This window comes from Xenopus laevis, chromosome 6S (assembly GCF_017654675.1).
Source record: "Xenopus laevis strain J_2021 chromosome 6S, Xenopus_laevis_v10.1, whole genome shotgun sequence".
Classification (NCBI taxonomy): domain Eukaryota; kingdom Metazoa; phylum Chordata; class Amphibia; order Anura; family Pipidae; genus Xenopus; species Xenopus laevis.
Window position 1 is genome coordinate 95,952,966 of NC_054382.1, and position 60,948 is coordinate 96,013,913.

Below are 60,948 nucleotides of genomic sequence, written 5' to 3' on the forward strand. Positions count from 1 at the left end.
TAGGATCCATTAATGTACTGCTTTTGTGGAGCAACTAATTATTCATGTATCTGAAGAGGCTGTATGCTTCAAAAACTGCTTTGCCCTGCTTTGTATATTCCCCTACTGGGCAGTGAAATCTCTGCCACATTAGAACTGGAAAATACTTCCCCTGCGGATATCCAGCATATTGTTATGAGCTCTATTTTCAATCTTCCAAAAGGTTCTTCCAGCACAGAGGTCTACTGGTGGAGGGAATACACTTGCAATTTGGAAATACTGACCTTTTCTAACTGTGTCATGGGAAATTTTAAAGCATTACATAAAAATATATCATACTTAATTATTCCCCAAGTAAATACTTTGAAAGTGCCATACACACCACATTTATACCATTTTACCAACATGAGCAAAATAAATAGAACCGAGGCGGAAAACTTATTTAGTAGGGCAGTGACACAAAAGTAGATGTATGCCAGTGTCATAGAATCTAGGTTTCTCTATAATCTATGCTTCAACATGTGAAGTATAGCAAAAAAGATGGATCAACAAGTACATAAAAATATTGTCAACTTTGGTCTGTTTTGTGGTTATCTTCCACCTTCATGAATGCTTCCTGTGAATTTCTAATAAACGCACATCAAAATCGGTACTGGCATCTGTTGGACAGTGTATTATTAATCTGAAAGGTCAAAACTGTGCTAGCAGTAATTAGACTGAGCTTGAATTGAGTTGTACAGTAGGCTTAAAAAAAACCTTGGCAAAATTACCATCAGGGTAGTATTGCTGATTCATGCCTTCTGGGGGTCCTTGAGCACCATGGCTATATTGTTCTCCATAATACTCTTCCTGACCAGAGTATTGTTGGGGTGGAGCTATAAAAAGAAACCATATAAAATAGCTTATTTTTCCAAAATCACATACTATTTCATAAAAATGAAACGCAGAGAGCTAGATATTTAGTACTAGAACGCCTCCTTAGAAAACCAGTTTTGAGGGTCACAGTGGCTGTCAGCACATTATTATATATCAAGTCACAGGCCCAGGACAGGAGTTTTCACATGCCTAAGTTCAAATATATCAATTATAACACAGTGAAACAGTGTAATGCCGTGTGAAGATGGTCTTTTACATCTTACATAGAGACCAACATCTCTTTATGATTCTTATGACGAATGGTTTTTGACTAGCAAAAATTTTTAAAGTTACCTTGCTGAGGGGGTCTGTATGGTGGAATTTGCCTTTGCCCAATCATATGATTCCCTTGGTTAACTTGGCCCATCATGCTCATTGGTGGCTGTTGTCCCTGATAATGCTGTCCTCCCTGAGGCAGATTATATTGCTGTGAAGGAGGCTGTTGGTGCATCATAGGACCTAAAAAAAAAAAAATGTAATGTTTCAGTAACAAGGACTAGACTGAAATAAAAATGATTTCTCTTGATAAGATAAATGTTTAACAGCAGTGTTAAATGAATCTGATAACTGGCAGTGTGGATTGCATTGCTTTCTTCCAGCTATAAGGTCCTCCATTACATTCCAAAAATATAAACGTATCTAAGAGAACACTTAATTAAAGTGGTTAATTCAAGTGGAACTCACAAAAATGAACAATGAATATAAGCTTCATGTCATGGAAATAGACTTTTTGAATATGATCAATTTAAGTTTCGGTACCATTTCATAAATAATCAAGACATATGTAGACTTAGGTTGGAGTGGATTATTTTGAAAGATTGTTAGCTCTAATACATGGTCTGGTAAAAGGAACACCAATGTGCTTGACATAGCTGTCAATCAAAATCTGACTGCTGAACAGGAATACTGAAAAGTAACAGATTTCAGTACAGTATTTTTATCGATTTATTGATCAGTATTTTTACTGATTAGATTTAAACGGTTCCTTATTTCTTTCAGATCATTAATTTTCAAGAGAGAACAATTGGACCTTATTATTACTGTAAGCTCCACTGGGATAGGGTCTCTCTCAATACCTCTATAAAGTGATGTAGAATATGCTGCCACTATATGATGCATAACAGTGCTAATGTTATGTGGTCTAACAAATGGCATTGGATGCTATGAGCTCCCAAGTAACCTGCTCGTGTAAATATTTGCCCAAAAGCAAGTACAGGTACAAGAAGATGAGCAAACAGGTAGGGTCATCTTTATGAAGTAAAGCAAAAAAGTGGCTAATAAATTTACACCACCATGGACACCATAATACATCATGTAAAGTCATGCACATTTATAAAGCAGTGTAATGGTTTTATACAAATATATGTATCCAAATAAAAACGTTATAAAAATTTATGGCAGAAAAAGTTTGCTGTCTAAATTTATATTTTTGGGTAATAGGTCTAGAAGGGTATAATACAATTGTGCAATTTAGGCATTAGGGTGAAGACACACAGACTAGAAGGAGTTCCAAAAAAATGTATTTTATATTTTCGGCGAAGCAAAACAGGGCAGATTACTAAAACACGTAGAGACTAGTGATGGACTAGAGGCAATTCTCAGCACTGTCTATGGCAAGGAAGTTTCTGGCGTTTAGTAGCCATGAAGAGTAGCTCTTATAATAGCTCCATGTGTCTTTGCCTTTGGACTGGTGCAAAAAATAAACGTGATATACAAGTAGATTAGCTGATTGTGGCAAATTACTGTCAATGCTATGCAGAGAACCAACCCGATAATGACAATCTCTAGGATTATAACAATTGAGGGGGCCAAGCTTCACAACCAGGACCAGATCCTGAAGGAATTTTTTTCCTACTACTCTAATCTATAGAGCTCAAAATTTAGCCTCTCTGAGGATGCCCTAAAACCAGTACCTGGATAGCATTCCTTTTCCTAAAGTTTCATGGGAGGGCACAGACTTATTAAATCAGGCCATAACTATAGAGGAAGTACTGGAGTCTATTTCTGCCTTTTCAAATGGGAAGACACCTGGCTCGCATGGCCTACCTATTGAGTGGTATAAGGCCCATGGGGATATTATAGCACCTCAACTAACCACTCTATTTAACGACATTATGCTGGGTGCCCCAGCCACTTCTAAACTGGCCACTATCATGCAGATTTTAAAAGAAGGCAAGCCCCCTGAAAACAGTGGGTCATATAGGCCGATATCTCTCCTTAATTCTGATGTTAAGATCCTGGTCAAAATCCTTGCAAACCGCTTGAAGCTGGTTATAGAACACCTGGTCCATCCGGACCAAACAGGCTTCATGCCAAATAAAGGTTGGCCTGTATACAAATATCTCGGCCAATCAGAATGTGGGTGAGAAAATTGTGGCATCCCTGGATACCAAAAAGGCCTTCCATACCATAGGCCCTACCTGTGGCAAATCATATCTCGTTGCCCATTGGCGGCAACTACATAGAATGGGTTAGGGCTCACCCAGGGCCAAAATACGGGTAAACTTAGGTCTGACGCAGGAAGTCCCACTAGCAAGAGGGACCCGACAGTGGTGCCCATTGTGGCCTCTCATCTTCGATCTTGCATTTGAACCCCTTGCCATTAAAATCAGAGCAGACCCTCAAATTAAGGGACTGCAGATGCAGAGATGGGAAGAAAAACTTTCATGCTTGTGTATCTGGCAGACCCAAGGGACTTCCTATCTGAACTCCTGCATGTGATAGCTAACTTTGTAGGCTTTTCTGGCCTCCGGATGAATTGAGGGAAATCGTTAGTTTTCCCCATTGATACCGGAACCCAGCGGGACAGAAGACATGGCCCCTCTCCTGTAGTTGGTGCATAGCTTTAGGTATCTTGGGATAGAAATACACAAAGATCCAAAAAAATATCTTGACCTCAACCTGGCCCCCATTATCAGATCCCTAAAACTTAAAATGCAGAATTGGGCAACTCTGCCTATATCTCTGCCCGGGCAAATATTGTCTTTTTGCCCAAATTCCTCTATGCCTTCCACAATTCTCCAGGAACTGGTTTAAGAATTTGGATGCGATAATACAGAGATATGGGCAGGGGAACACCCAAGGATTAAGTGGCAGACCTTGCAAGCTCCAGTTAATAGAGGGGGTCTGGCCCTTCCCAACTGTCTACTGTATTTCTATGCAAGTCAGCTGGTATATGCCTGGTGGTGGTTTAAGCCTAATCCTAACAATCAAGCAGTAGTTCTTGAGTTGGGGTTAATCTCCTCATTCGAGTCTCTGAAGACTGTATGTACAGTTTTCCAAAAGATGGTGGTTTCCCCTTACCGAATGAAAAATCGATGGTCCAAAAGGACCCCTTTGTGGGGCAATGACAAACTGACACAGCTGAGGATGTTGCCACCTGGGCAACAGCAGGGATTAAGTTGTTAGGAAATGTAGTCTGACCAGCTGAAGGAAGACTTTGGCATGCAAATTAAAAACTTTTTAGGTCTTTACAACCAAGCCACGCGCTCTCTACACAGTTTCCAGAGTGTGCCCCCAAGATAGGTTAGAGCTCACTAGAAAAATATCTTAAGACGCCTTGAACTCACAAGGTCCCTTAGTGGGTTCTATACCATTCTCCTGCAGGATGATTTTGACCCACTCCAACACTTTTGCCAGAAATGGGAGACTGGAAAGAAATACTGAGCCAAATCCCTGAGACTAATATCTTCAGTAAAGATAGGTACATACATACAAAGTCTTGATTCCTCACAGACTGGTCCAGATCTATTCTGGATGTCCTGATGTATGCCCCAAATGTAACCATAACCAAGGTTCACAGACACGTATTTTGGGATTCCCCCGAAATTCAACGATTTAGGGAAGTAAATCTTGCATTACACTGAAGCTAAACTCGGGCTTCACAACGTATGTTTCCCGATTGGGAATAACTGAAGGATTATCCTTTAGCTCCAACGAATGGGTATGCCTTCTGCAACTTCTTCATTTTGCCAAAAAAGACAAAACTGATGACTTGGAAAGCAACAGCACCTCCGACTTTAAGCTTCTGGAAAAAGCTAATCAATGTTTTTCCCAATCAAAAATTAACGTGCATGGCTAGAGGCTGTCCAGGATAATTTGGGAAAATATGGAAAGCCTGGATTGGGGATATCCAGGGCACCTAAACGTCCTTCACTTTACCCCTGCAGGGGACTTGAACCAGTGACTTATCTGAGCAGCAGATGAATTATACCCCTTACTTCACTTCGGTCTGCCCTCATAGACAAACTCACTTTTAGCCTTACTGTAGGAGGTCCATCCCCTCCGCACTTTTCTATTCTACTTCAGATCCTTCCAAAGTTCTACTCTTTTTCTATACTCTTTTGTTCCTCTTTGCTTATGTAGCTTTAAAATGTTTAAAAAAAATCTTTAAAAAAAAAATTTTTTACCATGTATTGCCATTTATTCATAAGTTAAAACAACTGGGTGTTCTAAATACACCATTAATTTATACCAACATGTCATCATTTTTGCATAAAATATTTCACACACCTTTATAAATACTGTATGCCCCTTAGAATAAATTGGATACCTTGATTTGGTTGCATGTTCATATTCGGTCGAGGAGCATAATTGCCAATGGATTGGCCTTGGTTCATGGTCATCTGATTCTGGGCTGGCATATTTTGTGAGGATGGCACAGAATGATTATAGCCTCCCATGGAACCATGGTTATTCGAAGGCATGTTCATGGAACTGTTTGGCATATTATGTTGTCCAGGTGCTGGACCTTGCATAGGCATATGGTTTGGTCCTAAGAGAAGAGTAGAAACAAATGCAGGTATTAAAAACTTTGTAGGTTTCAAACACAAAATCTAACACTATGCGATTACACAAATTTAAATTCCATTTAAGTTTCTGTTGGAGAGCAGAATGCATTACCTAAAAATAGACCGTTTCATTCAAATGATGTCTAAGAGACCATTTTGCTCAGCACCCAGCCTTATCTCATGGTAAGCTACATTAACATAGTTGTAACTGCTTTTCTGGATTATCACGATGCATGAAAAAAATTCAGCCCTTCAGTGTATGTATATATTTTGTATAATATACATACATACATACATATACCCACACTTACATGCGTGCCTGGACAGCTGTAGAATCAGGCAGAATATTCACTCTTGAGAAAACACCATACGTGCCAGGTCAGTCCTACAACTTACTGCCAGTCACAGTCGTCTATAGGGCTCATTTCTGAGTGCAAATGCAGTGCAAGTTCTATGTATCACCCTGTCCCATTTCCAATAGAATAATGTTTGTGAGATTGGATGCACCCTAAGCAGATGCCCAACAGATCCAACTGCCCTGAATATCAGTGCACAGTGTCAAAATTGCATCGGTTCCTGATTCTTTAGACACACATAGGCTGTCAATCAATGCTGACTAATGTGGCAACCCAGATGCTCCAGATTCCTATGCATCAATAGGCACACTGATCAAAATTAATCCAGAAAAAAAAAAATCGTAGGGCACCGAAACTCAAAGCAACACTACGGATTGGCGCAGTTGTTCGGGACCGGAATATTACTCCAACTGCGCATGATTTAGGGGCATTTGCCCCGGGTGTCAGGTAGGCTGGGGGGGAGGAGAGAAGGGGGTCTACGTAGGGTAGGGGTGTACTAGTTTTTTTTATGGGTTGAATTCTCCTTTAACACCTGGCTACATTACACAACATCTTAGGTTAAATATGTCTGTTCTGCATATTTAAAAAATAAAAATATTACTTTCAAATATGCCAAGAAAAAGGCCTTTAACAGCTTGAAGGACAAAAATAAACTAAAAACATATTGTAAAGGGCCCAACAGAAGCAAACAGCCATTAACCATTTAGTGAAATGTTAGTGAAATGGACAGGAGTACAGTTTCACCTGTAAAAGTCAGTTCCCATGTTATGTGCATAAAATCACAATAGTCAACATATGCTCAGTTTTAAAATGTGCAAAACAAAATCTATTCATAAATGAATGATCTGATCCCAATTAAAAATAAAAAAAATGTTCTATAGCACCAAAAGGTTAAAAAAAAAGCAACAAGAGGAAAAAGAGGCTGTGTATTCTTGCCATTTTGAAAGCATTTGTTTTTGTTGAGCCGAGGGCCAGTTTCCCTACACAAATCTTTTGGAAGCCAGCTGTACTATGTGGTTTCACGCAGACAAAATTTAGACAGTTCTGTTCATCACAGCAATGCTGTGTGTCAGCCGCATCAAAGCCCAAGGGCAGAAAGATAAAACAGTGAATACAGGTCACGTAGCACGGTAGCTAACAAACTGTAAGAGAGCTTGCACTACAGGGTATTCAAGGCATTTTTGTCATCAACAATCTAGTATCCCTTGAGCCTTCACGACGTTCAGTTGCTAAGCAACCTAGGTGTTTAATACCTTAGAGAAGAAAATATTACCAGGCATCTGGCCGTTCATCTGGTTCTGCATGTGCGGTGCAGACGGACCCCCTCCTACCATCCCTTCTGAAGGCATGTTGTGAGAGCGCGGTGGTTGTGGAGGGCCGCTCTGATTCATCCCTGCTGGACCCATAGGCATATTTTGTGTGGGTAGCTAATGAAAAGATTAAAAAAAAAAAAAAAAAAAATCAATACCAATTTGAATTACACTATGATTTCACTGCCTCCATTCTATTATATATTTATATTCAAAAAAAATAAATTAATTAAGGTCAATGCCTGATCATACCCACATTTTTGTTCTAGTAGAATTATACATGCAAATAGCTACAACTGAATACTCCACTTTAACCCTTCCAAACACTTTCAGATGAGTTGTCTTCAGGTTGTTCTCCAGAAATAAAGACTTTTTTCAATTGCTTTCCATCTTTTACTGTTTTTCCAAAATCAAAGTTTAAAAATGAATGTCCCTGTCTGGCAGCTCAGTAATTTAGGTGAAGATTCTGAACTGTTGCCATTTTCCAACATTGAGTGGATACATTTCTTTACAGCATCTCTGGAATATTAGCATCTATTGTATCAATTATAACAGCTGCCTTTTATGAAACTCGTGGATTCTGTTAAGCTGGGACAAAGATATGAAATGCATCAACTAAATGTATCAATTTTGAACAGTTTAGAGTAATTACAGAATGTAAGAGTAATTCTGCACTATTTCAAATATTCAAATGTGTATTTACCTTTTCTTTTTCACTACTGAGATTACACCAAAAGATGAAAGCTTTTTGCAAGAATTTACAGGGTAAGGTACACTGGCTAGTTTTTTTTTCACTTGCCTAAAGACAATACTTACTGCTGACAATAAAGGCTGGGTATTTTGGTTTGAGTCTGCAATTGTGGCCAAGTATACTAAATTGGTATGCAGCATCTGTTGATATCTATAAAAATAAAGATAAATTAGGAATGTGCAAAATACAATAATATTTAGCTTGAAAAAAAATAACATTTCAAATTCAACAACTTTAAAGGAGGTACATTATGCAGAATTATTGGGACCTGCAGTTGAGGTAATATGGTATATCATTCCTAAAAATTAAAAAGGATAGTTTTGCCACAATATGTAGCTTAGTTACAATCAAGTACAAAGTATTATTATGATCATTTTTTCAGATAGCTGTCACACTTTTTTGTAAAAATAAAGGATAAAAAAAGGCCAACTAAAATTTTACTTAGAATATACATGTAACATACTTAAAGGGGCTCAAAGGTCCAGATTACAAATTTTAATTCATCCTCAGCAAGAAAATTGAATTTTCCTGTAGATGATTACTTATAAATAATTTTGTTTTTTGTCTTGAGCCTTTCTCCTGGCAAATTGAGGAGTTCAAAGTTGATAGAAACCAAAGAATACATCGTTGTTTGTTTGAACAGAAATCACTCCACTTACTGGAGCAGTTTCAAGTAGCTTTACTTTTAATTCTATATGAACCTCTGAGCAAACTTGATAAATACAGAATAAAAAAAACACATTCTGTGACTTTTCCCAAAGAGGAGCTGTGGCTCCTTTTAACTTCCTTTCAGCAGAGAGAAGGACATTTTCCATCAAGCCAAATAATCTTTCAGCTACTAAAATATTAGCATTATTTTTCTAAACAGCCCATTGACTAGCTAGACATGTATGGATGACATTGGCTAAACCACCCAACCAAATGTGGACATTTTTGACCAGCTTTACTTTTACCTATCCTACTGCCCGTCATGCAGGCTTTGTGCTGTCTGACTCCTGCATGTAGACCGACAGATTGTTGGATGGGGCTTGTGAAAAGTAAACTGATTTAATAAATAGTACTGCATTTTTAAACAAACCATTTGTTAGGTTTCAGCTGTCCATGAGATACAGATTAAATTGTTGTTTTCATGATAGCTTCTTTTTAACTGTATGCAGAGCATGAGTTAGCCAGTAAGAAATAATTGCCAGTTCCCCTAAATGTACAAACATATACTAGAGAGCAAGAGAAGTATAAATGCAGTAAACCATTAATGATATTATGAACATTACAGGATATATTAGGAGAAACGCATTTTTGTCTGGGAAATTAGATGCCAATATATATACTAGAGGGGAACTCTGGCTTCCAAACCAAAATTTGATAAAGAGGCCCACATAACAGAAACCCCTAATATATCCATCACAGTTACCATTTTTTTTCAAAAAGTATGAATATATGCAATTTTTCAGGCTGAAATCCAGCTGGTTAACAGTTCTCTTTCTGCATCATTTGAAATCCTGGCAGGGAAGGAGGGACTAAAACACTGATGTTACAAATTGTACAGTGATGTCCACATCTTACAGACAACATGTAGGAACTACATAACCCACAATCCATTGCACAATGATGTTCATTTCCTTATTAAAATGCAGGCTAAGGACAACTGGCTGTTGATACAAAGTAACAGTAGTCAGACAGCTCAGCAAAGCAGTCAGACAGATCAGCAGGAGGGCAGGGGGCTAGGCTAAGAGAACCAATAAAACCAATAAAAACTAATAAAAATCATGAATGTCTGCATATTTTTTAATTGATGTATATTGCAAAGTTTCTTCAAATTAGGTTTCCTTTTCAGAAAGAAAGCTTACGTCATGTTTTTGTGGAGTTCCACTTTAAGTTATGATACTGTTATGTGTTCTGCCCATTATCTTTTTTCTCTCTCTCATTCTATCTAGGCACTCTAGATCGCTCAGAAAATCAAGAACAACAAAAGATTTTAGAGGCAATGAAGCACATTTAATTAGTTCCTAATTTTCGCTTTGGAAAGCTTTGCCATACATTGTCTTCATAACTGTCAGAGATCATTAACATAGATCAAACCACATTGATATATTACACTATGTGAATGTAGTGCACACCTTTTAAATGTGAGTGCTATCTTAAGATGTGAATATCCCAGGATATTCAGAAACAGCTAGGTTAGATATGTCACAAGGACTTAAAGGAGACATAAGTTAACTAAAAAATCCCAGCCTTGTAGGTAATTATGAATAATATATGGTACTGGTCTCACATTGGACTACAATTTTATATTTTCTTTAAAACAGCCCCTTCAGTGGCATTACTATATAAGAAAATTCTGTTCAATAGACAGTCTTGGCAAAACCTATACACTGGTCGCTACAAAAACAATGGAGTTAATATTAGAAAAAAAATTTCTGTAGAGAGGAAACATTGGTCTAAATATAATTATCTTTATATACAGTATTCCTTAAACAACCACCTAAAATAGGCATCTATGTAGACAATATAGTGCCTTACAGCAAGAGAATGTATAACATTTCAGCAATAATACATACTGCGAACATTCTGAGGTTTTTCCTTTGTTCTGATAATCCATTATGCATTGTATTAAATGGTTGTTTTCATCCAGCATCTGAAAATAAAAAATTGAAGGTTAAAATAACAGGCTGATCAATTCTACATTAAAACTACAACAGATATTAAGTTGATGTCAAAAATGAGAATTAAAATGTAACTTTGAAGAGCGACAATGTGCTTTGGCACATTTTCAGTTCATTTATGTTTTTAGCTCTGCTAGTCCTGCCCCAACACACACATGTAACTAGCTCACCTTCTGGCAGCCATTAATCTTCCATTTCTAGCAAGGAAAGGCAAAAAACACACACAGTGCAGCTCCACATGTTAGTTACCTGAGTGAGTGGAACAGGTCAAATGGCAACCAGAGGAAACAGCTAGAAAAAGACTAAGGCCTATGGCACATGGGACAGAATCTCCACCAGCAAGTATGGGCATGCGGAAAAGTAAAGCTCCTGTATGCTCAAGCTCTTACTTGTAATGAATATCATTGTTTTCACAGTAGCAGCAAATCACAATGCATTTTACAATAAATATAAAACAGGCATCATAGCATGTTAACAGGACAATCATGGGAAACACACCCCAAAATGGTATACTGTGATGCAGTGGAAGAGGATACCGTTGTATTTAAAAAGCCATCCAAAATCTTCATAGCTAATAATTTTTGATAATCTTCTGAAATACATATGTAGCTTTGAAAAATAAAATTATGCTTCATATAAAGTAAAACAAAGCAGCTAAAAATTAACATTATCAAGTTTAAAAAAAAAAAAAATGTATTACTCTGGATAGCAAATTTATAAAAGATCTACTAAATCATAAAGCTGCTGAAAAGACAGTTGAGTCCTTTAATGGCTTGGGTCTAAAGTTATAATGGCTGCTTAACCCACACGCTATCGTTCTGATGTGGGGATGAACAGATAGATTTTACACAAGGGACCAAAGACAGTATGGCAGCCTATTGTTCTGTCTGGAACAACAGAAATGGAGAGGGCCACAAAACCCCACCTTTTCAATCAGCCCTTTATCATGCACCTGCTAATATGTTGTATTTGCAAAGAGATTTTAGCAGATAACCTAACCTGGTTAGTGTGAGATGGGTTAAAATGAGCTATTTTCAAACCTTTCTGAGGCAAACTAACCAATAGTGGGTGGGTGTAGGTAAATGGGACAGAGTGGGCTTTGCTTTGAGGCTTGAGCAGGGGGGAGGCGAGAATATGGCGGCCCCAACACCCCCAAGTCTGACACTGCGGTTAATTAGCGCTTCTTCTACATTGCTTTAATAGTGAGAACCAACAGTCCAGCAAGTAGCAAGATAAACTGCATACAGTCACAATTACATTTACAAATAACATTGTACCAGGAATCTTCTAAAAGTAGCTTAGACGTAGCCTCTCTTTCATATGCCGTTTAAAGCCAAACACCCAGATTGACCTTCCTGCTAATAGAACCGGTTATTAAAGGAGCAGATACGTTGTCCATAGGAACAGAAACACCAAACAAAAACGTGTTTTAAAGTAATGGAAAATATAACGCAGTGTTGCCCTGCACTGGTAAAACCGATGGGTTTGCTTCAGAAACACTATTATAGTTCATATAAACAAGCTGCTGTGGAGCAATGGCGGAAATTGAAAAAAAAGACTACATGGCACAGGTTAAATAGTGGATAACAGATAACACCATTATATTCTACAGAGCTTATCTGCTGTGTAACCGGAGTCTTTTCTCCATTGAATGGCTGCCCTCATTGCTACACAGCAGCTTATTTATATAAACAATTGTAGTGTTCCTAAAGCAAACATAGCAATTTTACCAGTGCAGGGCAACACTGCATTATATTTGTATTACTTTAAAACAATTTAATTGTTTGAGGTTACTGGTCCCTTAACAGCCAATCACAGGGGAGTAACTACAGAGGAAGCAGACCCTGCAGCTGCTAAGGGCCCCAGAGGTGTAGGGGCCCCATGAGGACCTAATTAATAATTTTAAATTAATTTGCTGAGGGGCCCTGTAACATCTAGTTAGGCCATTGCCCAGGCACAAGAAATCCTACAGTGTATGTTAGTGACTCTAATCAATAGCCTTTTAGCACAACATCAAGTAAAGGCCTAATTTTGGACTGCCCCGTCCCACCTCAGAACAGTGGCTCATACAACCCCTTGCAAAGCCCTAGTAAAGGATATTCCATCTGAATTCCCTCACGACTAACAGTGTCATTCGAACGTGTCCCATCATCTCGTCGCCGTTACCTTTTGAATGGCTGCAGGAGTGATGTCCCCCTTCCCCCGCTGCCTGGGAGCCGCGAAAGCTACAGACATGACACGAGCTAAAGAAAACAAAGAAAGCGAACGCCAGCCACGAACCCGTCTCTAAAGAAAAAGACTGGCGAAATCTGGAACTGAGTTCCCACTGCCGCGCTCACAAAACGCGAGACTCTGGAAGGCAATTGAGCGAGATCATGACGGAGGCGGGGGGGGGTGTGGAAATAAAGAGGCAAACATTTACTAAACACAGACAGCGTAGCTAAAGATACCCTTAAGGACAGCTCAAGCTTTTGTAGCTTCTTATTAAATAACAGGACAATGAACTCCGCGTACAATAAAATGAAATCAATGATTTCCCACTCTAACCATACACCCCTATAAAGAGAAAAAGGTCTCGCCCAAAAATTCATACCATAATCCTTTGCGCAAAGAAAATCAGGAAATAGCCAGTTCCTTCTAAATCGTACATTGTTAATTAAAAAAAACAACATGAGCTAGGATATCAATACATCGTTACAGGTGAAGAATTAATTGACGTGCTTACTTCACCGCGGTAAATAGTTATCGCTAGTGTGCATACCAACAAAACCATTTTTAATGTTCCCCCCTAGTTTGTAATAATGGTACGACCCATCGTTTTTTAATATGACCTATTGGCGCGTACAAATTGGATACAAAAAAACCTAAGGGGGGCTATAGCTTTATTTAAACATTGTACTTTATTCAATCATACATGGCGTGTAAATTGAAACGAAGCGACCAACACATGGATACAGTGGATTCACCCACCTTGAAATGATTAATGAACTTCCCTGAGATAGGTATTGACACGTGACGAGATATAAACACGTGTCCTGTAATGTTTGGGATATTGGAAACCGTGATTGGCTGATTTTCTGGAGTAGCTGAAAGCGCTTTTATGAATTCGATGCGTATTTATTCGGTAGAAATGATAATTTTGCTGCAGTCGCGGCTGATTTAAAATACCCTCCTTCCCTATTCGACAGGGAATAATTCGCTTTTTCTTTAAAAATGCCTTGTATAAAGGGCATGTGGCCTGGAAGATGTTACAAATAAAACATTTGCTTTTTAATGTTAATACTTTGGATCACCATCTAATAAAACAAAACCTATGGTACTACAGTTTTATAGTGATGACTCTCACTTTTTCTGCATATAGTTCAATATACTGTAGCACACTGAAGTTATTGGCTCAAATCATGCAGACAAGTGGCAACGTTTCAGACCTCACATGTCCCTTTATCAAGTCTTGATAAAGGACCCTGTGAGGCCTGAAACGTTGCCACTTGTCTGCATGATTTGAGCCAATTACATCACCTGCTGAAAAGTACTTCACTTCAGTGTGCTGCCCCAGGTAACTTTAGGGGCAATGCCACCTGAGGCAAGGTTTTCACTTTGGCAGGTGCTCCCTTGGCCAAGGAGTTCAATCTGCACCCCCTTGATTGCACTTAAAATTGATTACCTTTCAGTTTCTATCACAATCTTTACATGGTGTAATGCCCCTAGGCCAACCCAACTGCCCTATATGTTGCTGCATGATTTGGGGAGGATAGGCTATGGCCTGATATGGTTAACCACATAGATCCCCCTGCTCTGCACCGTTCAGTGCTCCCTGCTGTTGCCCAAAATAAAATAAACTATGGTCCTCTGCTGAATTGGCTTCCCAAATTGACGGTGCACTGTGGCAAATCTAGACCAGAGACACTGACACTGCTGCTTTCAATAACAATTACATTTAAGAAGAACTTTTAAAGCACTAACAAATTTTTAATAAATTCATAATGGAAAGTTGATTATAATTGTATTTTCTTTTATTAGGCAAAATTTTTCATTTGGGTTAACATATCCTTTAAGTGCCTGTTCAGCCATCAGCCCTGCACTCACTGATACTCAGTCCTTTGTGCAGCCTCACCATGACAGTCATGCTATGTTTTGAGTCTATGTCTCAATGAGTACTTACTGGTTATCCACCCACTGGCCTTTCCTTTAAATAGTAATGCTACATCACAGGGATGACGCAGGAACAGATCAGCCAGTTGGATAGAACTATGGGTGGCTGGCACAAACACATGATGACTGAAAAACCACAGATCCCTGATATAAATAAGTCCAAGTCACTGTAGGCACTGTAGGCAATGTCATGAATGAGGAAAAAAACATTTTTTTCCAAAATGAATCAGTTCATAGTGCTGCTCCAGCAGAATTCTGCACTGAAATCCATTTCTCAAAGGAGCAAACAGATTTTTTTATATTCAATTTTGAAATCTGACATGGGGCTAGACATATTGTCAATTTCCCAGCTTCCCCAAGTCATGTGACTTGTGCTCTGATAAACTTCAATCACTCTTTACTGCTGTACTGCAAGTTAGAGTGATATCACCCCCTCCCTTTTCCCCCCAGCAGCCAAACAAAGGAACAATGGGAAGGTAACCAGATAACAGCTCCCTAACACAAGATAACAGCTGCCTGGTAGATATAAGAACAGCACTCAATAGTAAAAACCCATGTCCCACTGAGACACATTCAGTTACATTGAGAAGGAAAAACAGCAGCCTGCCAGAAAGAATTTCTCTCCTAAAGTGCAGGCACAAGTCACATGACTGGGGGCAGCTGGGAGATTGACAAAATGTCTAGCCCCATGGCAGATTTCAGAATTGAATATAAAAAAATCTGTTTGCTCTTTTGAGAAATGGATTTCAGTGCAGAATTCTGATGGAGTAGCACTATTAACTAATGTGTTTTGAAAAAAACATGTTTTCCGATGACAGTATCCCTTTAAGTTTCCTGGATGAGTTAAAAGCACTAGATAGATAGGGTTAGGGAGTTTAGCAACCATTAATAAGTCATTATATGATCAGAACTCCAGGTGCAGAACCACAAGAATAGGTATCCAAGTGCTGATGATAGGGGTATAGATATGTATCCCCTGCCAAGAGAAGCCCACGTGTGCCATAGCAGTGAAAATGAACCATGTTCATTATTAGTATATCATATTATTCCTGTGACTGTTGACTTTCCCTGAAATTTATTAGCAGAAAGACCCAAAGCCCAAAGAAAAGCTTTAGAAGAAAAACTAAGAATCCACCAAGGACATGGAAGAAGAACCTAAGGAAGTTCCACTGAACACCAATGGGTTTGTTTTTTTTATTAAACCCCTGGCCACCAATGTTTTTTTAATATTTTCTTTGGGGCTCCTGACCACCACCTGCTTTTGTTTTACTTGTTAGGGGGGCCACTGACCACCAATGTTTTTTTTTCTTACTTGTAAAGTGGGCCCTGGCCACCACTGTTTTTTTTTTAAAAATTTACTATGGGGCCCCTGACCACCAGTGCTTTAGTTTTATTTGTAAGGGGGGCCCCAGACCACCAATGTTTTTTTAATTTTCTATGGGGTCCTGAACACCAATGGTATTTTTAACTTGTAAGAGGGGGTGGCCACCAATGTTTTTTTTAACTTGTTGGGGGGGGGGGGTGGCTGGCCACCAAAGAAGTTTGTTTAATTTTTAAGGAGGACCCTGACCACAAATTGCCTTTTTTCTTAATTTGTAGGGGGGCCATGGCCACCAATGGGTTTTTTAACCTGTAGGGAGGGCCTTGGCCACCAATGGTTTTTTTTTTTTTTACTTGTGTATGGGGGGGCAGAAAATCTTGTTGTACAGGGCCCTGTGAATTCTGATGGTGGTCCTGCCTGTATGTGTATAGTGACCATCAGTGGCCAAGGTCTCATGAGTTAAAGGAGACATATAGGATAAATAAATAAACCCTAATTTTGTAGACAGTTATAGGTAATATATGGTGTTGCTTTTACATGGTGCTAAAATATTATCTTTAAAAATAGCCTTTAATGGAGCTCCATATAGATGTTCTCTGGTCCCTGTCTGTGTTTCAAATGAGGGGTGGGCGTGTCCTAACAGTCCCTGCCAGAAGCACAATAGGAGTCATACCCCAGTCATTTGACTTGTGCCCTGCACTTTAGGATGGAACTACTTTCTGGCAGGCTGTTATTTCTCCTACTTAATGTAACTGAATCGGTATCAGTGGGACTTGGCTTTTACTATTAAGTGCTGTTCTTAGATCTTCCAGGGAGCTGTTATCTTGTGTTAGGGAGCTGTTTTCTCGTTACCTTCCCATTGTTCTGTTGTTAGGCTGCTGGGGGGGGAGATATCACTCCAACTTGCAGTACAGCAGTAAAGAGTGATTGAAGTTTATCAGAGCACAAGTCACATGACTGGGGGCAGCTGGGAAACTGACAATATTTCTTGCCCCATGTCAGATTTCAAAATTGAATATTACAAAATCTGTTTGCGCTTTTGAAAAATGGATTTCAGTGCAGAATTCTGCTAGAGCAGCACAACATACCTCCCAACTGTCCCGTTTTTAGAGGGACAGTCCCTCTTTTAACAGATCAACCTGCTGCCCCTCATTTGTACTGGAAAGTCTTGTTTTTCTCTCCACTGAACAGCCAGAAAAAGAAACAACGTTTCTAACTTAATTGGCTAGAACAGCTACAGCAGGAGATAAGATAATGTTGTAACAATTTTGAGATAAGAAAATAAGTAATTGTAACAAGATAAGATAACAGGTACCTTGGGAAACGTTAGACTGACATTAGAATGCATCAAAAAAATAAACACCAAGACAAATAAAAGTTTAAAATTGCAACGCCTTTATTAAGAAAAAACTTACCAAAACTCCACTTCCGTTCCTGTTCAGAAAAGGCGACAGGGCGACCATCCATTGTGCGGCGCTGGATTTCTCCTCCCTGGCTATCTCTCCTGTTGTGCTGACAGAATGTGTAGCGGCTGCTGCATCAGGGAACGCTATATTGTACACATCACCCCTGCTCTCAGCAGGGAAAAGGGCACCGGGCTGCTGTTATTGTCTGGGCTATAATCCCACTGGAAGACACGGGCCAGCTGAAGGATCTAAGCGCTGGCCCGGGTTCTCTGTGCTCATCTGGGAGTCACCCTCTACATCGCCCAGCTATACAGGAGCAACTGGTATCCAAGGACTGAAAAGGAAGATTGGCACTAGTGTTGCCACCAGGCCGGTAAAACACCAGCCAAGGCTGGGGCCGGTATTATAAATTTACCGGCAATGTAGCTGCCGGTAAATTTGTAATACATCAAACAAATGCCCGTGGCCTGCACCCAGCCTAGTAAAAACTAACCTTTTTGCTGCTGGCTTGAGTCCAAATGCGTGCAGTGGCTCCACCCCCTTTGACAGCACGACCGGCCCAGCCAATCACGCGCCATGGATCCACCCCCTTAATTGTCGTGACATGCCCCTTTGCAGCCAGGGCCCGCCCTTTTATTCCCGCCCCCTCCACCAGCCGGTAGAGATTTTTTAAATGGTATCAACCCTAATTGGCACTAAGGGCACCGGCTGCTGGACTTCGCAAGTTCAGGAGGGGGCAGGAAAGAAAAAAGACAGCTCACACTAGCTGCTTAGCGGTTATGCGGACTGAGAACCCGTGCCAGCGCTAACCCGCGAATCCTGCACCGTGTCTCCCACCTTATTTTTTGATGTATTCTAACGATTTTTTTAAAAATTTTTTTTGATGTTACTGTTCCTTTAAAGGGCAATTCACCTTCATTGCCAAAACTGGAAGATAAAAAAAAACCACAGAAATATGTTCAAACTTTCATAATGAACATGGCAATCAGGGGGTGTGGCCACAAAAATGGGCGTGGTCAATTCCAGCACTTTTTTTTTTTTTTTTGGTCCCTCTTTTTATTTCCAACATGTTGGGAGGTATGCAATTAACTGATGCATTTTGGGGGGGGGAGATGTTTTCCCATGACAGTATCCCTTTAAGAAGTTGAGTCTTGGCGGTCAAAGCCAAAAGCGGCTCTGAGTGTCCAATCAATGGTTAGCATTCCTCCGCCTAGCCCAGGTCTGTAGTTGTGCGCCTGCGCCGCGTGCACATGGCTATATAAACATGGCCGCTCTTAGAGCATGCTGCTAATTAGGGGTTGTGCATTAGCACTGAGGGGAGTGTAGTACAAGATAGCGATCATGAGCACTTACTAATAGGCTGCCTGTCATTTTCCTCTATAAGCAAAGCGTCCCCACTCACATAGTTATACATTTGTCGCCACTGGTGGGCTAGAGAGAATCGCAAATATGCTGACAGGCGTGTAAGGGGTGATGCACACTAACCAAGGCGCCACAGCAGCTCCCGCCCTTCCCTGCCATGGGGTTCCAGCTCCAGGACGTTCATCCCTGTTCTCCCAAACATTCCCGGCTGCGCCCTCTCCTGATCTCCCCGCCAAAAGCGTTCAGACTGCGGTGAGCATCGCGCTTGCCCCCGTCTCCTCCGCGCTAAGCAAAGTGGCGCCAGTTCTTGTCACTAGCCAAGCCGCCAAAGTAAGAGGTGGCCTCAGGATGACAGCCCCGCAGCAAGTTATGGCCGCTAAGGCTCCACAAACTACAGCCATTCAGATCCCCGCAGGTAAGAAATGCCGATTGTGACTGGGCAGCTGCCTGTCCCTCATTCAATGGATTATACGTGGGTGGCACCACTCTCCAGGCACCTCATGCTCATAGTTTTGTTCATCCGCGAACATCACGTGTTTCCCTTTATTTTATCTCTTCAAGCAGAATTCTTGTACTATCACTTTATTTGTATGTGAGAAATACACAAGTCAACCATCTTTTCCTCATGTGCCTTAAATATGTCAACCCACTGACCGACCCACAAATACTGATCAATAATGGCGTCCATTTATCTGGGCGGATATGACGCAACCCACGCCTGAATGGTTTCTATGAAAACGCCACAAACATTGGCATATGGTTTAAATATCATCATTGTTAGTCAGGAATAAACAGCCACCACATTGGTGACAGAAACTGCTGATTGTTTCAGGGTCTAGTGAATGAGATGTGAAAAGAGCAGTGCCCCATGAGATGTCATTATTTTGTCTTTGATGGGCTTGTTATGCCTTTATAGTTTTAAAGGGGGATCGCCTTTAAGTTAACTTCTAGGTTCGGGTGAATTTTCGAAGTACAAAAAGTTTGAATTTCGAAGTAATTTTTTGAATACTTCGACCATCGAATAGGATACTACGACTTCACTTCGACTTCGATTTGAAGTAAAAATCGTTCGACCATCCGATAGTCTCTTTAAAAAAACTTCGACTTCATTACTTCGCCAACTTGAACCTGCCGAAGTGCTGTATTAGCCTATGGGGACCTTCCAGAGCAATTTTCTAAGTTTTTTATTATCGAAGGAAAATCTTATGATGAAATAGTTTGAATCGTACTATTCGAAGTAGGATCGGAATACGATCATACGGTGAATTAAATCCTCCGACTTCGAATGTCGGAGGATTGTATTCGATGGTCAATTTTCGAAGTATTTAACCCTTGATAAATCTGCCCCTTATTACCGTATGTTATAGCATGGCTAGTTGTAATTAGTTCTTATTTTTTTCAATTGGTTTCTTTTTTTTTATATATAGTTTTTTTGAATTATTTGCCTTTTTTAAAAAAAATCTTTACAGCTTTCAGTTGGAGTCACTGTCTGGCCCTATCTAACAAAACTAATGCCCTGTTAGGATACAAATGTATTGTTATTGCTATTTTTTTATTGCTTATGTTTCTATTTAGGCTCTCTCATATTCCAGGTAATTAGGAGCCTAGCAACTAGATTGCTGAAACTGTAAACTGCAGAGCTGCTTAATAGTATGATAAATAACTCAAAAACCACAAATAATAAAAAGCCACCTGCAAATTGTCTCAGAACATCTCTCGACATCATTGTAATGTAATCAAGTTAATTTAAAGGTAAACAAACCTTTTCCTCTGCACTCTGATGCTCAAAGTTAACAGTGGGGTGCACGCAGGGTCGGACTGTGGGGCACCAGGGGTCGCTACTTTCCTCCCACCCAACACAGTGGCAAAGAAATGGATATCTCTGGCCCCCGTCCCGGTCGCGAGGCGGCGCTAATAGAGGGTTTCGGTCGACAAGGGCCAGGGGCCCATCTGGGTTTTTCCCGGTGTCCCACCGGCCCAGTCTGACCCTGGATGTACGGCCAAAAATAGCATGTATCAAAAAGTCATAGACGCAACATCACTTCCTGAAGGTTTAGTTTATTTCTTTTTATTGACACATTGTACCAAAAGTGTACATATTTTTTTTGTTTGGATTTTTTGTAATAGATGAGTTTGATTATTGGGATGTACAGCAATTACTTGTTTAAGGACTTAACAGAGCTTAATAAAAACTTTGTTTTAACATTTTTACAATTTCTTTGCTGTAAAATGTGACACTACTTTATTAGGCCCCTTATCCCATATTACATGAAAGTTTCATCAGTTGCAGTGACTTACAGCAACTAATGAGATATTCTGCTTTAAACAAGGGACTAGTAAATGCTTCCTGACGATTGTTACTATAAGAGGCTAGAATTTTTTTTATTAGAGAACCCCCTTAGAGTGCAGATAGACAGGCGGACTGTAATCAAACCAAATCAGTCATGTGAAATAAACTTTATTTTTCAAATGTTGTAGTGTGATTGGATGTAACACAATTCAAAACACCTCTTAACTTGAATTATAAAATAAAAAAGTGTGCTGGTTATTTTAGATCCAACCAATTACAAAACCTTACACAGAAGAATACAAAAAATCTACATGTTCTTCCTGTTTATAAGTATAAAAGGCATTATGGAAAATGGATTCTTGGCTGGAGGAGCGCTGACTTCAATGTTTCAAGGGTCAGAACCAGCAGTGAGAGTCAGACAAATACTCGTTTCAGTTGTAAGCACATTTCCTGTAATCATTGAAAATGATCAGTATTTTATTTTGGAAAATGCCTTAGAATGCCAACATCTTGCATTACGGTAAATCTATCATTTTGGATTTACATCCCCTTAAATAGTTCTATTTAAATAAACATGTCACTAGGTGAAATATTACCATATAAGGAAGCTCCCCAGCTTCAGTTTTCTATCTTACATTCTCCCCTTTCCAGTCTCTTGAACCACTATGTTTAAATTGTCCAGAAAACCTTAGACCGTGGGCCCACTTTCCAAACTATCATTCCTCCTCTCCTCACTCAACCTCTTTATTCTCCTAGTCTTTTATATCTGCTTACTATATGCTTACAGTATTAAGCATTTTTTCCCATAAAGAAATAGGGCATGACCATGAAATAGGCTAAAAGGTTAGAAGCAAGAGGGCCCACTGACACCTGGAGTTTTCCTGGAATCCTGGTGGGCCATTCCGACACTGTGCGCTAAATACAACTTGGGGATAAAGTAATTCAGTCAAGAAAACTTTTGGTTCAAAGTACGTTTCTATGAACCATTGCAAGCAGGCCTTTGCTTTTACAATTGGGTCTTTTTTGAATTCTCTAATTCCAGGTTTAATGATGATGAATAAAGCAAAACTTCTGTAATGTCAGAGTTCGACTCCTCTCTCGCTGGGATCACTGCTGAATACACAAAGAAGCACTGGCATGCTATGTGTTATAGCAGTGTGAAGGTGCAACAACTGATAATGAGAGCCACAGGGAGCATTAAAACTGGGACTAACCTAGCCTTTTTGATCATGCCCACTTTTTAATGACATGCCTATCTTTTAAAGCCATGCTCAGATAAAAGCGTATGCTTTGGCAGTTATTTAAATCGAAAAGTCCATCAAACCCCTTGTAGTTTCCAGGTGACGTCTTGCTCAGATTTTTAAGAGACACTTATTTAGTGCACAATAACGAATTTTCACCTGCTTAATCAGTCTTTTGTTTATAGGAACAGTTCTTGTTAGAAGCAGCACAGGACAACTCATGCTGGTTTCTCAACAAACCTTGGCCCGGGCCCAAGCACAGGTACAAATTGCATATTCAACACCCCCTGTATGCATATATGCCACAATAATGTAGATATACTGCCCATGTTGTATCTCTATTTATTCATTTGTATTATTTGCAAAACAAATTCACAAATCCAGGCAACATTTACTATTTACAGGCAGTACTTTACCCACTGTCAGCGATGGCCAACATATCACCGGGAGGCAACAGTAATAGTATCAAAGTGGCTTTACTGTAGCATACTTACATAAATAAATACATAAATTCTGTAGTGGGTGTGCAAAAATGAACGCGTTTCGTGTCCCTGCACCCGGACACTTCCTCAGAGTTCTGGTTGCAGGGATAGGAAACGCGTTCGTTTTTAAACACCCACTACAGAATTTACCACTAAGTATACTACAATAAAGCCACTTTCACATAATTACTATTGCCTCCTGGTGATATGTTGGCCAGCGCTGACAGCGGGTAAAGTACTGCCTGTGAATTGAAGTCTTCGGTGGAAGTTGTCAAAGCCCGCAAAAGCTGCGGCAGACGAGGTGAGGCTGACAGATTGGCCTGAGCTCCACCATTTTCGCGAACTCTTTATTTTCCGGTTAACATTTACTATTTGCATATAATGAACAGTCTTTTATTTATTTTTTATGTTCATTTCCAGAATCCAGGGGCCCAGGTACTTACAAATCTCACAAATTCAACTGTGAAAACAACACCGTTGACAACAATTTCTATTGCACCAAACTTCCAGAGAAGCCCTTCTCTACAGGTTTGTGTACTTTATATTTGCAGTGTAAACTAGTATTAGTCTTGTTCAGAAAACCAAGCAATTTTGAAGCATTGATTTACTTTTTTAAAACTATAAGTCAGGAGTTATAACTATAACTGGCCAGGGGTCACCCCTAAGGCCTAACTTGTCTCTCAAAATTCTAAGTCAGTGGGTTTGGTATGCGCTTCTGTTGCCTCCTCACACACCCATCTGCCTGAGTCTTTTTCAGTAAAGTATAGTTTTTGATCTAAAAAGCTGATGCGATTTATGTATATGAAGCACAGATACTCCAATTTTTACATAAAAATGAATGTCTTGTGTACCTAATAAGCACATAACAAATTTGTGTATAGGAATATTTTACACAGAATTGTATGGGTAGATTGCAGATCAATTTGCCATTAAAAGTAATGGTCTTGATGCTTACTTTTATGTTTATTAGACTTCATTGGCAACGAACAGTGTGGTTAAAGTGACTCCATCCTTGGGTGCTAGACAGAGTGCTCCTGTTTCTTCACCTACAGTTGTTCGAATATGCACGCCTTCTGCAATCCAGACAACAACATCTGTCTCCTCCACTCAAGGAGCTTCTACAGTAGTGATTAAAGCTCCTGGCCCAGCAGTCAGGGCGCTAACAAATATTTCTTCCACTTCTGCCACATCAGTGTCATCTACAGGCTCTGTGGAAATTCCTGCTACCTCAATTATGGGTCCTGGTACATCATCTATAACTGTGCTACCCATTAGTGCATCTACCCCAGTAATTACTCCTATTACAATGAATACTTGCACTTCTGCTGTGATCCCATCAGCTAGTGTAAAACCTTCAGTGTCACAAAATCCAATTCAATTATCTTCGGCTGTCTCCGTAAGGACCACTTCCCCATCCAGTATACCATCAGTCAAAATTTATGCTCCATCTAGCACTCTAGCAACATCAACCTGTGGCTCAGCCATCAAGCTAAAAACAACTAACCTTTACATTACAACTACTGCTGCTGGAACTTGCAGCTCAGTTTCTACATCTAATACAATACAAGCATCTTCTGTAATAACACCGGTATTGTCTGGAAACTGTGTACCTCAAGTAAGGCCAGCTCAGGGTCTGGCAAAGGCTCTTTCAGGAGTTCCCAATGGGGTGCCTACTATCAAATCTGGACCTCCAAAAATGACTCAAACCACAGCAACTCAAAATTCCCCAGTAAGTATGTGTGTATATGTTTAAGCAGCCCTATACAATTAGTGCACATTATTAGTACAGACAGAGGGACAAACATCCCTATAAATGAAAATATATGAGATAAAGTGCCATGTATTAGGAAAAAGAAGTATCTGTCCTTTAAATCCAAAGATATGGCTGTATCTGTGCTGTAGTGTTCTGATATTACAGTTCTAAATTTCTGATATGTAATATATTTCATTATTGAGACTTCATTCACCAAACATGAGCATAGTGCCCTTGCTTGAACATAGGTCAAGGGCTGATTGAGAATTAGTGGAATGCATATTTGCATATTTTAACAGCTACCTGCTGGTATAAATGGCTACCTCTTAAGGTTCTGAGATAACATTATACATACTTTTATAAAGCTTTACTGTTTAGAATGAACAGGTGGACATTAGGTACCTCAGGAAAGAATTTCAGTAGTTATCAAGGTATGTAGTTTACCATAGCAAGGTATGTAGTTACCATTTTAACATATATCTTTTATGTGGCAGGAAATATTAGACAACGTGAAGAAATGCAAAAACTTCCTTGCAACATTAATTAAACTGGCATCTAGTGGGCCTCAGTCTCCAACCATGGGGCAAAATGTGAAGAATCTTGTCAAGAGTCTACTAGTAAGTGTTCTTGTTCTTCAGTAGAGTACGTTCTTTTTAATTATCTACTATAATGTCTTTCTTTGGGGAATGTATACTGTTAGTCAGTGTTTTAATGTACATGTTAATCTCTTCTATAATTTCTCTACCCTACTGTTCAGATAATTAAATTGGGAATATATTTGCTATCTAGTTTTTAGCGCATATGTGCTGGGGAGATATTTACATGCAGTATCGTTTTCTCTTTGGTGCCAGGACTCTGACATTGAGCCTGAGGAGTTTACTGCAAAACTGTACAAAGAGTTAAAGTCTTCTCCACAACCATACCTAGTGCCATTTTTAAAGGTATTTATGCTTTATATTACCTGTGGTGTTAAAATGTATGGATATGTTTTTAGCATGTTGCTGATTTTTGGGTTTAAAGATTTGATGTTACGGGGAAAGTTACACCATTTATAAATAATTCTTAAACTGGGAGTAGCCGTGATTACTCTGGAGGTAACTTTATCCCAAATTCTAATGTAACAGTTACAGTATTAAACATAACTTTTTTTTTTTTTTTTAAACTTGATTTTTATTGGATTTTCAATATTTATAGCAATGTCCGTTATATATACCAAGTATGCGCCATATTGCATAGTGTACAGTGAAGAGAGAAAGGAAACAAAAAGCAAGAAGGGGGGAGCATAAAAGGAAAATACCTGGTAACATTTTGTCATTTAGAAAGGCAGAACAACTGGACAAAGCAGGCATGTCATTCCCATTGCTCATTCCCATTGCTCATTCCCATTGCTCATTCCCATTGCTCATTCCCATTGCTCATTCCCATTGCTCATTCCCATTGCTTTTCTTAGAGGTGGCTTAGAGGCTGCCTGTTAAGCACCACTGTTCTATTACACCTTTTAATTAAATAGCTGATGCATTAAATAGCAGTGAAATCGCTATATAAATAACAGAAGGTAAAAATGATGCTAAACATAGGTTAATTATTATTCGAGGAGTATTGCTGTGATGTGATGCTTATATTTCTCTTTATTTGATGGCTCTAGAAAGAAGCCAGAGACCGCCAGCTTTCTTTAGATCGTGTTCACTGCAATTTAAAACTGACAGGAAAAAAATAGGAAATATAAATATTAATAATATTACCTGTTTTTCTCATCATTATATCTATTTATTCCATCCAATTCTTTTTTCATTGTAAACTATTAGAAAAGTTTACCTGCTCTACGACGACAAATGCCTAATTCACAAGAATTTATTATGCAATGTGGGCACCAGACTCCTCAAGCAACTAACTCCGTCTCTCTTGTGAAGATTATCCCAACATCATCTTTGCAGACTGGGAAGCAAGTTTGTAGCACAACAATTAATGCAAACAACATAAAACAGCAAACATCAACTACAGCTAAGCCAATCAGCACAGTGAAGACCGTAAACCTTAAACAAGTGGTAATTGAATTTTTCTATATATAATTTCAGGCTATTGCTGCACATATTAAATTACACAGGTTATGTTTGACACAAATTATATATACTTTTACGCATGTTTATTGTGGTTTGTGTACTGCTGTTACCAAAAACCCTGCAGCTAAATCTGCAGTCATTTGGTTTGAAATACACAAGTAGCCTTGATTCTTAAAATCTGCATGATTAAAAGAACATTCACAAAGCCACATCTGTTCTCTTGAATATAATGCTTTATGAAATAAAACTGCAGAGGAAAACCTTGCAGATTTTACTTCATGACATTTGACTAAACTGCAGTAATGATGAATCGTGAAATGTATGTCTTGCGGTAGATTAGGCCTGTGTGTCTCAAAGGATTAGAACCATCTGGACAAGTTTATGTTGTTAGATATTAATGTAAACAACTGGTGAATTTTCTTTTTGTCATATCAAGACAATAGTATGCTTGAGGTTTTATGAGCGTGATGTGTGGAAACTCTTGACTAGACATGGATGCCTGCAGCACTATTGGGTTAATGCAGGGATCCCCAACCTTTTGAACCCGTGAGCAACATTTAGAAGTAAAAGGAGTTGGGGAGCAACACAAGCATGAAAAATGTTCTTGGGGTGCCATATAAGTGCCGTGATTTGCCATTTGGTAGCCCCTATGTGGATTGTCAACCTACATTGAGGCTCTGTTTGGCAGTGCACCTGGTTTTTCTACAATTAAAACTTGCCTCCAAGCCTGGAATTCAAAAACCAGCACCTGCTTTGAGGCCACTGGGAGCAACATTCAAAGGGTTGGAGAGCAACATGTTGCTCACGAGCTACTGGTTGGGGATCACTGGGTTAATGCATCATGTTGATAGACCTAAATTTGCAAAGGAAGGCATAAGGACCTGCTTCCACATAACTTGTATTTTTGCTTTTAGGTGCTTCAGCAGCCACCCGGAGGCACAGTAAAACAAGTTTCTCTTTACCAAAACTCTGGCCTTGCAGTTCAGAAGCCTGGAGAAAAGAGAGTTTCTCTCAATGCCCTAATTCATGCTAGTCACTTGCCACCAGGTATGAATTTTACATTTGGATGTACTAATGGAACACCTTTGTTCAGAAATGTCATCATGATTTTCATAGATATGTCTTGAAAGGGGTGGATATTAAATTCATAGAGAGTTTGTACAGTATGCATGTTTATCTTTATAGATTGAGCAATTATCATATTAAGATTATTTCAACTCTGCTTTGTTATGGAAATGATTGTAAACATGGGTCCACTTGTTTGATATCCAAAAACAGACTAGTCTGCATTTATGAAGGATTATCCCTTTACAACCAAGTACACAAAACCATCACAGTCACAGTTTCAGGTTTAGTTTCTCCCTAAATGTAGCAGCAACACATGAAAATGTCATCACCAGTCATGCTGGAAAACTATCCCTATAGAACTATGGTTGTAGCATTGGCTACATTTGGCAGGGTTTGCAGATGGTCTCATTGTGAATACATTTTTATATGACGCTCATTCCAAATGGCTGTGTGACACAGAAGAAGAGAATAGTAGAAGTAGCCAATGCAATGCAAGCCAGGAAATCCCGGAATACATTTTTCCCAGCATGAAGTAAAATGAGCCATGCCCTAATGAGAAGATCCAAACCTTCCAACAATCCAAAGGTCAACCTCTTGTTGTTAAATAGAACAAATGTACTTGAAACCCTTGAACAATGTGATATTTCTTCTACAAGCTTCTGTTTTGCCTGAGCTAACCGCCTCACTAGTCCATAGCCCATGGTTTCTGCTTTGTTTTTTTGATCATATTCAGACAAAATTGTTAATGGTTTGTTTCACTGTTATTTAGATATGTCTATGTGCCTTAATATTGTTTCCCAGAAATTAAATATAGATTATATATTTTAGATGTAAAGTGTAACTTGTAATATCTTTCGTTCCCTTTCAAGCTTCTATTGTGAAACAAATTGCAATCCCAGGAAACAAAGTTATTTCTATTCAAGCAGCCCCTCTACCCATAAAAGAAAGTGGCATCACAAGTTTCAGGTAATACAAATATAAATTAATTAATGCTGTTATGCTGTAAGAGAAAGGTGAAACATTGAAGATTGGGATTATTAGCCCTTAGTTTGCTTTGGTTTGGAACCAATTTGACACATTGCCAAACCACTGTTAGTAGATTAAAGGGTTATCCTTAAAATAATTGCCATGACGTAATGGTATGTGCCTTGCAAATATCTTGCTCCAGTGGCAACTGCAGCAACAGTTATTCCTACATTTCAGGGTTAAAGTAGTAGATGTTTAGCACCGGGTCGAGTAACCCATAGCAACCGATGAAATATTTGCTTTCAAACAGAGCAGCACTAAATGCAGCTTTTTGATTTTTATGAGCTAATAATTAATTTATTAACCTGTAGAAACCTGTAACCAGTCTTTAGAATTCTTTTAAAGGAAACCTATACCCCCAAACAATGTAGGTCTCTATAAAAATATATTGCATAAAACAGCTCATATGTTAAACCCTGCTTCATGTAAATAAACCATTTTCATAACAATATACTTTTTTAGTAGTATGTGCCATTGGGTAATTCTAAATAGAAAATTGCCATTTAAAAAAACAAGGCCACCCCCTGGGATAGTAGGATTCATAGTGCACACAACAAACCAAACTAACTATACATGATAGGTCACATGAGCCAAGGCAAGAGATGTAAAAGGCCAATATTTGCTTAAATCCACACCCACACACATATATTTACATACATACATACATACATACATACATACATACATATATACATATATCATTTCTTAGAGGAGGGACATAGGCTACCTACATTTCACTATATAGCTATTGATCATATCCCCCCTCTGTGGAGAGGGGGGGGATAGATCCAAAATACTACTCCAGAGAGAGGTATTCTGGATCAAAAAATTAAACACTTTGAAGCCTAATGGATTAAATGAACATTGTTCCCTTCTTTGTTTTTTGAGTCAGCGATAATGTTACTTTTGTATTAACAGGCTTTTCAATTTGACACATTAGTTATAATAGCTTGATTTGCTATGGATCTAAAGTTGTAACATTATTAACAAATTTTCAGCTCCACATATCTTCATGTTTTAAAATGTTGGTTCCTTTACAGAATTGACATTAAGAAGTTTTTTCCATTCAGACTCCTCCTAATTTGGTGAGGTTAGAGTTAACTGTCACATGACATCGTGGACAGCTTGTGAGTGGATGAGTGCTATGTTGTTTTAACTATTTATATCTGTAACATTTTACCAAGCAGTTTATGGTCTTGAAAATGGTCTTAGATACAGACCGAAACGTCGACCTGCTTTTTTAAATGTACTAAATAAAATGTAAGTTTTTTAACTTTTTGATGGAACACCTGTGTGCATCCTAATTTTTGGATTTTCTACATATTGCTGCTTGGGGTATGGGCTGAACTAATTGGATTTTTATATATATATATATATATATATATAGATATAGATATAGATATAGATATAGATATCGATATCGATATCGATATCGATATCGATATCGATATCGATATCGATATATAGATAGATATATAGATAGATATATAGATAGATATATAGATAGATATATAGATAGATATATAGATAGATATATAGATAGATATATAGATATATATATAGATATATATATATAGATATATATATATAGATATATATATATATAGATATATATATATATAGATATATATATAGATATATATATATATATATAATCTGTTGCTTAAGTATTCATTTTGGGAGTACAGTTTTCCTTTTAAGAGTCTGACTGACATAACAGGTGGTTATACACAGGAACATTCTGTATGCAAATTAAGAAAAGTCTATAATAGAGTGGGGTGGTAAGGTACCACCTTGTGACCACCCCAGTCGTTTCCTTCTTTTTGGCAGCCTGTGGTCCTAGTCTATAAAGAAATCTCCTTCCCAAAGCCTTTTGAGATTCATGGTCCTGGAATGCAGGCATGTACATCATTGGCCTGAAGGACAACAGGGTGCTGATGGGCATGTGTTGTTCATTAAAGTCTACTATGCCCATGTACTTGTTACAAAAGGAAATTGTTATAAAGCTGACTGACAAATATTGATTCTTTAGAATGTCTGCTTTGGCATTACACTGCCTGTGCCCAAAACGACGGGTTTGTAAATTAAATTTTAAAAAAAAAAAACATTTATTTTTTTGCACAAGACCTGTTAAGTGCTGTACTTCCCTGGAAGTGTGTAGTGGGACAACACTTCTACAATCAAAATCAGTCCGCTAGTAAAATAATAAAGGATTTTTAAACCTACATTCCTTGACTGTGCTGTTTACACCTTTGACCAAATTCACATTACTCAGAACATGAAGGTCTTAATTCTAATAGAGATCTTTAAAACTGAACATGAAAGGAAGATCTATGAATTCAAATGTATGAAGTCATTCAACACATAAAGACTGGGCCTTAATTTAGGGTCAGGTTTCATGTTACACTGTGACCTGACTGAAACCAGACCCCTGGACTATTTCCAACCCACCTTGATTACTTTTTTTATCTCTACAAGTTATCTGTAACTTCCTAATTTGTTATGAATACCTTTCAATGACCTTACAGTATATAAGCTGTGCCTTTCCAGCTCTCATTTGTATTTTGCCTGAAGAAGGGGCCTTGCAATGTATTATTATTGTGGCCAATATAGGTATAACTTCTACAATACCTTGTATTCCTTTGTTTTTGATTTCACATGCTAGCGTTCGGCATGTGGTGGAATGCGTGGACAGGTTATTGGGAGTGGTTGGGGAAGACCCGGCAGGCTTGGTACACATAGGTACCAATGACAAAATTAGAGGAGGTGGTGAAGTCCTCAAGAATGATTTTTATAAACGAAGCGTAAAGTTAAGTGCGAGAACTTTTAAGGTTATTTTCTCAGAGATATTACCTGTGCCATGAGCAACATTAAGAAGGTAGTGGGCAAAGGAAGGGAAAATGGAGGATGAGATTTGGTTGGGGGTACTGTTAAGGATAAGGAGGACCAAGTGTCATGTGTTCAATATGGTACCAGTATTAAATGTATGTTTGCATGTGCAAGGAGTCTGACTGGTAAAATGGGAAAGCTGGATGTGCTGGCGCTGGAGGGAAAATATGGTATGATTGGTGTGGCCAAAACATGGCTGAATGAGTCGCAGGATTGAGCAGTTAATATCAGCGGCTATACCATGTTTCAAAGGGACAAAGGCAATAGAAAAGGAGGGCAATATCTGTTGTTAGGTAGGATTTAAAAGCTAATATAAAGGAGGAGATGATGTTGGAAAATGAGGGGGCAGAAGTCTTATGGGTGGAGCTCTTAACCGATTGTCCAGCAAATTAATTGTAGGAGTATGCTATAGACCCACTAATATAAATAGGGAGGAGGAAGCTAAGCTCCTGATGCAAATAGAGGGCTGCTCTTCTTCAAAGCATTGATTGGGGCCTTATGTTTTCAGCTAAAAACACAGAACAGAAATGATGGTCATTTAAAATGATATAAAATCGTTACTGTTTTCATTAGCTACCCAATCATGCGACACATTCTTCTTAATTCCCTTAAGAAGTAAATATAGAAGCACCAGCAGTCACCCTATGTGGCTTAATATATAAGTAAAAAAGTTAATAGGAAAGTAGATTAATGCATTTAAAATCTACAAGTCTGTGGGGACAGAAGCTGTATTTAATGAATATAAATACTATAATAAATGTTGAAAAACCGCAATCCAGAAGGCAAAGATAAGAAATGAGGAGCACGTTGCGGCAGAGGCTAAGACTAACCCCAAAGTGCTGCTTTAGAAGGTGAAAAATGATACTTTACACTTCAATATTAGAAAAACAGTGACGCATAGAAAAGAGAAAGTAATTGGAAAAGTTATTTCTGGAGACAGAGACGTAACTAGAGGGGGGCGGGCCCTGGCGTGGGATTTGTTTAATTTATCCTTGCCCCTTCTCTATATTAGTGTAATACATACTAATCTAATCCTACTGGTAGCATCAAAGTTTGTAAAATTCCCATAGCAGCTTTAGTCGTTTTCTGTTCATCGCAGTGCAATATATACAAATATATGAATTAATACAATTAATTAATACAATATATTGTATTAAGCTTGAAATGCTGTGGGATCCATTTCACCTTGTCCAATGCCTTTTTATGAATTTTATATAGTTATGGATCAGCTCATCTTACTGCAATTATGTGTACTGTCAATTTAATGACAGGAAGCGCATGGCTGTTCACAGTTCTAAACTGTGCTGAAATTTTAATATTTACAGTTTACCCCCAGCCTATATTACTTACGTTTGTGATAACATTTTGGGATATATCAGTTAGCTTAATTTACTCTTCTAGGCTGCATTGGTTTTCAAGAACCACTAGAGGGTGGTAGAGGTTCATGGGACTATCCAACACTTAACTGGGCATTTCGTTCATTTTATATCCCCATCAGGGTGGCTTCAATTAGGTGTACTGCCTAATTTGAAATCATCTCCCAGGGGGCTCAGTTTAGCAAAGGAACATTGAAATAAGACAATAATACCTACATCTTATTATACTCGTTTAAATTTAGAGGCTACTTTGGGGAATATATTTGCTTTCTCCCTTTATTCATAGATGTTTTACGGCACAAATATGTGATAAAGTATGATTACAAATTTCCTGCTCTCTGGGAGCCGTAAGGAAAGCCAACAAACTTCATTTTGTTTGCAGACTAAGGTAAGGGTTAAAATCCTTCTGCCCATGTGTAATGGTTTTGTTACAATGCTTTAAGTGACCCTTGGGGCTGTTCATTAATATAGTATGGCGAGAAAATCTACTTTTTTTTTTTTATCTAAAGGTATAAAGTGCACCTTATCCATACGTTTTATGGAGATGCATACATTAGCAGGGCTACTAAATAGGCGTGTTTGAAGACAAGCCCGAGGTAGTGTTTACACATTTACAACTAGAAATGCCACACTTAAACAGAACAATAATTTTCAGGCTGCAGATGTAATTGCTACGGCCTATTAATTCTATAACTAAAAATGTTTTCTCTGGCTAAAAAAAAAAATGTCCTTCAAAAAAAAAATTAAAAACCGGAAACTTCTCGGATATTGTTCTTCTGGAAAAGCTGCATTGCTATTCTTTAATGGGATTACTGCTAGGAAAATACATTAAGCACCTTTAGTTTCAGCACAGGCTGCTTGAGGGCCTGGGATTCTCTAGGAAATATTGTCTGCAGTGCAAATGTTGCCTGAAGCCAACAGAGGATGTGTTTTTTTTTTTTTTTTTTCCTTCCTTGCAGACCTTGCCAATAATGTTCTTTGTTAACCAATAGACAATTTAGATTATTCAGAAGCAGTGTAGAAAGATTTTATAGTCCTGCTTACTTTTCACATAATCTTACTTGGTAACATTACTTGGTACTGGCCAGTGTTTCTGATGATACCCAGGTTTTGACATATTACATGCTTTATATCTGATATACAAGAGTTATATAATAAGACTGCTATTGAGCTGGCTCCTTTGCCTTGAAAAGTGTTCATATATTATTGACTCTGCTAATTTAGTAATGGGAAAAAATGGACTTTGGTAAGGATGTCTTAAAGTGGATGTACATAGGTAGATAAAAGTGGCCAACTGGGCCTCTCTAGACCCAATCAGTAGCTTAGTAAAGCATTTGGGAAGGACTGCCTGACCTTCTCTTGTCAAGTTGTTTTTATAACCACAACATTAAATTATTATTGGCTTATGACATTTATAATTTATTTTTTATTTTTAAATTACACTGTTTACACTGCAAATAATTCACTGTACAATATATAATTTCATTCCTGAACCAGCAAGTGTATTTTTTTTTTAAACTAAGAGCTAAAATTAAGTGAGATATAGACACCAATAAACGATAATGCAAATATATATAAGAACAGATGGGCTGGGGTGTCCACCAATAAATGAATAAATCTATATGCGCAACAGAATTGGGACTTCACCCATTGCCCATGTAGTTCATATATACTCGATTAGAATAGATTACACCTGAGCATGTAATAAAATATAAGGCAATATTTATTCAACACTATGCCAAAACACCTTAGCTAAAACCAATTAAAAATTGAGCAGCACTGCATGTTGAAAAGGGATCCCTTGATATAAATCTTTAGTTTATGCACTAGTCCAAAAAATACAGGTATGTATATAGACTACTATATGAAATAACATGTGTCCCTAAGGACTGGACAAGGCGGTCCAATTTGCCAGTTGGGAGAGGCACCCCCTGCAGTCCATGTGTGCTTAAGTATATAATACCGTATCAGTATTGTTGGGGGGGTGTACCTGCAACGAAGTCTAAGCGTACCCGGGGAGCCCAATAGTATGAGATTGGACTGGTCGTAATTAAGTCCAGATCTGCGGGAAAGGCGGAAAGGCCATCGCCCTATGTAATGTTTCAGTGAGATACTCGCATCTCCCAAGATAACCTGCCTTAGTAAAGCATGAAAGGTATTACCGACAGTGAAGTCCAATGGCATCTCCCCTGTGGCTCCGTGCAATAGCGTCTTCGCTATGGCTCCGTGTGATGTCAGCATTAGGTAGCAATCTTTCCGTAACAGACCTCCAGGAGGGGATCCCCACATCCGGTGCAGCGGTACGTACCTGTATTTTTTGCACTAGTGCATAAAATAAAGATTTATATCAAGGGATCCCTTTTCCACATGCAGCGCTGCTCAATTTCTAATTGGTTTTCGCTAAGGTGTTTGGCATAGTGATGAATAAAAATTTTTTTATATGCCTTTTATTTTATTACATGCTCAGGTGTAATCTATTCTAATCGAGTATATTTGAACTACATGGGCAGGGGGTGAAGTCCCAATTCTGTTGCACATATTTTTTTAGTTGTAATAGTGGTGTGCAGGCAGCCATCTCAAGTCATTTTGCCTGGCCATGTGCTTTTAGAAAGAGCCAGCACTTTAGGATGGAACTGCTTTCTGGCAGGCTGTTGTTTCTCCTACTCAATGTAACTGGATGTGTTGCAGTAGGACTTGCTGTTCTGTTCTTAGATCTTCCAGGGAGCAGTTATCTTCCAATTGTTCTGTTGTTAGGCTGCTGGGGGGGGTTAGTGAGGGGGTGATATCACTCCAACTTGCAGTACCAGCAGTAAAGAGTGACTGAAGTTTATCAGAGCACAAGTCACATGACTGGGGGCAGCTGGGAAACTGACAATATGTCTAACCCCATGTCATATTTCAAAATGAAATATAAAAAAATCTGTTTGCTCTTTTAAGAAATGGATTTCAGTGCAGAATTCTGTGGAGCAGCACTAACTGATTTTTCCCGTGACCGTATCCCTTTAAAGATTATTATTTGCTTAAAGGGACATATGGCATAACTGAAAATCCCTGCCAGTCTGTTGGTCAGTCATGAATAATATATGATGCTAGTTTCACTGTATGGCAAAAAAAATAATCATTATCTTTAAAAATATCGCCCCCCCCCTTATTAGAGCTATATATGCTATTGTGCCTGTCTGTGTTTTAAACTACGTCTAACACAGCGTAATTAGAACTAACTATAACCTCCCAAATTAATGAGCGGTACCCCATCCTCTAAAACTAATATCACTAAACGCTACATAATAGATGTCAATACAGAGGGTCGTGGGCAATCACAATATAGTTATAAATAAAATGAATACCTTTATTATGTGCTTGTTCCATAAAATCAACACCTCTATCTGTGTTTATATATTACACACATGAAATATTATCAACTATACAAATTTATTCTAATGGTCCCTGCCAGAAGCACAGTAGGAGGGAATGCCAATCACAGCCCTGCAGTTGCACAAGGCAGGATTCGGGTTCCTATTAGGTCAGCCAAGCTGCTGATTTGTTCCTGTCTTACAGTGCAGTGTGCTGGGTTCCCCTGCAAAGCCTGGGAAAGGAGGCAGCAGGAAGTGAAACCGATAGGGATTCTGAGGAAATTTTCAATAAATCGGCCCCAAGCACTACTTTTTAAAGCAAATTCCTATTATATTTAAAAGGGTATAATGCAATGACACATCCTGTTTTTTCACAATATGGCTCTTTAAAATGTTTCCAGTTTCAAGATTTTCATAAATATCGAAATAAAAAAAAATCTGTGTATTCCTTTATCACCCAGCAAGACCAATCCAAATGCAATGATGAGTGTCCGAGTGATCCGTTGCAATTGACTGCTGTTAGTTGGCCAGGGTTAAAAAGTAACAGAAGTCTGCTTTAGATATAAAGATGTAATTTATTATTGATATAACTTTTAGTGTGATCAGTCAGTGATATTAAAAGCCATTTTGTAACTGGCCTTTTTTTTTTTTGTGGTTTTTGAATTATTTAGCTTTTGTAAAGAAAATCTTCGCTTGCCCACATCTAGTACCCATACCAACTAACCAACAAAGGTTTACCGTACTTTTACAGGAACCACCAGCCCACACCGTACAAAGGCTACATATTATTCTTCCTAAATAATCCGCATTAGTCAACACTTTGCAGCAGATTTATCAAAATGGGAGCTTGGAGCTCATTTCCTATGGGATTTTGAGAAGCATATTTATTAAATGGTGATTTCTAACATTCACTGATCAATAAATACATCCAGTGAACTTGAAACAAGAAGACGGCACTTCTGGAATAGGATTTATTGGGGTTACTGCTGTAGAACCTTACGCGTTTCGGGAATGAATCCCTTAATCATAGGATCAATAAATACAATTGTAAAAATCCCATTGGAATGGAGAGAAAGTGGGGGAACTTTTCTTTGGTGCACGCTCTTACATATAAATCTGCCCCTTAGTCGGGTATCATTCTGGGTTTGGATCCAGCATGTGCATTGATCTAAAGTACAATAGTAGAGACCTTTGCACCACTCCAGCCAAAGTTTGGATTTGCTTCTGAGTGATGTGAAGCTTGTGTGTAGCTGCTTGTTTTTAAAAATAAAACTTGCTCTATGCACTATAGTTCTTATGCTAACATTCCTTCCAGAGTCAGCTTGGAACCCTGCAGTGAGTGTTCCAATGGAGGCAATGCATTCATGGAAGGGGTGTTCAGATTATTTTGGCCAAAAAGTGTTTCCAGATACTTTTGGCAACATAGCGAAATGTGAGATTTGAGTTTCAGGCTCGACGACCATTTACAAAAAAGGGACTGAAAACCATGAAGTGTGGAATTACAAGTGGAACTGCAGTAACGACATAAATCGCTTCACTATTCCACTAATAGTTCAGCAAATAAATATATATATTTGTTTTTTAAATCTTTCATAATAAGCTCTCTAAAAATGCTTGAAGCAGTGTGTAATTCCACACTTAATATGCTTGAAAACACAACAGATTTTCAAAGCCCCATACCCCTTGAGCATGCCAATACCAAATACGAAGTTTTATGGTGATTTCTGACTTGCATAGGTCAAAAACCCCCAGGAATAGAAAAAAAAACTTTCAAAGTTTCAGCATGCTTTAAATTGGAAGGCCAAACCATGTGGTTGATTCCAGTATATGTTTCTACAGTCTATTTTGTAGTAGGCACCCCATTGCATTCTACATTGTGGCATTTAACTAGTTTTAGTTAGAAATCTTTGTTTTTCAAGGGACAGTAACACCAACAAAATTAGTGATGTAAAGAATGACAATATAATGTACTGTTAACCTGCACTGGTAAAACTTGTGTGTTTGCTTGAGAAAAATATAAACAAGCTGCTGTGTAGGTATGGGGGGCAGCCATTCAAGCACAGGGCACACAATATATAACAGATAAGTTCTGAAGAATCCCATTGTATACTACAGAGCTTATCTGTTATCTGCTGTGTATCCTGTGCCTTTTCTCCTTTTTCAGCTTTGAATGGCTGCCCCCATGTATACACAGCATCTATAGCTGTGTTTCAGAAGTAAACACACCCGTTTTATCATTGCAGTGCAACAGTTTATTATTTATAGTATTATATTATTATTATAGTTTCATTACTTTAAAACACTTCTTCAAAAGATAGAGGACAATATCCCCCATGTGCATTTGGCTACAATTACAGGATATTAAAGGCAGTCCAAAAAAACCTTCTGAATACCACAATACCACATATGATTATCCAATGATGTAGCATATAGAGACCCCAAAAAATATAAATCGTCCCTGCAAACAAAGTAGATGCTTAAGCCATTCTGAGTTTATTTTTTGCATGAGACCTTTTAGGGATGCACCAAATCCACTATTTTGGATTTGGCCAACCCCCGAATCCCATTCGGCCGAATACCAATCCGAATTTGCATATGTAAATTAGGGGTGGGAAGGGAAAACATTCTTTACTTCCTTGTTTTGTGACAAAATCTCAAACACTTTCCCTCCCTGCCCCTGATTTACATATGCAAATTATTTGGTTCGGACGGGCAGAATGATTTGACCAAATCATGCTGAAAAAGGCCGAATCCTGAACCGGATCCTGGATTCAGTGCATCCCTAGATAATATTTACTTTAGTCTCCTGCTGAACGGCTAAATTCCATGGCACTTGGGCTGCATAACTATATCGAATGTCTGCCCTTTAATGTGGAGGATGATACTGCTAATGGGTAGTGAATGCTGGACCCCTTTTAATCACAGTAATGGTACAGGTATGTGATCCATTATCATGAAACCCATTATCCAGAAAGCTCTGAATTACAGAGCCATTGACTCCATTTTATCCAAATCCAATTTTTTTATGATTACTTGATCCAAACTAAGATATAATTAATCCTTATTTTAAATAAAACCAGCCTATTGAGTTTATTTAATGTTTATGTGATTTTCTGGTAGGCTTATTGTATATAGATCCAAATTATGGAAAGATCTGTTATCCAGAAAACACAGGTCCCAAGCTTTCTGGATAATGGGTCCCATATCTGTACTATAACTGCATCAAATTAGGAATGATACTTTTGAATATATTTGGTGATGGTGCTGTATGTTTGAGACCCTTACAATGTGCCCACCATCCACCCTCAATAAGCAAAAGGCCTGTGGTGGGTACATATTTAAGGAGCTGATGTGTTCACAGTCGTGAAAATAAATTGTAATGCTTACATGAACCTTTCAGGTTCCAATTTCTAGGAAGGGGGAGCTTCTCCATTTAAAACAGCTGTCTACTTTTCTAAATTTAAGGTTCCCTGCCCAATATAGTATGTGTGTGTTCCATATTGCTTGCCCATGACCAAAGTGCCTTATCTGTTTCTAATTAAACTGATAAGTGAACTAAACCATCTGGGCGGTACATAAATAAACTCTGTAGTTCCCCTAAGAGCTGCCAGTCAACTCTTAAAGGACCAGATGACAAGAAAGTAGAATCTATGTAGATAGAGCCTTTATTTAGCCACACAAGGATAAATATGGGATTTTAAGTAAAATCTCAGACATGTGGCAGGCATGCAATCCCTATATTTTGAATTGTATATAAGCTGATGTACCCGGTGGTGAGCCAACACAGGCTCCTATAAAATCTGTTTAGATCAAATGATAACCGGGCTAATGACCAATTGCAATATAGATAGCACAAAATGTGAGATGATAGATAAAACTACTTTTACACAAGGTCTACTACCCCTTGGGAGGCAATCAGTAGGTTCCTGCTTATCTGTTTGAAAGCAAACATGTTGATTATGTGCTATGGGTTGCAACTTTGTAGTAGACTCTGTATTCAATTTGACTTCCTGCCTGTGTCCTAAGAGAATGTGAAATATATTGTTGACATTTCTTAGATACCAGTGCCTAAATCAATATTCATATGATTTCAATTATTCTGTAGCAATAAGGCAAGTATTTTTAATACACGTTCCTCACAATGTTTTTTTTTTTACTTGTTTGGCTGTAGAGAAGAAGATGATATCAATGATGTTACTTCTATGGCTGGTGTTAATCTTATTGAGGAGAGTGCCTGCATATTGGCTGCCAACTCAGAACTGGTTGGTGCAGTCATTCGGTCATGCAAAGACGAGCCATTTCTTTTTACATCTGCATTGCAAAACAGAATTTTAGACATCGGTAAGATGGAGAAGAAATGTACTCTGTAGCTTAAAATGTCACTGTTAAAAAAGGTGAAGTGGCTAACGCTAGCGTCGGTTTGACAGAAATCCCATCTGCAGGGACATTGCCAATTCACTAACAGGTGTAGAGGACAATTCGCTAGCAAACGAGACGGTCACTAGCGTTTGCTCGCACTGGATCGCCAGGCGATCTTTCACTTTGACGAACGGTCGTTATTCCGCAAATTCAGTAAATTGCGAATGTTACCTCTTTCATCAGAGTTTACTTCACCACCTCAGACCAGGCAAACTGATTAAACAAAGCTACGTCTTCATTATATCCTGTATGCCAGAAATGCATTAAAGTTGTAAAAACCGCTGGTGACTTTTCTTTTTTTTTTTTATCTAATTTGACGCGCATGCCACATTTGTTTAAGGGTGGGCTCATGTGTAGGGCATTAGAGGATATCTTATGTCTTTATTATGGCTCATTGGACATACGTATTAAAAAGTGGCCACTTCAACCATTTGCACCAACATTACTAATAAAGACGTCCATACGATTAGGTACCTGCCCTATTCAAATTTACCTAAGCGTGAGAGTGCTAGGGAAGTTTCACTAGGCAGAAATGAACGCTAGTGAAAATTCGCTATGAAATGCTCCCACAGCCGAAGTAAAGAAAGACCAAAATTCGGCAGTGTACGGTTGCTGAGACGCAACTTCACATTTTGGTGAATTAGCATAGTGGTAATGAATTTGCGCCCGGCGAAGTGGCGTGAAGTGTGGCAAAGAGGATGCTGGTCAAAATTTGCCCTTTAGTGAATTTGCCCTATGTGTTTCTCCGCAGGTGTTAAAAATGCAAATTCCACCATTTTTGTTTGCATTGACAGAAAGAAAATCCACCTGTTAAAACTAGTGAGTGAATTTCTCGAAAAATTTGTGAAACTCGAAAATTGACGCCCGTGTCAATTTTGACATTGGCATTAAAGTCAATGGGCGTCCAAATAATGTTGACGTGCGGCGGTTCTGACTTGAGCAACTTTCGGACGCGCGTCCAAAATTTTTGGAGGCCGGTCAATTTTCGCTGGAGTTTCTCGAATTTATTTGCCGGTGGGAAAAAAACAGAAATTGTCGCAAATTTGCGCCAGGCAAATTTATTCACCCATCACTAGTTACAATTGCTCACACAGGGCTGCTTTTTTTTTCTATATATGCACCCATGGATGCCTAAAACAATTACAAAAGTTCTAAAGCCCTTAACCCATGTCATATGATTGCTGTTAAAAAGGGCGACAGAGCAAAGAGGCGTTGCCCATAATATACAACTGTTTCTAGTCTTTTGGTCTTTCTTTTGGTGTGGCAGCTACTGCCATGTACAGAACATAAAGAATCCTTACATGATGAGATGGCCTGGTGTCATTACATGAATCTATTTTTATTATGGTGTCCACTTATTGCAGTGAATTTTAGGAAAAGAGAAAAGCAAGTAGACCACTGTGGGTTATTATAGGGACTGGCTTTGCACATTGTAACACATCTAAGTGTGTTTCTATTTTTTTTTTTTTACATTTGACACGGATACATGTGTGTCTGTGCATTAATATTTATATTTCTGATATTTCAGAAAAAAAAAGAGATTCAATTATAAGTATCACAATTAGCAGAGGATTGGATTGTTAAGGCTTACAATCTATCTCAGAACCATGATATGTTTTCCTCTTTTGAATGTCCTAAAAGTGACCTTGGAAAGAAATATATTCTGAAGGTTTATTAAAAAAAATTGCCTTGGTTTTATAAAGCTGCAGGCTAAGTTTTATTAACACAATGTCTTGTATCTTTGAAGTTGTTACTTTAGCAGGCAAATCATAATCTGCAAGCCTCTATTCTTAATGGATATGTCTTCTAGAGGGAGCAGAAAACCCGCTGTGCTAATTATTTCAATTATAAGCTTTCACTAAAATATGTAATGGATTTTCTCTGCTTGCACAGGTAAAAGGCATGACATTAAGGAACTTAACTCTGATGTTATGAACTTGGTCTCCCATGCGACACAGGAACGATTACGGGGCCTTATTGAAAAGCTGACTTTAGCAGCACAACACAGATCTACCAATTACAAGGTAACGGAAATTTCACTTTGGAAAACTAAATGCAACATTTTCATTTGTAGGATAGTATTTCAGTGTACAAATATTTTAATGTGAATGTTAGAAATACTGTACATCTTATTTATTTGCTTTGTTAAAGTGATTCTGTCTAAATTACACTGTTTACACTGCAAATAATTCTACAATATAAAATTTAATTCCTGAACCAGCAAGTGTGTTTTTTTTTTTTTTTTTTTAGTTGTAATATTGGTGTGTAGGCAGCCGTCTCAGGTCATTTTGCCTGGTCATGTGCTTTCAGAAAGAGCCAGCGCTTTAGGATGGAACTGCTTTCTGGCAGGCTGTTGTTTCTCTTACACAATGTAACTGAATGTGTCGCAGTGGGATATGGCTTTTACTACTGAGTGCTGTTCTTATATCTACCAGGGAGCTGTTACCTTGTGTTAGGGAGCTGTTATCTGGTTACCTTCCCATTGTTATATCATCAGGCTGCTGGGGGGAAAGGGAGGGGGTGATATCACTCCAACTTGCAGTAAAGAGTGACTGAAGTTTATTAGAGCACAAGTCACATGACTGGGGGCAGCTGGGAAACTGACTGTCTAGCCCCAGATTTAAAAATTAAATATAAAAAAATCTGTTTGCTCTTTTGAGAAATGAATTTAAGTGCAGAATTCTGCTGGAGCAGCACTATTAACTGATGCATTTTGAAAAAAAATTGTTTCCCATGATAGTATCCCTTTAAGTATAATTTAAATAAGAAATGCAGCAGCGGCTTATAGTTAATAAATAGTCATGTGGCTGTCAGAGAAAGTCAAGAAATCTTGTGCTTAGAAGTGCATGTTTCAAAGTGCTCTATTTATATTCCCGCTACTTACCCATTCATCTCTGATGTCACAAAAGGGGTGGGGGCAAGGCAGGCACTCCCCTATTAGTAAACACAGCCAGAACAGGAAGGTCACGGGCGGAGGGAGAATGGAAGGAAGTGCTCAACCCAAACCCACCTGCGACCCACAGAAGTTGTGCAGGAGTCGGCCCAAACCTGTCTGACCCGTGGGTATCAGCCCGGTTTGCACATCATTACTATAGACTATAGTCCACCCTGTTGTACACATATGTGTTTTCAGGCAAGGATGTGGCAAGTTGCTCTCATTGAGGCGCAGAGTCTTGAATGAAATTCAGAATTGTTCTCTGTATTGCTTCTTATTGGAAACCGGTGTGGGTGCCACCAAGAAACCAGAGCCTATCATTGTAAAGGTGATGGCTCTATTTAAGTTTAAGTTTAATGACTATGAACTATCAAGATTCCCTGAATTCTAATGTGCCCTGGCCCATGCTCAGTGCAAATATTGAGACCAGGTTTAGGTTATATCATAGGTGCTATTGCTAGGTTTGTCTGACAATAGGATGATATTCAATGACAGACGGAGTAGGACTTGTTTATTTTGCCTAGTCTAATGCATTGAGTTTATCCACATTGTGTGGTAGTTCATAGAAAGCAGTTTTCATACCTATACCACAATTTAAGACTAGTAATATTCCACTAGCTTTAATTGGCTTGTTGCTTCATGTCAGTGTGACGTATAGATATTTTTTTTTTTTTTTTGTATACCAAACTAGGATTACTGCATGTCATTATTTTGATTGCTTTTAACTCTAGTGTTGTGTTGCATGCCCTCTCTGGTTTATTTTATTTAATAGTAATTCAAAGTTATGTTTTAGTAATGGTACTATGGGTTTTCCCTGATAATGTGGATTCCCATTAATAATTATAGTCCTGTTGGAGTGGGTGAGACGTTAAGATTCTACACTAAACTCAAGTTTATGTCGATTCTATATTGTCTGTGTAATCAGTACACCTGCTTCGGTATACGGTATTGTGTGGTAAGTGGGTCCTGGGACTCCTACTAACTTTAACTGAGCTTTGCTGGTGTCTGACATAGCATAGGGGCAAACAGGAGCTGAAATCCTAAAAGAAAACCTTACTGATTTTAAAGTTGGAAACATTTATTGGGTTTTGTAAAGGTTAGGACATTAGTTCCTCACCCCATGAGTGAGAGGGACAACACCTTTTTGTTAGCTAATGCAGGGCATTCTATTTTTGGTGCATTGCATTGAGTGGACTTTATTTTGGGTGTCTTCAGGAAAGATTCCTGGAGAGCATAATCCCACTAGTTGACCTTGCTAATCTTAAAATAACATGCTCTTTAGAAACCAGATTTCCATAATTCCTTATAAAATGAGACACTGGCACATGTGTAACCTGGTATGGCAATCAGTGACCCCTTGCAACGAAGTGGAACTTCTCAGCATTATTTGTAACATTACATTTGAGATTAGCATTGCATCAGAGTAAATGTTTCAAACAAAAACACTTGATTCCTACGCCATTTGCCAAGTGGCTTTGGTTAATGCATTGTTTATTGTTGGCAGATATTTGCCCTTCATCAAGTAAGCGTGCAATTTGATTAGAGCACACCAAATATACAGACTTTATACGTCTCTTTAAATGCAGAAGAACAAAAGAATATGAGACAATAACTGTGGTCTCATGTGGGATTTTTAGAAGATATTTTGGGAAATATTTCTCTAACTAGAAGATGGTTGCAGCTCAGTTTGAGCATGGGTTGAACAGGCTGCAATTGTAACAGTTGAAATATGTATAAATGTACACAAAGAAACTGCTTCAAGAACCCACATATGTTGTGACACAGTTTATCATACTTATCATATCAGTAGGTAGAGATGTAAGCGAACAAAAATTCCTGGGAGCGATAAAAACATCCACGCATTAATTAGTCCACATTATGATTAAAACCAGTCCTATGATATCCAGTAGATAACAAAAAATATATAGTGAATAAAGTACCCCCTCTTGTAGAATATAAGGATATTATAAGTTACCGAGGAGTTTCATTTATTATAATACATAATTATAATAATAATATTATAGTTTCATTTATTATAATACACAAGTTTCAGTGAGTCATGTGACAGAAATGACATTAGAACTCACCGTTTATAACTGATGACATCAGAACTCACCGTTTATAAGGATATAATTTACAAGATATTCATAGCTTTTGTGTATTATATATATTTATACACCTGAGGTTAATATTGTCTGTGTGTCTATATATCTGTTGGGTTCCTAAACTCACAAAGCTAAACTTTATGGTTGACTCCGATCTATAGCAAATGTATGTTCCCCTCTGCAAAATGTTGTGCAGTTTTGTTCATGGGCCATTTCTTGCCCCATAATTCTGCAGTAGTGCAGCCCAATTGGATAAGTTGTCAGTAGTGATGGGCGAATTTGCGCCATTTTGCTTCGCCGAAAAATTCGCAAATTTCGCGCGAAATTCGCGAAACGCCGAAAAATTAGCGAAACGGCGCCGGCGTCTCGTTTTTTACGCCGGCGCCCGTTTTTGACGCCGGCGTCCGTTTTTTCGGAAAAAAAAAATTCGACGCCGGCGAATTTTTTCTGCGAATTTTCGCGGGCGTTTCGGGAATTTATTCGCTGGCGGCGAATCGCGCAAATTCGCCCATCACTAGTTGTCAGTGTTGGAAATATCTCCCAGAAATAACCCACAGCAAATTGGAGATGGGCTAAAGCAACATGTTCCACAATCTTATAAGGTGTATCCATAAGAAAATAGATAATTGTTTGAGTTAAGGAAATGTTGATTTGTTCAGTGTTGCCCACTTAAAAGTGGTCGAATTTAAAAGGGGGTGGGTTGTAAAAGAAAGATATCAAAAATAACTCTTTATTTTCCTCTGTACACATCTATACACAATCAAAGCCTTTTAATGTGTTGCCTAAATACAATAAATATCAGTTCAGAATTGAAGCTGGTCCTCTTTCTGTAGTGTAGTGCCTCTCAACAGGTAGCAACCCCATGTCTGTTGCATTAGATTACAAATAAAGTAAAACTGAACCCGGAGAGCACAGTGTAAATCATACCATCATTGTGTTTATTGCAGGAGTAACATGTTTCAGCATAACAGCCTTCCTCAGCTGCATACAACCGTGATATAAGCAAACCAACATCTGAACCCTACCTACACCACACCAACAAGTTTACCAGCTCCAATGTGTAGCCAGGTACATAGGCTTACAAAAAAAAAATGGAGTACTGCCATTACTTCCTAATGGCACCTACACAATACATGTGTACATGTTAAATATAACTGATGCCTTGTGAATGATGCAACTACATGTAGAAAAGTGCTACCTTGGCTTTACATACAGTTATATTGAACATGGCCTTTTGATTGCATTCAGCTCTTGATTCTCATTTGTTTATTCATACCAGCTCAACTAAGTGGCAATCTGGGGCTAGAAGCTACTCGCATATCTTCTTACTTTAATCCCCATTAAGAAAAAAACCTCAGTACAGGCCAGAATTAGCACCAAAGTATAATATAAACTTACACTGTGTGAGTGCCATTTATTTGATTTATTTTTTCAATGTAATATGACATAACTACCCAGTTGAAAAGCAAATCACAGAACACTGTATCTTAAGTGTTCTACTACACGCTAAATGGATGCCATGACCTTTCTTTCCAAAGACAGTAATTTTCAGGTCATGGGGATCTAGAGCTCCTCATTTGTATTGACATAAGTGTAGACAATACAGAGAATAGACAACAAATTCAAAGGAGATGCCATTCATTAAACTAGCAGGGGATAGCATTGCAAATGACTGTACTTACAACATTTGTGATGCTTCTCTGTAAATGGCCACAGCTTGTGCTCAAAATGGCCATTCTTACTAATACAATAAAATGTTGACGCTGCTCTGAGAAGCTAGAAGTACACAAATGTCTTTGTGAATTTTTCCAGTTAGCATGCTGCATTCTGGGATTATTTTATTTATGAGTCTGATGGAACATGAGAGGGAATTCCAGAGATTTGGTGCAGCTGTAATGAAATTTGGAAGGCAGAGTATAACAAGTGAGGCGCTGAGGAGTGGATTACTTGAAGAGCATAAAGAGTGGTTTGGTGAATGTTTGGAGCTAAGTTCTGAGCTACAGTAAGTTGTGATCTGTTTTGAAAGTCCTGAAAAGTGGAGAGTGGCATGGCAGAGTAAGATTAGTTGATATGGTGTATAAGCCTGGCAGCAGTATTTCTTAAGAGAGAGAATTACGTCTGGCAAACCGCAAAGACACCTGATTTTAAATATCTGGGTTGAGATTGGAAGAGGAGAGAGAAATTTGTGTAGTATCAGCATGTCCTTTATAAATCTACATACAACCCCCCACCAGGGGTTACTAATGACAATGGGGTACTTACATAAATGCGTTTTCTGTTCTAACCTCAAACCAGCTAAAACTTTTGTCCTGACCTTTCATCTGCGTAGCAAGACAATATTTTTTCCTTTTTGCTATAAATTAGTCATACCATCCAGCTTTTAATATCAATAATTTTTTTTATTTCAGCAAATTGATCGATATCTCAAATATTCAGATGTACGAGCACAACTGAAGTTTCTTGAGCAGCTGGAGCACTTGGAGAAACAACGAAGGAATGAAGAGGAACGGGAAATGCTGCTTAGAGCAGCCAAGGTAGGTCTAAATCTTTAACCCAAGATTCTAAGTGTCACTTGTAGTAGGACAAAATAAAATGGCTCCCTATTCACTTATCAGGTAATATTCCTGACTTGCAGGTACACTTGAGGGTCAGACATTTTTCAATCAGAAACGCAGCAGTCAGTGCTTCTGAGCAACAACTGCCGGGCCTGAGAGTGAATTTGCAGGTCGAATCGATTGCCATTTATGTAAATGGTTGGGCAATCTTGAGTGGTGCTACTGTATCTTGGTTGGCATAAAGCCCAAAATAACTTCTGATAGTATTATTATTGACTGCACACATTTTTTAAGAAACCCAATATATATATATATATATATATATATATATATATATATATATATATATATATATATATATATATATATATATATATATATATATATATCTTCATATTGCAGATTGGCTAGAGACTGTTGTCTGAGTGGGAGCTTATTGACTGACCACATCTGTTAAAGTTGCACTCATTTGGTGAACTCTCCAAAGAAGTGAAGACTTCACAGTTGTATTTATTGTAATTCATCTTTGTTTTGTGTATGCACCTCTATAGCATATATTTTAAGAAGAAAAAAAAGTGTATGGTTTGTGGAGTTTAAAAGATGAAGAAAAAAAATCCATATTTCATATTCTCCATGTTTGATCCTCTAGCTTAACATTGCCATATATCTGGTTACACGTTTAAAAAGTTATTTTGTTAAAGTTTATTCTTAAGTGCATTCAGTTTCTCTCATTTTCAGAACTGGTGACTGAATAGTGTTGTTTCCATGGCAGACTAGCAGAGTTCAGTGCAGGCAGGGTCATGCCATGACTTAACCTGTGTAATAACATAGGCATCTCTTTCAGCTTGCTATTTCCTCCAGGCTTCATCTCCGGCACTCAGTCTATATGGAAAACATGAATAAAAAAAAAATGCATGAACAAAGTCTTACAAATCCTGGACTGAGGCACACTCTGCCCTCAGTAAAACATTTGAATCTCTTGAGAAAATTGTCATGCTTTAAATATTTTATGGCTGATGCAGGCTGAAGAATGTGGCATGTATTTGTATGTTCCCTTAGTTTGCCAAATGTTTTTTGTGTATTATTTAACTGTTCTACAGAATGGCACAGGTTATCCTGTAGTGTAACTATAGTTGAACTGCGGCTCCCAGAATCCATACCATAATGTTCCACAGCAGCTTTTGTGCCCTATGATCTCTGTTCTAGAGATTTGTAAAATATATACACATGTGTATTTTTTGTTTGTCTTCATAGAGTCGATCAAATAGGGAGGATCCTGAGCAGCTGAAGTTAAAGCAAAAGGCCAAAGAGGTAAGGCAATTAAGTTTGGCATCTCCCATTTAAATGAGTTATGGCTTTAGTACATTTCAGGGCTGGAGCTAGGCATAGACATATTGTCCCAAAACCTTGTGGAGGTGAATGGGTTATTATAATGTTGGAAGCTTATTTTCCTGGCAATTAGGTCAGAGTTTGTTTTGCTGTTGCATGCCATTTATATGGGCCTCGGGGAAGGACAGGAACAGCCAAAGGAAAGGGCAACATTTCAAATTAGGCTTTGCAGCCATAGATAGAAAAACATGAACGCCGAGATCTGTGCGTATACTTTATGTGCATTTAGAACATATAACAGGTACACATGATCATACTTTGTTTGCAGGCTTATTTAGACATGTGCCATGTCTGTGTGAAGAACCTTGAGATTAAACGAGAAAGAGGAAAGCACTTTAGGTTTTAGCATCTGGGACTGTACAATAGGCTACATTTTTCCAGGGTAATTGTTCGTTTTGTAAATCTGATACTGCTTATAATTCTTGGCTGCGAGGCGGTTCTGGGATTTCGTTTTAAATGGAAAATGCCTGAGGCTTTTAATTTTCTGAACCCAGCAGTTTTGAGCTCTGAGATGGAGCCCTTGTTTTCTCTCAGTTCATGTTTAGCTGCAGGGGTTTTAGTTTATAGCTTAGGCTGGTTAAGCTTTTACTCCCAGAGGCCTCTGCATAGCAACTGTACAAACCAACAAATACGTTCATTTATGTCTGCAGTCTTTTACTCGGTAGCTGTTTTCTTTCTTCCATTTTTTTTGACCCCCCTCCTCTCCATTTCCCAATATCCATTTCCTGACTTCTCTTGCCGGAGAGGGGGAAAAAAAGCTGCACTAATTAGAGCTTATTTTAATTGAGCCTTAATATTGAAGCTTGCTAGAATTCACCCCGAGCTGCTTGGATCAGAATGAAATAAAAGCACCTAGGGCAGGAGAAGGGAGAGAGCGAGAGGTGTGTAATATTTTTTCACTTGACCTACAGTTTCATTCCCCTGCTGAATAAATCATCAAGCCTGTTCACATTTCTGATTAAGGATCTGACAGCAGACGATAATAAAGACAATTGAGGTGTGAGACGCGTGATATGGAGCTGAAGAAATTGGTTTCTATAGTTACTAGTGATTTCATGCAATTTTGGAAGATCTGCTCTCTAAATGAGTCAGATACTTTCAGAGCAACATTTTTTTTTTGTGAACCTCCTCCCTAACCGTGCCTCTTGAACTGTGAAATTTGCTGTTGCCAAACATTACTGCACTTTGCTCCAAGGTGCCAGCAGCAGGTTGTTTATGAATGTTTTAAATAACATCATTATTGCTATTAATGTACAATCTAAAGCAAAACAAATATATCTCCCATAAAGCCATTGCTTTCCTGCAAGTGGCAACTTGTTGTTTTTTTTGTTTTTTTTTTGTACTGATTATGTTATGAAAGATACATAATTGCAGCTTTATTTGTAATGGCAAACATTAGAAAATGCTTTCAGTTGCTTTTCCCAATATTAGAAATTGAGAAATTACCATGTTCTACCATTATATTACAGCTAATAATCCCTCTCAGACCGAACAGTGGTGCCATTGACACTACTGTATATGTGTGACACGAGGGGGCAGATTTAGTTAGGGTCGAATATCGAGGGTTAATTAACCCTCGACTGTCGACGTTAAATCCTTCGGCTTTGAATATCGAAGTCGAAGGATTTACCGCTATTCGTTCGATCGAATGATCAAAAAAAGCTTAGAAAGCCTAACATTGACGCTCGGTTGGTTTTACTTGGCGAAGTAGGGGGTCAAAGTTTTTTTTTTTAAAGAGACAGTACTTCGACTATCGAATGGTCAAACGATTTTTAGTTTGAATCATTCGATTCAAAGTCGTAGTCGAAGTAGCCCAAAAAACCGTTCGAGGGGGTACTTTATTCACTGTATAAAAATTAATACTGAAGATAAGTAGTGATATACCTTAATTGTTTCAAAATATCTTTTTCTCAGCTGCAGCAAATGGAGTTAGAACAAATACAATATCGGGAAGCCAACCTTACTGCTTTAGCGGCAATCGGGCCAAGGAAGAAGAGACCATTGGATTCGCTGTGCCTTCGTAATGCTTGGGATGTATGTATTGTGTGTGGATAGTTAACTATCACTTGTTATGTAGAGCAACATTTGTCTCTTACAAGACAGGCAGAAAGGGGAAAGGATATTACATAAATACATAGCTTGCCTGAAGTTAAAGGAGAACTAACCCCCCCCCCCCACCAAAAGACCCCTAAACTTGCAGGCATTGCCTCCCTCCCAAGCTTTAGTGTAAAAAAAACCTTTAAAAGTTTCTGACCCTTAAATGCAGAGAAGCACTGCAGAGCTCCCGGTTGGGCCCTGTTAAATTAGAAGTATGAGGCCCATTATTTATTTATGTTGGCCTTGAGTGTATGGGACCTAAAGTACCATAAAGAGTATTTGGCTCTTCAGAGCAGTTAATGCTTTAATGGTCCACTTTATGCCATAAATGTCTATTGCCAGAGAGGTACAGGCTTAGGATTTTCGTTATTACAAGGGCTTAACCTCATGAATACATACCTCCTAACTATCCCGTTTTCAGCGGGACAGGCCCACTTTTGACAGCTCAACCCGCAGTCCAGTGTTTGTACTGAAAAGTCCCGACTTTCTCTGCACTGAGAACAGCCACCAGGTTTAACTTAGATACTTTGGTAACAATTTTGAGATAAGCAAATAAGTAATTATAACAATTTAGATAAGGAAGTCCCTTGGGAAAACTTAAACTCTCAGCTTCAAGGGCAATTCACCTTCATTAGCAAAACTGTAATAACAGAAATATTTTCAAACTTTCATAACCTGCCAAATTTTGTCAAATGAACATGGTAATTAGGGGGTGTGGCCACAAAAATGTTTTTTTTCCCTTTGTTTATTTCCAAAATTTTGGGAGGTATGTGAATGACCCACCATTTACCTGGAGACACTAACCAGGCTGAGAGATAACGAAATCACCAGTTTATTTCTTTTCCATTCACTCCAGTAAAACCCCTTCATTAAAGTCATTTTACTATAATATACAGTCCAGTTCTGAAGCTGATCACTGTATAACACACACAGCTGAACATACACTGTACAGATATAGTGGAATGCTTTTTTTTTTGCTCCATATAGGTCCTTTAAATGAAATGATGTGAATTTTTCCTTGCCTCGCACGTGAATACTTTCTGTTCTGCAAAATGTCAGCCATTAGTATGTGACAATATTTTCACCTTCCTCTAATTGAGAAGTTTGAAGGACATCACTGCTTGCTCACTGCAGCTCCCCCGGGGGGTGTTTCAATTAGAATTTTGCCTTAGGCTTTCGACTGCTTCCTGCAGATTTGACCTTCTTTTCACCCCTGTGCTGGCAGCTGTGCTGTATTACTATCATTTCATCCACAGCACACATGCTTCTCTTCAAAATGCCCAAACTCCTGCTATTGGATCCTATGGTGCAGCCACACACCTCTGTTCTTTCACCTGTAGTCTAACTGCAATGTACTTATACCACTAGGTAAAAGTTTTTGCTCAATTTTCATAAAAATGCCTTCATTTCACCCTCTTTTTACCTGTAAAATTTGTTATTGTTGTAGTTTTAACTGCCTTTTTAAAATCTTGAGCCACATTGCCCATTACTTATGCTAGTTTTCTATGTGCTGTATTCTTATGCATCCGTAAATATTACAGCAGAATAGAATCTTCCATCATTATGCCACCCAGCAGGGCATTCCACATACTCGCTGTGAAGCGCCACCTATGCTAATTCAAATGAAAGTTCTGTTCCTCTAATATAAAGGGGGGCATATGGTGCATTGATCTTTTTTTATGGTGGATATCGGTCTATAATTCCCTCTAATGTACTTTTAAAGAGTAACATGTCCATCTCCATGTTTGCAGAGTGATTTGTCTAATTTGGGAAACAGGGCAGAAAACTGGAAAATGAGGTTTAATGTTGATAAATGCAAGGTTATGCACTTTGACGAAAATAATATAAAAGCAAGTTGTACACTAAAAAGTGTGTTGGGAGTTCCCTTAAAGGACAAGGAAAGGCAAAAAAATAAAATCCCATTTTTACTTTCTTTAATGAAAAAGAAACCTATCTCCAATATACTTTAATTAAAAAATGTGTACCGTTTTTATATGAAACCTGACTGTATGCAGTGAAGTTCTCCCTTCATTTACTGCTGTGGATAGGAATTGTCAGATGGTCCCTAGCTGCTGAGCAGGGAAACAATCATACTTATGAACAGCAGGGGGAGCCCCCGCCTTACCAGCCATGCAGAATTCAAGCAGCTTTGTTTATGACAATCCCTAAGCAGCCCAGACCACACTGAGCATGTGCAGGGTCAGGCAAAGATGCTTAACAAAGTTACAAGATGACAGCCCCCTGTGGCCAACTTTGAAAGCATAAATCATTTGTTTGATTAGGCTTTGAGGTGCAGTAAGTTCATGCTTATATTTAGTATACAAAATACAGCATTTCTATTCTATTTTAGACTTGCCTTGTCCTTTAAATGAAAAGGATCTAGGGGGTTTGTAGATAACAAGTTGTCTAATTCTGGGCAGTGTCATTCTGTGGCTACTAAAGCAAATAAAGTTCTGTCTTGCATAAAAAAGGGCATTAACTCAATTATGCCTCTTTATAGGTCTCTGGTAAGGCCTCATCTGGAGTATCCAGTGCAGTTTTGGACTCCAGTCCTTAAGAGGGATATAAATGAGCTGGAGAGAGTGCAGAGACGTGCAACTAAATTGGTTAGAGGGATGGAAGACTTAAATTATGAGGGTAGACTGTCAAGGTTGGGGTTGTTTTCTCTGGAAAAAAGGCGCTTGCGAGGGGACATGATTACACTTTACAAGTACATTAGAGGACATTATAGACAAATAGCTGGGGACCTTTTTACCCATAAAGTGGATCACCGTACCAGAGGCCACCCCTTTAGACTAGAAGAAAAGAACTTTCATTTAAAGCAACGTAGGGAGTTCTTTACAGTCAGGACAATGAGGTTGTGGAATGCACTGCTGGGTGATGTTGTGATGGCTGATTCAGTTAATGCCTTTAAGAATGGCTTGGATGATTTCTTGGACAGACATAATATCAAAGGCTATTGTGATATTAAACTCTATAGTTAGTATAGGTATGGGTATATAGAATTTATGTGAAAGTAGGGAGGGGTGTGTGTATGGATGCTGGGTTTTCATTTGGAGGGGTTGAACTTGATGGACTTTTTTCAGCCTGATTCTATCTCACAAGTATAATTTCTCCGGAGAAAACAACCCCAACCTTAATAGTCTACCCTCATAGTTTAAATCTTCCATCCCCTTTCCCAGTTTAGTTGCACATATCTGCACTCTCTCCAGCTCATTTATATCCCTCTTAAGGAGTGGAGCCCAAAAGTGCACTGTATACTCGAGGTAAGGCCTTACTACAGACCTATAAAGAGACAAAATAAAGTTTTCACACCTCAAGTTAATGCCCTTTTTTAAAGCAAGACAGTATTTCATTTGCTTTATTAGCCATTGAATGGCACTGCTTAGAATTGCACAGCTTATTTACAAAAATCCCTAGAGCCCTTTCAGCTAAAGGAACGGTAACACCAAAAAATTAGTTGTTTTTTTTTAAAGTAATATCATGTGTTGTTGCCCTGCACTTGTGTGTTTGCTTCAGAAATTCTCTATAGTTTATATAAACAAGCTGCTGTGTAGCCATGGGGCTGCCATTCAATGCTGAAAAAAATTAGAAACGGCACAGGCTATTTGCTGCTATTGTTCCTTTAAAGAACAATGAACCTCATTTGCTGCCCCTTTTAGTCTAATCCATCTTCAGTGTGGCAGCATCCTGAACTTATAGTTCTGCACAATTAATTATCATCAACAAAAATAAATACAGTATTCAATGTCCACCGCTACATCTGGGCCGGGAGCACCTGGGCCACCCATTCAATTTGGTAAGTAATTTCTATTGGTGAAGTTTTATGCTTCAAAATATTTGGTTTGCAATACACCTCTAGGTCTTTAACATTACATCCACTGCTATTGCTGTATTTTAGGTTCCTGCTCATCTCCTCATGGAAGGCAGTTAAATTAGTCTGACAAGATCTGATACTTATTGTGAATTGGGAACATACTGTACAATAAACCTTCTGGTTCTTTATTTACAAGTGCAGCTTTACAAAGGATACAAGGATATTCTATGATGTAAGAAAAAAATAGGTCACTTGGTATCCTTGTATTAAAGGAATATTAAAGGAATTAATTGTTCAGTGCAAAAATAAAACTAGGTAAATAGACTTTAAAGATTTCTTTAAAGTCGGTGACTAACTCAGAGTTAGAATGGGCTTCTGTACCAGACCAAGAGAACCACAGCTCTTTAGCAATAAAGATCTGTGTCCCCAAAGATGCCCTAGTAGCTCCCCATCTTCTTTTCTGCTGATTCACTGCACATGCTCTGTGCTGCTGTCACTTACTGAGCTTAGGGACCAACTCAGAATATACAGTACACATAGAATATAAATGTCACAATATAAGGCTAATTAATAATTAATACATATAATTACTACATGGCAGCACAGAAACAAGTGCAACTAGCATCAGAGTTTAATAATCATCCCTGTAGCATGAGCTTATATTACAGGCCGACCTCATTTTCTGCTTGACAATTTGCAACGACCCCTAAGCTTAGCTTCTCAACAGCCGCTCAGAGCCCACTGATCATGTGAGTGTCACAGACACTTTCCAAGATGGTGACCCCCTGTGACAAGTTTGAAGTCCTGGATCATTGCTGCTATTGGGAAGCTGAAACTTTAGCCTGGTGCAACAAATTTAATATATAAAATATGCCATTTTTAGCCATATTAATTTTTAGGGGTTAGTTCTCCTTTAAGCATAGGCAATAGAAGTAAAAGTGTAGATGTCAACTGTACTGTAGAATGCAGTGTCTGAAATCTCACAAGGTATCAACTGTCTGGGCCAGCCTATAACTGCATGATTATTCTATACCCAAGCCATTAAATAAAGACGTATTTATCTACACCAAGAACAGTGCACATTTGGAAGTCAAGGTCTATGTTTGTGCCAGAACATGTCAGAGAAGAATTGCAATGCAGATGTACAGAGTGCACTACTGAAGTATAGCCTTAGTACATAAAGATCTAAGATTAAATATGAAGATACTTCATTGCACATTTAAACCAGATTGCAGTAATAGGTAGTGAAAATTCACTGTAGTATTTTGTTTATTAGCTGATCATTCAGCAGCTCTCCTCTTAAGCAGTTCAGCAGCTATCTGTTTTTTGGGTGCAATTTACTCTAGCAACCAGAAAGTGGGATTAATGAGAGACTTAGTTAAATAGGTGAGGGCCCGAATAGGAGATAAGCAAAAAAAAAAGTAACAACAATAAAATTATTTCCTCACATAGCAATATTTTGGCTGCCAGTACCCGTGGCCCCCCATTTGAAAGCAATAAAGGGGCAGAAGAAGGGAAGTAATTAAAAAAAAAAAAAAAACTTGAAAAGGGATAACCATCATAATGTGATCCTTCAGCTAATTTGTGTGCTTTAAAAAAGTAAACGTTTTATTGAGAAAAAAGAATGACCCAAAATATTGCACCACCCCATTCAATATTCCATAAATCCCAAGAACAAAAGGATAAAATTTAACCTTTATTGGTATATGTTAAAATGAACTAAGGGTGAAAAATGTATTAAAATTACAATCAGGCGGAGCACATTTATTTGCTAAATTGTGTTGTGTATCCCAGATGCTTATAGGTTAATCATACTCAAATTTCTCAAAACGTTTACTATATTTCACTTGACCCTGCACATCATTTTTGTTTTTGGTTTTTCGATTGGTGGGAGGTGCTGCAGACCCCACTACACCTGTATTATCACTTTTAAAAAGTAAACCTTTGATTTTAAAATCCCTAAAATAACCGCTCCAAAAATGACATACTGTACCTCTCTCCCAACATTAGGTCTGATGTTTTTGGGAGACTCCATGGTACCTTGGCTTTACTGTGTATATGTGCAGGTCTAGTTTTCAAGGTTTGTGGTTCAATTGGGTGTATTCTTTAGTTTAGTTGAGTTCAGGTCAGCAATGCACTTGTCCATGTGCAGTATGTCTAATCCGTGTAGAGGATCACACTTGTGCTGGTTTTTCTCAGGAACCAGTAGCAAAGTTCCTGATAATATGTGCTAAATATGCTTGCAATGAACTTTCATGAACAGTAGCTACATCGTAACACTAATTCCTCATGCATTCTTTTTGTTTCTAGGAGACAAATGCATCTGGATCAACAATTCTTGGTCTGTCAAAATCTTTACTTGTTCCAAGGATAACTCGTGTTAGTCTCAGGGATTTAATATTCTGCATGGAACAAGAAAGGGGAAGTAAACATTCCTTATCATTATATCGTGCTCTACTCAAGTGAAATTTAGTTAAGGACACTACCAAAAACTCTCAAAGTATTGTTGCACTAACTCAGATAAGGTTTCAGGGAGTATGATTCAAAGAAAGCTCTTTTGTTTGCAGCATTTTGTTTTAATTAAAACCACTATATAGCAACTGTGGCCTGTTTTGCGTTTGTAAAATTCTGTACATTGCTTGCTTTTTGTATATATGGTAAATGTATGGCTCTACAAGATTGCAAAATTGTTTCACTTGTTAGTTTTGATTTAGCTAGTCTCACTGTATTGAGGGGCAGCCTGAATAACTGTGATCTTATGGGTAATGTAATAACCGCTGCAAAGTTCTCTACAGGCCCAGCAACCTAAAGGAGCCAATCAGCTGATTGCTTTCAAATAACAGCTCAACAAATGTTGCCTACATATTGGAGCTATGGAATACTGGAGCTGGAGCAAAGGCTGCACCTGTTAGCACATTACCCCATAATCACTTTATCAACATTCCCTATATGCCTTAGTATTGGTTGACTTTGTACTTTAGTGCTAATGACCATTATAATATTATTCTGTGCATTGGTTTAAAATGAAAATCAGAATTTGTGTCCATTTCTATATAGAGTTATTTTTGCTACAAATTTATATTAAAATCCAAATAGTATAATAGCTACCCTGTCGTTCTTGGGATTTGCAGGCAGATGTAATCCATCATCAACAAAATAAAAGAATATCTAATATTAATAGTAGGAGAGTTAATGGGTAAAATATGGCTCATTCTCCCTACAACTTGTTTGTCTGCATGCGTATCTTCTAATTAATAGGATTAGAGTAAGCAGACTTCTATTTCTGTTGTCTCTTCAAAAGATGGATAAGTGCCCTTCCATCACTATGGTTATAATAAGCAAAGAGCTATAAAATTGGTTCTGAGCTTTGTAATTCCTGTTAAATATTGTTCATACGTAATGAAAGAAATAAGAGCCCTTATTTTTATTAAAAGCAATAATGCTTAACATTTAAAAATGTTTGGTTATTTAATTCTATTGCAGACTATCGCACAAATACAAAAATGGCACCACATCACCCCCCGCACCTTCACTACCTTTCCTCTCAAGCACACACCAGATGGCAATAATTTATTGCAACAGGCTGTTAGACAACCAGGACTGACAGGTTTTGGGAATGGCTTCCTTAATCATAGGCTTCACTCGCAAGCCACAATTCTCCTTACTGATATATCCCTGTTTACTGCACATTTCGCACCAGTAGCTGCCAGGTCCTATAGGTGGACAGGACTTGGTTAAGCTGCACCCAATGTATGTTGTCGTTCTGCCACTGCTTAAATGTCTATTAATCGTTCCAAAACCAAGGATATTGAAATTAAGTTGTTTTTCTCTTTGCTGATAAAACAGCCTTTACCTTCTTGAAGGCTTTCCACTGGATGCCGGAACATTTTTGGTCGGATTGGTTTCCATTAATAAGCACAAGGTTGGTAAGTGAAGCTGAATATTGAGGCCTCGCACACTTTTAGTATTTCAGTGCATCCCACAGCTGTTTATTTGGGTTTAGGCCAGGGCTCTGTGTAGGCCAGACAAGTTCTTCCACTCTTATCTTTGCAAACAAAGTCTGCATGGACCTTACTGTGTGGACAAACTTATTATCCTTCAAAAAAAAAAAAAATGATGGGTGTGGATTAAATAGCTAATTCCAATAATTTAAAGAGTGTACTGTACACATATAGTGTAGTTTTGTTTGGTGTCTTTGGTCAGTAAAATATGGGTTTATGGGTAGTCCCATAACTGAGCGGATTTGTTCAGAAGATATTGATGAGAAAACAAGCGCCTAAACACCGCAAGTCAACAAGTGCTATAACTTTTTTTTGTTTATAGATTAATTTGTCCAAATTTACACAAACTAACTCCAATTTACGTCATATTACTCTATTTGCATAAATTGCAGCAACACGTTTTTTTTCTTTGACTAAGAATAATTATCACATGCACTGCAGCACTATAATTGTAGAAATAATCAATAAATAAAAATGCAGCAGATGTTGGAGACATAGATGTGATCCATTAATGCTCCAAGAACTATTAAGTATTTTGGAGAAAAATATTCTTACTATGTTGATGGTAACAAGTATTTCTCTAGTGCATTTATATTCCTCAGTGTAGAAAAGAAAGGTAAACGAATGCCTTGTTCAGCTGTACCGCTGTATTTAAAGGGATTCTGTCATGGTTTTTATGGTGTAGTTTTTATTTCTAAATTACACTGTTTAAATTCCAAATAATTCACTCTACCATATAAAATTGTATTCCTGAACCAACAAATGAACCAGCAATTTTTTATCTGTAACATTGGTGTGTAGGCAGCCATCTTTGCTCATTGTGTCTGATCCTGTGCTTTCAAAAATAGCCAGCACTTCACAATGGAACTGCTTTCAGATAAACTATTTCTTCTATTAATTGGGTTTGACTTGGATTTTTACTATTGAGTGCTATAATCATATCTATCACTAGATGGGAGCATTTTTAGCAATGCAGATCTGGGTGCTGTTATCCTCTTAGCTTCCTTCTAATGATAGGCTGTTGAGGGAAAACGGAGGCAAGGTGATATCACTCCAACTTGCAATGCAGCAGTAGAGATTGATTTAA

At 38.3% G+C, this 60,948-nt stretch overlaps 2 protein-coding genes across 5 annotated transcripts in view; one reads left to right on the forward strand and one right to left on the reverse strand.

Moving 5' to 3' along the window:
• ss18.S (synovial sarcoma translocation, chromosome 18 S homeolog) overlaps nucleotides 1–13,307 on the reverse strand; it is a 19,689-nt gene extending 6,382 nt beyond the window's left edge. For 2 of the 3 annotated variants that reach the window (XM_018223675.2, XM_018223674.2), the window contains exons 1-7: nucleotides 12,931–13,307; nucleotides 10,660–10,736; nucleotides 8,167–8,251; nucleotides 7,314–7,467; nucleotides 5,447–5,668; nucleotides 1,189–1,353; nucleotides 750–854 (exon numbers count right to left, since the gene is read on the reverse strand). In XM_018223675.2, coding sequence (XP_018079164.1) covers nucleotides 750–854; nucleotides 1,189–1,353; nucleotides 5,447–5,668; nucleotides 7,314–7,467; nucleotides 8,167–8,251; nucleotides 10,660–10,736; nucleotides 12,931–12,999 — 877 coding nt within the window. In that variant the 5' untranslated portion in view covers nucleotides 13,000–13,307. The remainder of the gene's footprint in view (nucleotides 1–749; nucleotides 855–1,188; nucleotides 1,354–5,446; nucleotides 5,669–7,313; nucleotides 7,468–8,166; nucleotides 8,252–10,659; nucleotides 10,737–12,930) is intronic. The other variant, XM_018223676.2, reaches the window with a different exon arrangement.
• Nucleotides 13,308–18,786: 5,479 nt separating this feature from the next.
• On the forward strand, nucleotides 18,787–58,963 carry taf4b.S (TATA-box binding protein associated factor 4b S homeolog). 2 transcript variants are annotated; one of them, XM_041567854.1, is made up of 15 exons: nucleotides 18,787–19,420; nucleotides 22,722–22,798; nucleotides 23,439–23,546; nucleotides 23,989–24,747; nucleotides 25,266–25,388; nucleotides 25,623–25,712; nucleotides 26,577–26,816; nucleotides 27,755–27,878; nucleotides 28,769–28,865; nucleotides 40,715–40,884; nucleotides 42,856–42,986; nucleotides 48,411–48,536; nucleotides 49,812–49,868; nucleotides 51,861–51,980; nucleotides 58,171–58,963. In XM_041567854.1, exons 1-15 carry the CDS (start codon nucleotides 19,117–19,119, stop codon nucleotides 58,324–58,326), a joined length of 2,682 nt encoding a protein of 893 aa, XP_041423788.1. In that variant the 5' UTR covers nucleotides 18,787–19,116; the 3' UTR covers nucleotides 58,327–58,963. The 2 variants fall into 2 exon arrangements, with proteins under 2 accessions (XP_041423788.1, XP_018079166.1); XM_018223677.2 differs by having other exon boundaries at nucleotides 18,809–19,420; nucleotides 27,746–27,878.
• Nucleotides 58,964–60,948: the final 1,985 nt, after the last annotated feature.

Bases quoted from the DNA above. Each gene is read 5' to 3' on its own strand.
- taf4b.S (XM_018223677.2), top strand. From the start codon at position 19,117: ATGCACACTAACCAAGGCGCCACAGCAGCTCCCGCCCTTCCCTGCCAT. The intron at 28,866-40,714 runs GTAATACAAATA...GTTTGGCTGTAG, and splicing joins AGTGGCATCACAAGTTTCAG to AGAAGAAGATGATATCAATG. The intron at 49,869-51,860 runs GTAAGGCAATTA...TCTTTTTCTCAG, and splicing joins TAAAGCAAAAGGCCAAAGAG to CTGCAGCAAATGGAGTTAGA.